The sequence below is a fragment of the Anomaloglossus baeobatrachus genome, chromosome 2, assembly GCF_048569485.1.
Source record: "Anomaloglossus baeobatrachus isolate aAnoBae1 chromosome 2, aAnoBae1.hap1, whole genome shotgun sequence".
Classification (NCBI taxonomy): domain Eukaryota; kingdom Metazoa; phylum Chordata; class Amphibia; order Anura; family Aromobatidae; genus Anomaloglossus; species Anomaloglossus baeobatrachus.
Window position 1 is genome coordinate 356,968,529 of NC_134354.1, and position 72,089 is coordinate 357,040,617.

General features: G+C 43.9%; 7 non-coding genes across 7 annotated transcripts; all 7 read left to right on the forward strand.

The window, feature by feature from the left end:
- The first annotated feature begins 23,341 nt into the window (after positions 1-23,341).
- TRNAV-CAC (transfer RNA valine (anticodon CAC)) lies at positions 23,342-23,414 on the forward strand. The gene has a single exon. It is a non-coding gene; the product is annotated as a tRNA-Val (tRNA).
- A 1,408-nt stretch (positions 23,415-24,822) lies between these two features.
- TRNAV-UAC (transfer RNA valine (anticodon UAC)) lies at positions 24,823-24,895 on the forward strand. Its single transcript has one exon. It is a non-coding gene; the product is annotated as a tRNA-Val (tRNA).
- Positions 24,896-47,573: 22,678 nt separating this feature from the next.
- Positions 47,574-47,646, forward strand: TRNAV-CAC (transfer RNA valine (anticodon CAC)). Its single transcript has one exon. It is a non-coding gene; the product is annotated as a tRNA-Val (tRNA).
- Positions 47,647-63,656: 16,010 nt separating this feature from the next.
- On the forward strand, positions 63,657-63,729 carry TRNAV-UAC (transfer RNA valine (anticodon UAC)). Its single transcript has one exon. It is a non-coding gene; the product is annotated as a tRNA-Val (tRNA).
- A 3,979-nt stretch (positions 63,730-67,708) lies between these two features.
- TRNAV-AAC (transfer RNA valine (anticodon AAC)) lies at positions 67,709-67,781 on the forward strand. Its single transcript has one exon. It is a non-coding gene; the product is annotated as a tRNA-Val (tRNA).
- A 915-nt stretch (positions 67,782-68,696) lies between these two features.
- TRNAV-CAC (transfer RNA valine (anticodon CAC)) lies at positions 68,697-68,769 on the forward strand. Its single transcript has one exon. It is a non-coding gene; the product is annotated as a tRNA-Val (tRNA).
- A 665-nt stretch (positions 68,770-69,434) lies between these two features.
- TRNAV-CAC (transfer RNA valine (anticodon CAC)) lies at positions 69,435-69,507 on the forward strand. The gene has a single exon. It is a non-coding gene; the product is annotated as a tRNA-Val (tRNA).
- Positions 69,508-72,089: the final 2,582 nt, after the last annotated feature.

A 72,089-nucleotide genomic window follows, 5' to 3' on the forward strand; every position in this document is an offset into this window, starting at 1 on the left:
TCAACCCACAGTCAGGCACTCGAGGAGGTCAACAGAGGTGGTGGAGGAGGATGCAACTGATGACGAAGTTACCTTGCGCCTTCCTGGACACAGTCGGAGTACTGGTAGCACGTCTACAACTGCATCCTCAGCCACCACTCTGCCTCTGAGCATTATTCGGGGTGGATCAACAGGTCGCATGGCCTCTAAGCCTTGCCTAGCCTGGTCCTTTTTTGACATAGAAAAAGATCGGCCAAATTATGTGATCTGTAAAATTTGTCAGGGTTCTCTTAGTAGAGGTCAAAACCTCAGCTGTTTGACAACTTCTTGCATGAATCGTCACATGAATAAATATCATTTGGCCCGGTGGGAAGCTCACCGTGCTGCAATGCGGCCTAGCGGAGCGAACCATCCACCGCCTGCCCCTTCCATGGCATCCGCGCGCTCGTCATCTTCTAGGACTGTGGGGACAGCTGTCACACCTGTTTTTCCACCCACAACTTCCACCACTGTAACCGCAACAGGCAGTTTGCTTGGTAGGTCATCAGTTGGTTTGGAAGGGGAAACAAGTGAGTGTGTACAGCTCTCTCAGACATCAATTGCACCAACGTTGGATGAAGGCAACATCATGTCTCCGCCTGCACTTTCCTCACAAACCTGCATTTTTCCAGGGACACCCTACTCAACACCGTCTACACACAGCAGCCAGATCTCTGTCCCTCAGATGTGGTCAAATAAAAGGCCACTTCCTGCGACCCATGACAAAGCTAAGAGGTTGACTCTATCCCTCTGTAAGCTGTTGGCTACCGAAATGCTGCCTTTCCGCCTAGTGGACACACAGGATTTTAGAGACCTTATGTCTGTCGCTGTGCCCCAGTACCAGATGCCTAGTCGCCACTACTTCTCTAAGAAAGGTGTGCCCGCGCTACACCAGCATGTCGCACACAACATCACCGCTTCCTTGAGAAACTCTGTGTGTCAACGGGTGCATTTCACCACCGATACTTGGACCAGTAAGCATGGATAGGGATGTTACATGTCGCTGACTGGGCACTGGGTAACTATGGTGATAGATGGTGAAGGGTCTGCTGCACAAGTCTTGCCGTCCCCACGACTTGTGTGTCAATCCTCTGTCTGTCCAAGTTCCGCCACTGCTTCTGCATCCTCCACCTCATCTGGGTCCTCCACCTCCGCCCCATGCCTGCCTGGTCAGGCCACCAGCGTTCTCACAGCGCAAAAGGAATCACGCACCCCTCATTACTATGCTGGCAGCAGAGCGCAACGGCATCAGGCGGTCTTTAGCTTGACATGTCTTGGTAATAAGAGTCACACAGCTGAGGAGTTGTGGTCAGCTCTGCGGTCCGAGTTTAATAAATGGTTGTCTCCACTCAACCTGCAGCCTCGTAAGGCCGTGTGCGACAATGCTGCAAACCTGGGTGCGGCCCTTCACCTGTTGAACCTTGTCGTCCAGCAATTTTTAATACAGTATCCCGGCCTAGATGGCCTTCTGAACAGGGCACGAAAACTGTCTGCTCACTTCCGCCGTTCAAGCGCCGCAGCTGAGCGACTTGCATCGCTCCAGAAGTCTTTCGGCCTGCCGGTTCATCGGCTGAAATGCGATGTGGCGACACGCTGGAATTCAACTCTCCACATGTTACAGCGACTGTGGCAGCACCGCCGTGCCCTGGTGCAATACGTCATGACGTATAGCCTGGGCCAACGAGATGCAGAGGTGGGTCAGATCACCCTGATGGAGTGGTCTCAGATCAAGGACCTATGCACCCTTCTGCACAGTTTCGACATGGCGATGAATATGTTTAGCGCTGACAATGCCATTATCAGCATGACGATTCCAGTCATTTACATGCTGGAGCAGACGCTAAACACTATTCGGAGTCAGGGGGTGGGACAACAGGAAGGGGAGGAACTACAGGAGGATTCACATGCGCAAGACACAACAACATCACCAAGGTCCAGACGTTCATCATCACCAAGGCGCCAGGCATGGGACCATGGGGGACAGGGATCAACAAGGGCGCATGGTAGCAGGCGAGAGGTTGAGGAAGGTGCAGGAGGACATGAAGAAATGGAGGACGAAGTGTCCATGGACATGGAAGACTCAGCGGATGAGGGAGACCTTGGTCAAATTTCAGTTGAAAGAGGTTGGAGGGAGATGTCAGAGGAAGAAAGAACGGTTAGCACCTCTATGCCACAAACACAGCGTGGACTTGGTCCGCATGGCTGCGCAAGACACATGAGTGCCTTCTTGTTGCACTACCTCCAACATGACCCTCGTATTGTCAAAATTAGAAGTGATGATGACTACTGGCTTGCCACACTATTAGATCCCCGGTACAAGTCCAAATTTTGTGACATAATTCCAGCCATAGAAAGGGACGCACGTATGCAGGAGTATCAGCAGAAGCTGTTACTCGATCTTAGATCGGCTTTTCCACCAAACAACCGTGCAGGTTCAGGGAGTGATTCTCCCAATTGTAACTTGACAAACATGGGACGGTCTCGTCATCTTCAACAGTCTACCCGTACCAGTAGGACCGTATCTGGTGCTGGTAACAGCAATTTTATGGAATCTTTTCATAATTTTTTTAGACCCTCCTTTGCAAGGCCACCAGAGACAACAAGTCTGACACATAGTCAACGGCTGGAGAGGATGATACAGGAGTATCTCCAAATGAACATCGATGCCATGACTTTGCAAATGGAGCCTTGCTCCTTTTGGGCTTCAAATCTAGAAAAATGGCCAGAGCTCTCCAGTTACGCCTTGGAGATTTTGTCGTGTCCAGCTGCCAGCGTTGTCTCTGAACGTGTCTTCAGTGCTGCTGGGTGTGTGCTGACAGATAAGCGCACGCGTCTGTCCAGTGACAATGTGGACAGACTGACGTTCATCAAAATGAACAAGTCATGGATCCAGAAGGAATTTACTACCCCTGTGTCATCCTGGGGAGAGTAAATGCTTGTGGATTTGGAATGTGCTTGATGCAAATCAAAACATCCTGTTTGCAACTAGGGCACAACTGCTGCCACTGAAAGGGTGGGTGTGTGTGGGGTCCAATTTTTGGAAAAAAGGGAGACTCCGCATGGAGTAACCCTTGCTTGATGTGTTTTTAAAAGAAGCCAAGATGAACAGAGCTGGGATCAGGAAAGACTTTGCTACCTATCCCGGTGTCATGCTGGGGACGGTTAAGAATAGCGTATTTTTGAATGTGCTTGATGCAAATCTAGCTGTGAAGTGTACAACTGGGGCACAACTGCTGCCACTGAAGGGGTGGGTGTGTGTGGGGCCCAATTTTTGGAAAAAAGGGAGACTCCGCTTGGAGTAACCCTTGCTTACATTGTTTTTAAAAGAAGCCAAGATGAACAAGTCATGGTTCAGCAAAGACTTTGCTACCTACCCTGGTGTCATCCTGGGGACGGTTAATTATGGCGTATTTTTGAATGTGCTTGATGCAAATCTAGCTGTGAAGTGTACAACTGGGGCACAACTGCTGCCACTGAAGGGGTGGGTGTGTGTGGGGCCCAATTTTTGGAAAAAAGGGAGACTCCGCTTGGAGTAACCCTTGCTTGATGTGTTTTTAAAAGAAGCCAAGATGAACAGAGCTGGGATCAGGAAAGACTTTGCTACCTACCCCGGTGTCATCCTGGGGATGGATAAGAATGGCGTATTTTTGAATGTGCTTGATGCAAATCTAGCTGTGAAGTGTACAACTAGGGCACAAGTGCTGCCACTGAATGGGTGGGTGTGTGTGGGGCACAATTTTTGGAAAAAAGGGAGACTCCGCTTGGAGTAACCCTTGCTTGATGTGTTTTTAAAAGAAGCCAAGATGAACAGAGCTGGGATCAGGAAAGACTTTGCTACCTATCCCGGTGTCATGCTGGGGACGGTTAAGAATAGCGTATTTTTGAATGTGCTTGATGCAAATCTAGCTGTGAAGTGTACAACTGGGGCACAACTGCTGCCACTGAAGGGGTGGGTGTGTGTGGGGCCCAATTTTTGGAAAAAAGGGAGACTCCGCTTGGAGTAACCCTTGCTTGATGTGTTTTTAAAAGAAGCCAAGATGAACAGAGCTGGGATCAGGAAAGACTTTGCTACCTATCCCGGTGTCATCCTGGGGACGGTTAAGAATAGCGTATTTTTGAATGTGCTTGATGCAAATCTAGCTGTGAAGTGTACAACTGGGGCACAACTGCTGCCACTGAAGGGGTGGGTGTGTGTGGGGCCCAATTTTTGGAAAAAAGGGAGACTCCGCTTGGAGTAACCCTTGCTTACATTGTTTTTAAAAGAAGCCAAGATGAACAAGTCATGGTTCAGCAAAGACTTTGCTACCTACCCTGGTGTCATCCTGAGGACGGTTAATTATGGCGTATTTTTGAATGTGCTTGATGCAAATCTAGCTGTGAAGTGTACAACTGGGGCACAACTGCTGCCACTGAAGGGGTGGGTGTGTGTGGGGCCCAATTTTTGGAAAAAAGGGAGACTCCGCTTGGAGTAACCCTTGCTTGATGTGTTTTTAAAAGAAGCCAAGATGAACAGAGCTGGGATCAGGAAAGACTTTGCTACCTATCCCGGTGTCATGCTGGGGACGGTTAAGAATAGCGTATTTTTGAATGTGCTTGATGCAAATCTAGCTGTGAAGTGTACAACTGGGGCACAACTGCTGCCACTGAAGGGGTGGGTGTGTGTGGGGCCCAATTTTTGGAAAAAAGGGAGACTCCGCTTTAAGTCACCTTGCGGTGTTTTACATGACTTTAGAAGGGCGTGCCATGCCTATATCTGTGTGTCCTCCTCTTTTTCCTTGTCCAGCTGTTTTGTTTTCGCATGAGTACATGTCCTTGTCACTTTCCCATGTGTTTGTGTTGTGTTGTGAGTTGTTTGTCAACTTTTGGACACCTTTGAGGGTGTTTTCTAGGTGTTTTTCTGTGTTTGTGATTGCCTGCCATTGTTTCCTATGCAGTTCGAGTACGGTTCGTCGAACGTTCGACGAACCGAACTCGAACGGGACCTCCGTTCGGCGAACCGAACTCGAGCCGAACCGGGACCGGTTCGCTCATCTCTAGTGGTGACCCGGCCGTACCGGACCGGTATACAAAGAGAAGACAGCACCATTGGCAGGGGCCTTTCGGATCCCGGCAAGGCTTGGTGTCGCCGTGAATTTGCCAAATCCGTTAGTGAAGGGGACCTCAGGGTTTCCAAACAGCCAAGTCATGATAGAAGGCAACCGTCCAACCGTGAAGGGGAGACACCGCCACTGCCAAGGGCAACCGTCTCCCAGGGCCAGCGCCTGTGGGCAAAAGGGACTCCTCCGGCCCATATCCAGGTCGGGGAACGGGTTACCGGTGGGAAACCATCACTACCAACACTGAACTTAGGGAGAGACAGTCATCACTAACCTGCAGGGAGGAACAACCGCAGCCGTCCGAGGGACCCGTCCATCCAGCCACTTGTTTTACCGTGAACTGTGTCATCATCATTGGGCTGAGTGAGTACCTCCGTGCCGTGCGGCACAGCGCTGCCCCTGCGACCCTGCACCTCATCAGGCCCCGCTACCCGCCTGTCATCCATCTCTACCCCATCACCGGGCCCCGGGACAACCAACCCCCCTACCCACGGAGGGGAGAAATAACAACAAAGCTGCTCCCTGTCACAGGCTCCCGGGATCCCCGTCCAGAGCAGCGGTGGTGTCCACACAATCACCACAACCGTGGGTGGCGTCACGGACAATATCCCCAAAACCCAAACCACCCCTTTTCACTCACGGGCGAGGAGCGCCGCTCGAGCCTCCAGGATCCGGCCATCGCTTGAGCCACCGAGCAGCAGCAGCCATAGAGCAGCGGCAGCCGGACCCGAGCAGTGGGAGAGCGCAGCGTCCCCTCCTCCGCCCGCGACAATTCCAGCTTGGGACTGGTGTGGAGGGTAAAGTGGATGAGGATGCGCAGGAGGAGGAGGAGGCTGAGGAGCATGACATTCCGGAGCTGTAGAGTGTGGGTGAAACCCTGACTGAGGTAGGGCCTGCAAAACTTGGTGTGTGAAGGACGTGTTCCGTCCCTCGCTCAGACTGGGTCCCAGCTTCCACAATATTAACCCAGTGTGACGTCAACGAGATGTAGCGGCCTTGCCCATATGCACTTGTCCACGTGCCTGTGGTTAGGTGGACTTTGGGTGAAACAGCGTTGTTCAGGGCACGTGTGATGTTTTGTGACACGTGGTTATTAGAGTTGAGCGCGGTTCGTGGTTCGTGGTTCTCCAGTTCGCGGCTCGAGTGATTTTGGGGCATGTTCTAGATCGAACTAGAACTCGAGCTTTTTGCAAAAGCTCGGTAGTTCTAGAAACGTTCGAGAACGGTTCTAGCAGCCAAAAAACAGCTAAATCATAGCTTGGTTTCTGCTGTAATAGTGTAAGTCACTCTGTGAATCAAACTATTATCACATTTCAGTGTATAGTGTGCGTGAACAGCGCCTTCAGATCACTGCTGTTTCTATAATGGCGATCGCCATTTTTTTTTTTTTTTTTTCTTGTCTTCCTTCCCTAAGTGCGCGCGTCTTGTGGGGCGGGCCAGCATGTCAGCCAATCCCAGACACACACACAGCTAAGTGGACTTTGAGCCAGAGAAGCAACGGCATGTGTGATAGGATCTGCATGTCACATGTCCCTGCATTATAAAACCGGACATTTTCTTCACGGACGCCATTATCTGCCTTCTGCGTCTTTGGTGTCAGACATCACTGTCGCAGCTCCGTCTTCCTGAGTCCTATAGCCGATACAGCTGTATGCGCTGCATACACAGCGTTAGACAGCTTAGGGAGAGCACTTTATAGCAGTCCTTTTAAGGGCTCCAACCGGCAGGGTCAGAGAGCCATAGGTGACAGGTCCTGCAAACAGCAACAGCGTCTGTGTAGCCCAGGTCAGGGATTTCCTACCTGCATTTCACCATTAGGAGGGAATAGAAAGGCAGTCTTCCATTCCTCTACCCAGAGCACCACAATCCTGCCACTGTACCCTCTTGTCCTCTGCACACTCCAACTGATAACTAAGCCATTATACTAGCAAACACTCAGTGTACCTAGTGGCATCCTATACGTGGCTATTGGACTTTGCTATAGTCCCACTAGTGCAAAGACATTTGCAGAGCGCGTCTGCCTGCGTTGCACACTACAACTCATTCTAACCAAGCCATTATACTAGCAAACACTCAGTGTACCTAGTGGCATCCTATACGTGGCTATTGGACTTTGCTATAGTCCCACTAGTGCAAAGACATTTGCAGAGCGCGTCTGCCTGCGTTGCACACTACAACTCATTCTAACCAAGCCATTATACTAGCAAACACTCAGTGTACCTAGTGGCATCCTATACGTGGCTATTGGACTTTGCTATAGTCCCACTAGTGCAAAGACATTTGCAGAGCGCGTCTGCCTGCGTTGCACACTACAACTCATTCTAACCAAGCCATTATACTAGCAAACACTCAGTGTACCTAGTGGCATCCTATACGTGGCTATTGGACTTTGCTATAGTCCCACTAGTGCAAAGACATTTGCAGAGCGCGTCTGCCTGCGTTGCACACTACAACTCATTCTAACCAAGCCATTATACTAGCAAACACTCAGTGTACCTAGTGGCATCCTATACGTGGCTATTGGACTTTGCTATAGTCCCACTAGTGCAAAGACATTTGCAGAGCGCGTCTGCCTGCGTTGCACACTACAACTCATTCTAACCAAGCCATTATACTAGCAAACACTCAGTGTACCTAGTGGCATCCTATACGTGGCTATTGGACTTTGCTATAGTCCCACTAGTGCAAAGACATTTGCAGAGCGCGTCTGCCTGCGTTGCACACTACAACTCATTCTAACCAAGCCATTATACTAGCAAACACTCAGTGTACCTAGTGGCATCCTATACGTGGCTATTGGACTTTGCTATAGTCCCACTAGTGCAAAGACATTTGCAGAGCGCGTCTGCCTGCGTTGCACACTACAACTCATTCTAACCAAGCCATTATACTAGCAAACACTCAGTGTACCTAGTGGCATCCTATACGTGGCTATTGGACTTTGCTATAGTCCCACTAGTGCAAAGACATTTGCAGAGCGCGTCTGCCTGCGTTGCACACTACAACTCATTCTAACCAAGCCATTATACTAGCAAACACTCAGTGTACCTAGTGGCATCCTATACGTGGCTATTGGACTTTGCTATAGTCCCACTAGTGCAAAGACATTTGCAGAGCGCGTCTGCCTGCGTTGCACACTACAACTCATTCTAACCAAGCCATTATACTAGCAAACACTCAGTGTACCTAGTGGCATCCTATACGTGGCTATTGGACTTTGCTATAGTCCCACTAGTGCAAAGACATTTGCAGAGCGCGTCTGCCTGCGTTGCACACTACAACTCATTCTAACCAAGCCATTATACTAGCAAACACTCAGTGTACCTAGTGGCATCCTATACGTGGCTATTGGACTTTGCTATAGTCCCACTAGTGCAAAGACATTTGCAGAGCGCGTCTGCCTGCGTTGCACACTACAACTCATTCTAACCAAGCCATTATACTAGCAAACACTCAGTGTACCTAGTGGCATCCTATACGTGGCTATTGGACTTTGCTATAGTCCCACTAGTGCAAAGACATTTGCAGAGCGCGTCTGCCTGCGTTGCACACTACAACTCATTCTAACCAAGCCATTATACTAGCAAACACTCAGTGTACCTAGTGGCATCCTATACGTGGCTATTGGACTTTGCTATAGTCCCACTAGTGCAAAGACATTTGCAGAGCGCGTCTGCCTGCGTTGCACACTACAACTCATTCTAACCAAGCCATTATACTAGCAAACACTCAGTGTACCTAGTGGCATCCTATACGTGGCTATTGGACTTTGCTATAGTCCCACTAGTGCAAAGACATTTGCAGAGCGCGTCTGCCTGCGTTGCACACTACAACTCATTCTAACCAAGCCATTATACTAGCAAACACTCAGTGTACCTAGTGGCATCCTATACGTGGCTATTGGACTTTGCTATAGTCCCACTAGTGCAAAGACATTTGCAGAGCGCGTCTGCCTGCGTTGCACACTACAACTCATTCTAACCAAGCCATTATACTAGCAAACACTCAGTGTACCTAGTGGCATCCTATACGTGGCTATTGGACTTTGCTATAGTCCCACTAGTGCAAAGACATTTGCAGAGCGCGTCTGCCTGCGTTGCACACTACAACTCATTCTAACCAAGCCATTATACTAGCAAACACTCAGTGTACCTAGTGGCATCCTATACGTGGCTATTGGACTTTGCTATAGTCCCACTAGTGCAAAGACATTTGCAGAGCGCGTCTGCCTGCGTTGCACACTACAACTCATTCTAACCAAGCCATTATACTAGCAAACACTCAGTGTACCTAGTGGCATCCTATACGTGGCTATTGGACTTTGCTATAGTCCCACTAGTGCAAAGACATTTGCAGAGCGCGTCTGCCTGCGTTGCACACTACAACTCATTCTAACCAAGCCATTATACTAGCAAACACTCAGTGTACCTAGTGGCATCCTATACGTGGCTATTGGACTTTGCTATAGTCCCACTAGTGCAAAGACATTTGCAGAGCGCGTCTGCCTGCGTTGCACACTACAACTCATTCTAACCAAGCCATTATACTAGCAAACACTCAGTGTACCTAGTGGCATCCTATACGTGGCTATTGGACTTTGCTATAGTCCCACTAGTGCAAAGACATTTGCAGAGCGCGTCTGCCTGCGTTGCACACTACAACTCATTCTAACCAAGCCATTATACTAGCAAACACTCAGTGTACCTAGTGGCATCCTATACATGGCTATTGGACTTTGCTATAGTCCCACTAGTGCAAAGACATTTGCAGAGCGCGTCTGCCTGCGTTGCACACTACAACTCATTCTAACCAAGCCATTATACTAGCAAACACTCAGTGTACCTAGTGGCATCCTATACGTGGCTATTGGACTTTGCTATAGTCCCACTAGTGCAAAGACATTTGCAGAGCGCGTCTGCCTGCGTTGCACACTACAACTCATTCTAACCAAGCCATTATACTAGCAAACACTCAGTGTACCTAGTGGCATCCTATACGTGGCTATTGGACTTTGCTATAGTCCCACTAGTGCAAAGACATTTGCAGAGCGCGTCTGCCTGCGTTGCACACTACAACTCATTCTAACCAAGCCATTATACTAGCAAACACTCAGTGTACCTAGTGGCATCCTATACGTGGCTATTGGACTTTGCTATAGTCCCACTAGTGCAAAGACATTTGCAGAGCGCGTCTGCCTGCGTTGCACACTACAACTCATTCTAACCAAGCCATTATACTAGCAAACACTCAGTGTACCTAGTGGCATCCTATACGTGGCTATTGGACTTTGCTATAGTCCCACTAGTGCAAAGACATTTGCAGCACGTCTGCCTGCGTTGCACACTCCAACTAATTATAACTAAGTTGCATTGTCAGGGATATTTATTCTTTATTATTCTGCTGTTAATAAAGCTAGACCACCACTGCAATCTTCACCACCTCTCAATTTTTACTACCACATTTTCAGTCCACAATCTTGTCGCAATCAACATGAGTGGCAAAATGACAGATGCTGGTGGAAAGGGGAAGAGGCGTGGTGTAAAAGGCAAAAAAGGTTTTGTCCGTGGGGAAGGTGGCAAAGCTCCATTATCATCTGCTGAAGATAGACCATCTACCAGCAAAAGTAAGATGTCTACTACTTACCGTGGACAATCCGATGTGCTCCCTTTGTTACGGACACGAACAACAGGAACAAAGGTAGATGATGGGCAAAAAAGGAAAATGCTTGAATGGATCTCAAGTGGTCCAACAAGTGCCCTCTCTGCCACTTCAAGTACCGCATCCAAAAAACACCAGTCCTCTGAGTTGTCATCCCAATCAAACTTGCTTTCTCCCAGCTCTGAAGTCTCCATCAGCCCTGCACAGTATGGTGGAACTTAGATGGCTGAGTCTGCAGAGCTGTTCAGTCACACTATAGCCTGGGAATCAGAGGTCTGCTCCCAAGCTACAGTGAGTACAGAACAGGAAATGGTCTGCAGTGATGCCCAGAACCTTTGTGACTCAGATTCAGGCCGTGAGGACCAAGTTTCTGAGCATAATGTTGACCCTTTGTCACAAACTGTAACACCTGTGGTTATAGACAATGAGGAACATACTGATGAAGATGAGACGCAGATACCCGATTGGGATGACAACTTAAATATTCGTTCAGGGCAAGAAGAGGCTCGGTCTGAGGGGGAGGGGAGTGCAAACACAACAATTGATGATGACGTTCTAGATCCCACCTACTGTCAACCCCCAGTCAGGCACTCGAGGAGGTCAACAGAGGCGGTGGAGGAGGATGCAACCGACGACGAAGTTACCTTGCGCCTTCCTGGACAGAGTCGGAGCACTGGTAGCACGTCTACAACTGCATCCTCAGCCACCACTCTGCCTATGAGCATTATTCGGGGTGGATCAACAGGTCGCATGGCCTCTAAGCCTTGCCTAGCCTGGTCCTTTTTTCACATCGAAAAAGATCGCCCAACTCATGTGATATGTAACATTTGTCATGATTCTGTTAGTAGAGGTCAAAACCTCAGCAGTTTGACAACTTCTTCCATGAATCGTCACATGACTAAATATCATAAGTCCCGGTGGGAAGCTCACCGTGCTGCAATGCGGCCTAGTGGAGCGAACCATCCACCGCCCGCCCCTTCCACTGCATCCGCGCGCTCTTCATCTTCTAGGACTGTGGGGACAGCTGCCACACCTGTTTTTCCACGCAAAACTTCCACCACTGTAACCGCAACAGGCAGTTTGCTTGTAAGGTCGTCAGTTGGTTTGGAAGGGGAAACAAGTGAGTGTGTACAGCTCTCTCAGACATCGATAGCACCAACGTTGGATGAAGGCAACATCATGTCTCCGCCTGCACTTTCCTCACAAACCTGCATTTTTCAAGGGACACCCTACTCAACACCGTCTACACACAGCAGCCAGATCTCTGTCCCTCAGATGTGGTCAAATAAAAGGCCACTTCCTCCGACCCATGACAAAGCTAAGAGGTTGACTCTATCCCTCTGTAAGCTGTTGGCTACCGAAATGCTGCCTTTCCGCCTAGTGGACACACAGGATTTTAGAGACCTTATGTCTGTCGCTGTGCCCCAGTACCAGATGCCTAGTCGCCACTACTTCTCTAAGAAAGGTGTGCCCGCGCTACACCAGCATGTCGCACACAACATCACCGCTTCCTTGAGAAACTCTGTGTGTGAACGGGTGCATTTCACCACCGATACTTGGACCAGTAAGCATGGACAGGGACGTTACATGTCGCTGACTGGGCACTGGGTAACTATGGTGATAGATGGTGAAGGGTCTGCTGCACAAGTCTTGCCGTCCCCACGACTTGTGTGTCAATCCTCTGTCTGTCCAAGTTCCGCCACTGCTTCTGCATCCTCCACCTCATCTGGGTCCTCCACCTCCGCCCCAAGCCTGCCTGGTCAGGCCACCAGCGTTCTCACTGCGCAGAAGGAATCACGCACCCCTCATTACTATGCTGGCAGCAGAGCGCAACGGCATCAGGCGGTCTTTAGCTTGACATGTCTTGGTAATAAGAGTCACACAGCTGAGGAGTTGTGGTCAGCTTTGCGGTCCGAGTTTAATAAATGGTTGTCTCCACTCAAACTGCAGCCTGGTAAGGCCGTGTGCGACAATGCTGCAAACCTGGGTGCGGCACTTCGCCTGGGCAAGGTGACACACGTACCTTGTATGGCTCACGTGTTGAACCTTGTCGTGCAGCAATTTTTAACACACTATCCCGGCCTAGATGGCCTTCTGAACAGGGCACGAAAACTGTCAGCTCACTTCCGCCGTTCAAGCGCCGCAGCAGAGCGACTTGCATCGCTCCAGAAGTCTTTCGGCCTGCCGGTTCATCGCCTGAAATGCGATGTGGCGACACGCTGGAATTCAACTCTCCACATGTTACAGCGACTGTGGCAGCACCGCAGAGCCCTGGTGCAATACGTCATGACGTATAGCCTGGGCCAACGAGATGCAGAGGTGGGGCAGATCACCCTGATGGAGTGGTCTCAGATCAAGGACCTATGCACCCTTCTGCACAGTTTCGACATGGCGACGAATATGTTTAGCTCTGACAATGCCATTATCAGCATGACGATTCCAGTCATTTACATGCTGGAGCACACGCCAAACACTATTCGGAGTCAGGGGGTGGGACAACATGAAGGGGAGGAACTACAGGAGGATTCATATGCGCAAGGGACAACAACATCACGAAGGTCCAGACGTTCATCATCACCAACGCAGCAGGCATGGGACCATGGGGGACAGGGATCGACAAGGGCGCATAGTAGCAGGCGAAATGTTGAGCAAGGTGCAGGAGAACATGAAGAAATGGAGGACGAACTGTCCATGGACATGGAAGACTCAGCGGATGAGGGAGACCTTGGTCAAATTTCAGTTGAAAGAGGTTGGGGTCAGATGTCAGAGGAAGAAAGAACGGGTAGCACCTCTATGCCACAAACACAGCATGGACTTGGTCCGCATGGCTGCGCAAGACACATGAGTGCCTTTTTGTTGCACTACCTCCAACATGACAGTCGTATTGTCAAAATTAGAAGTGATGATGACTACTGGATTGCCACACTATTAGATCCCCGGTACAAGTCCAAATTTTGTGACATAATTCCAGCCATAGAAAGGGACGCACGTATGCAGGAGTATCAGCAGAAGCTGTTACTAGATCTTAGCTCGGCTTTTCCACCAAACAACCGTGCAGGTGCAGGGAGTGAATCTCCCAGTTGTAACTTGACAAACATGGGACGGTCTCGTCATCTTCAACAGTCTACCCGTACCAGTAGGACCTTTTCTGGTGCCGGTAACAGCAATTTTATGGAATCTTTTCATAATTTTTTTAGACCCTCTTTTGCAAGGCCACCAGAGACAACAAGTCTGACACATACTCAACGGCTGGAGAGGATGATACAGGAGTATCTCCAAATGAACATCGATGCCATGACTGTGCAACTGGAGCCTTGCTCCTTTTGGGCTTCAAACATAGAAAAATGGCCAGAGCTCTCCAGTTACGCCTTGGAGATTTTGTCGTGTCCAGCTGCCAGCGTTGTCTCTGAACGTGTATTCAGTGCTGCTGGGTGTGTGCTGACAGATAAGCGCACGCGTCTGTCCAGTGACAATGTGGACAGACTGACGTTCATCAAAATGAACAAGTCATGGATCCAGAAGGAATTTACTACCCCTGTGTCATCCTGGGGAGAGTAAATGCTTGTGGATTTGGAATGTGCTTGATGCAAATCAAAACATCCTGTTTGCAACTAGGGCCCAAGTGCTGCCACTGATGTGGTGGGTGTCTGTGTGGCCCAATTTTTGGAAAAAAGGGAGACTCCGCTTGGAGTAACCCTTGCTTGCTGTGTTTTTAAAAGAAGCCAAGATGAACAGAGCTGGGATCAGGAAAGACTTTGCTACCTACCCCGGTGTCATCCTGGGGACGGCTAAGAATAGCGTATTTTTGAATGTGCTTGATGCAAATCAAAACATCCTGTTTGCAACTAGGGCCCAAGTGCTGCCACTGATGGGGTGGGTGTCTGTGTGGCCCAATTTTTGGAAAAAAGGGAGACTCCGCTTGGAGTAACCCTTGCTTGCTGTGTTTTTAAAAGAAGCCAAGATGAACAGAGCTGGGATCAGGAAAGACTTTGCTACCTACCCCGGTGTCATCCTGGGGACGGATAAGAATGGCGTATTTTTGAATGTGCTTGATGCAAATCTAGCTGTGAAGTGTACAACTGGGGCACAACTGCTGCCACTGAATGGGTGGGTGTGTGTGGGGCCCAATTTTTGGAAAAAAGGGGAGACTCCGCTTGGAGTAACCCTTGCTTACATTGTTTTTAAAAGAAGCCAAGATGAACAAGTCATGGGTCAGCAAAGACTTTGCTACCTACCCCAGTGTCATCCTGGGGACGGCTAAGAATAGCGTATTTTTGAATGTGCTTGATGCAAATCAAAACATCCTGTTTGCAACTAGGGCCCAAGTGCTGCCACTGATGGGGTGGGTGTCTGTGTGGCCCAATTTTTGGAAAAAAGGGAGACTCCGCTTGGAGTAACCCTTGCTTGCTGTGTTTTTAAAAGAAGCCAAGATGAACAGAGCTGGGATCAGGAAAGACTTTGCTACCTACCCCGGTGTCATCCTGGGGACGGATAAGAATAGCGTATTTTTGAATGTGCTTGATGCAAATCAAAACATCCTGTTTGCAACTAGGGCCCAAGTGCTGCCACTGATGGGGTGGGTGTCTGTGTGGCCCAATTTTTGGAAAAAAGGGAGACTCCGCTTGGAGTAACCCTTGCTTGCTGTGTTTTTAAAAGAAGCCAAGATGAACAGAGCTGGGATCAGGAAAGACTTTGCTACCTACCCCGGTGTCATCCTGGGGACGGCTAAGAATAGCGTATTTTTGAATGTGCTTGATGCAAATCAAAACATCCTGTTTGCAACTAGGGCCCAAGTGCTGCCACTGATGTGGTGGGTGTCTGTGTGGCCCAATTTTTGGAAAAAAGGGAGACTCCGCTTGGAGTAACCCTTGCTTGCTGTGTTTTTAAAAGAAGCCAAGATGAACAGAGCTGGGATCAGGAAAGACTTTGCTACCTACCCCGGTGTCATCCTGGGGACGGATAAGAATGGCGTATTTTTGAATGTGCTTGATGCAAATCTAGCTGTGAAGTGTACAACTGGGGCACAACTGCTGCCACTGAATGGGTGGGTGTGTGTGGGGCCCAATTTTTGGAAAAAAGGGGAGACTCCGCTTGGAGTAACCCTTGCTTACATTGTTTTTAAAAGAAGCCAAGATGAACAAGTCATGGGTCAGCAAAGACTTTGCTACCTACCCCAGTGTCATCCTGGGGACGGCTAAGAATAGCGTATTTTTGAATGTGCTTGATGCAAATCAAAACATCCTGTTTGCAACTAGGGCCCAAGTGCTGCCACTGATGGGGTGGGTGTCTGTGTGGCCCAATTTTTGGAAAAAAGGGAGACTCCGCTTGGAGTAACCCTTGCTTGCTGTGTTTTTAAAAGAAGCCAAGATGAACAGAGCTGGGATCAGGAAAGACTTTGCTACCTACCCCGGTGTCATCCTGGGGACGGATAAGAATGGCGTATTTTTGAATGTGCTTGATGCAAATCTAGCTGTGAAGTGTACAACTGGGGCACAACTGCTGCCACTGAATGGGTGGGTGTGTGTGGGGCCCAATTTTTGGAAAAAAGGGGAGACTCCGCTTGGAGTAACCCTTGCTTACATTGTTTTTAAAAGAAGCCAAGATGAACAAGTCATGGGTCAGCAAAGACTTTGCTACCTACCCCAGTGTCATCCTGGGGACGGCTAAGAATAGCGTATTTTTGAATGTGCTTGATGCAAATCAAAACATCCTGTTTGCAACTAGGGCCCAAGTGCTGCCACTGATGGGGTGGGTGTCTGTGTGGCCCAATTTTTGGAAAAAAGGGAGACTCCGCTTGGAGTAACCCTTGCTTGCTGTGTTTTTAAAAGAAGCCAAGATGAACAGAGCTGGGATCAGGAAAGACTTTGCTACCTACCCCGGTGTCATCCTGGGGACGGATAAGAATAGCGTATTTTTGAATGTGCTTGATGCAAATCAAAACATCCTGTTTGCAACTAGGGCCCAAGTGCTGCCACTGATGGGGTGGGTGTCTGTGTGGCCCAATTTTTGGAAAAAAGGGAGACTCCGCTTGGAGTAACCCTTGCTTGCTGTGTTTTTAAAAGAAGCCAAGATGAACAGAGCTGGGATCAGGAAAGACTTTGCTACCTACCCCGGTGTCATCCTGGGGACGGCTAAGAATAGCGTATTTTTGAATGTGCTTGATGCAAATCAAAACATCCTGTTTGCAACTAGGGCCCAAGTGCTGCCACTGATGGGGTGGGTGTCTGTGTGGCCCAATTTTTGGAAAAAAGGGAGACTCCGCTTGGAGTAACCCTTGCTTGCTGTGTTTTTAAAAGAAGCCAAGATGAACAGAGCTGGGATCAGGAAAGACTTTGCTACCTACCCCGGTGTCATCCTGGGGACGGATAAGAATGGCGTATTTTTGAATGTGCTTGATGCAAATCTAGCTGTGAAGTGTACAACTGGGGCACAACTGCTGCCACTGAATGGGTGGGTGTGTGTGGGGCCCAATTTTTGGAAAAAAGGGGAGACTCCGCTTGGAGTAACCCTTGCTTACATTGTTTTTAAAAGAAGCCAAGATGAACAAGTCATGGGTCAGCAAAGACTTTGCTACCTACCCCAGTGTCATCCTGGGGACGGCTAAGAATAGCGTATTTTTGAATGTGCTTGATGCAAATCAAAACATCCTGTTTGCAACTAGGGCCCAAGTGCTGCCACTGATGGGGTGGGTGTCTGTGTGGCCCAATTTTTGGAAAAAAGGGAGACTCCGCTTGGAGTAACCCTTGCTTGCTGTGTTTTTAAAAGAAGCCAAGATGAACAGAGCTGGGATCAGGAAAGACTTTGCTACCTACCCCGGTGTCATCCTGGGGACGGATAAGAATAGCGTATTTTTGAATGTGCTTGATGCAAATCAAAACATCCTGTTTGCAACTAGGGCCCAAGTGCTGCCACTGATGGGGTGGGTGTCTGTGTGGCCCAATTTTTGGAAAAAAGGGAGACTCCGCTTGGAGTAACCCTTGCTTGCTGTGTTTTTAAAAGAAGCCAAGATGAACAGAGCTGGGATCAGGAAAGACTTTGCTACCTACCCCGGTGTCATCCTGGGGACGGATAAGAATAGCGTATTTTTGAATGTGCTTGATGCAAATCAAAACATCCTGTTTGCAACTAGGGCCCAAGTGCTGCCACTGATGGGGTGGGTGTCTGTGTGGCCCAATTTTTGGAAAAAAGGGAGACTCCGCTTGGAGTAACCCTTGCTTGCTGTGTTTTTAAAAGAAGCCAAGATGAACAGAGCTGGGATCAGGAAAGACTTTGCTACCTACCCCGGTGTCATCCTGGGGACGGCTAAGAATAGCGTATTTTTGAATGTGCTTGATGCAAATCAAAACATCCTGTTTGCAACTAGGGCCCAAGTGCTGCCACTGATGTGGTGGGTGTCTGTGTGGCCCAATTTTTGGAAAAAAGGGAGACTCCGCTTGGAGTAACCCTTGCTTGCTGTGTTTTTAAAAGAAGCCAAGATGAACAGAGCTGGGATCAGGAAAGACTTTGCTACCTACCCCGGTGTCATCCTGGGGACGGATAAGAATGGCGTATTTTTGAATGTGCTTGATGCAAATCTAGCTGTGAAGTGTACAACTGGGGCACAACTGCTGCCACTGAATGGGTGGGTGTGTGTGGGGCCCAATTTTTGGAAAAAAGGGGAGACTCCGCTTGGAGTAACCCTTGCTTACATTGTTTTTAAAAGAAGCCAAGATGAACAAGTCATGGGTCAGCAAAGACTTTGCTACCTACCCCAGTGTCATCCTGGGGACGGCTAAGAATAGCGTATTTTTGAATGTGCTTGATGCAAATCAAAACATCCTGTTTGCAACTAGGGCCCAAGTGCTGCCACTGATGGGGTGGGTGTCTGTGTGGCCCAATTTTTGGAAAAAAGGGAGACTCCGCTTGGAGTAACCCTTGCTTGCTGTGTTTTTAAAAGAAGCCAAGATGAACAGAGCTGGGATCAGGAAAGACTTTGCTACCTACCCCGGTGTCATCCTGGGGACGGATAAGAATGGCGTATTTTTGAATGTGCTTGATGCAAATCTAGCTGTGAAGTGTACAACTGGGGCACAACTGCTGCCACTGAATGGGTGGGTGTGTGTGGGGCCCAATTTTTGGAAAAAAGGGGAGACTCCGCTTGGAGTAACCCTTGCTTACATTGTTTTTAAAAGAAGCCAAGATGAACAAGTCATGGGTCAGCAAAGACTTTGCTACCTACCCCAGTGTCATCCTGGGGACGGCTAAGAATAGCGTATTTTTGAATGTGCTTGATGCAAATCAAAACATCCTGTTTGCAACTAGGGCCCAAGTGCTGCCACTGATGGGGTGGGTGTCTGTGTGGCCCAATTTTTGGAAAAAAGGGAGACTCCGCTTGGAGTAACCCTTGCTTGCTGTGTTTTTAAAAGAAGCCAAGATGAACAGAGCTGGGATCAGGAAAGACTTTGCTACCTACCCCGGTGTCATCCTGGGGACGGATAAGAATGGCGTATTTTTGAATGTGCTTGATGCAAATCTAGCTGTGAAGTGTACAACTGGGGCACAACTGCTGCCACTGAAGGGGTGGGTGTGTGGGGCCCAATTTTTGGAAAAAAGGGAGACTCCGCTTGGAGTCACCTTGCGGTGTTTTACATGACTTTAGAAGGGCGTGCCATGCCTATATCTGTGTGTCCTCCTCTTTTTCCTTGTCCAGCTGTTTTGTTTTCGCATGAGTACATGTCCTTGTCACTTTCCCATGTGTTTGTGTTGTGTTGTGAGTTGTTTGTCACCTTTTGGACACCTTTGAGGGTGTTTTCTAGGTGTTTTACTGTGTTTGTGATTGCCTGCCATTGTTTCCTATGGGCTCGAGTTCGGGTCGTCGAACGTTCGACGAGCCGAACTCGAGCCAGACCCCCCGTTCGGCGAACCGCCTCGAGCCGAACCGGGACCGGTTCGCTCATCTCTAGTGGTTATGCAATGCGGGGACGGCACACCGGGAGAAATAGTGGCGGCTGGGGACCGAGTAACGTGGGACAGCTGCCACCATCAGGTCGCGGAATGCTTCTGTCTCAACCAGCCTAAAAGGCAACATTTCCAGCGCAAGCAGTCGCGAAATGTTAGCATTTAGAAGTGTGGCATGTGGGGCATTGGCAGTGTATTTGCGCCTGCGTTCAAAGGTTTGCTGAATGGATAACTGAACGCTGCGCTGGGACAAGGACGTGCTTGATGATGGTGTTATTTCTGCGTGGGCAACTGCAGGTGCAGGGCCGGAGGAGGCTTGTTCGCAGGCAGCATGGACAGGGGATTGGCTCGCATGCACAACAAGCGAAGATGTAGCAGTGACATCAGCAAGCACTGCTCCTCGACTCTGTTGTACATCCCACAAAGTCGGGTGCTTGGCTGACATGTGCCTGATCATTCTGGTGGTGGTCAGGCTGCTAGTTTTGGTACCCCTGCTGATGCTGGCACGGCAGGTGTTGCAAATGGCCTTTTTAGAATCATCTGGAGCCAACTTAAAAAACTGCCAGACTCGGGAAGACCTAACATTTGTACAGGCACCTTGTGTCGTGTTGTTCCGGGGAACAGTTGCCTGACGTCTGCCTGGGGCCACCACCCTGCTTCTTACTGCCTGTTGGGATGCTACGCCTCCCTCCCCCTGTGCACTGCTGTCCTCGCTCTGCATATCCTCCTGCCAGGTTGGGTCAGTTACTGGATCATCCACCACGTCGTCTTCCTCTTCCGCACCCTGCTCCTTTTGATTTCCTGACAATTGTGTCTCATCATCGTCCACCCCTCGTTGAGACACGTTGCCAACTTCGTGAGAACGTGGCTGCTCAAATATTTGGGCATCTGTACATACAATCTCGTCATGGCCCACTTCAACAGGAGCTGGCGAGAGGCCAGAATGTGTGAATGGAAACGTGAACGAACAGCTCTTCCGAGTGTCCAAGTGTGGGATCAGTAATGTCCGTGGACGTGTACTCGGCCTGGTGGTAGGAAGGAGGATCAGGTTCTAAAATGTGCGGTGCAGTATCACGGCTACTGACACTTGACCGTGTGGAAGACAGAGTGTTTGTGGTGGTGCCAATCTGACTGGAAGCATTATCCGCTATCAAACTAACAACCTGTTGACACTGGTCTTAGTTCAAGAGCGGTGTACTGCTGCGGTCCCCAAGAATTTGGGACAGGACGTGCGAGCGAGTAGATGTGGCCCTTTGTTGTGGCGAAATTAGAGCTTGCACACGACATCGGTCTCTGCCTGCACCACCATCACGTCCACTTCCTTGTTCGTTGCCAACGCCCTTGCGCATTTTGCAATGCTGTGCTGATGTGTATTCACTAGACTTGTGCGTTATATCCAAGTTTTTGCAAAACGCACACAAGTGCAGCGGAAAGCTGCCACCAACAGGCACACACGTGCGGTTTTTAAATGCAAGCACGGAGGCACTAAGAACCTAACAGGTCTCTATCCAGGGACAACGTGGAGCCTCCCAATTTTTGGCTGCCCTGCCAAAGGGCTATACTACAATAGACCCACTTCCTTACAATGGGCACTTCATGTTTACAGGCCCTCATGCACGTCTCTATCCAGGGACAACGTGGAGCCTCCCAATTTTTGGCTGCCCTGCCAAAGGGCTATACTACAATAGACCCACTTCCTTACAATGGGCACTTCAGGTTTACAGGCCCTCATGCACGTCTCTATGCAGGGGCATTGGTGAACCTCACAATTTTGGACTGCCCTGGCAAAGGAAAATACTACAAAGACTCACTTCCTCAAAATGGGCACATTAGACTCAAGAGGCCTTCATGTACGTCTCTTCTCAGCGACATCGGAGTGCCACACAATGTTTTACGTAAAATCTTTCATGTATTAATCTCAAAAAGTAACATACACCAGCTCTATCTCACTATTGGGTATGTGCCCCTAACATTTCTGCCATGAAAAATCATTTTGGGGTCATTTTGGAAGGTTTTCTGATGAGTCCGTAAAAATGGCGTAAAACGCGGACAAAATTGTTCATAGCTGTGACTTTTGAGTGATAAATGCTTCAAGGGGACTTCCCCATGCTGTTGCCATGTCATTTGAGCACTCTTCTGAGACTTTTGTGACATTTTTAGGGTTTCTCCATGCTGCCGGGGGTCATTTCACAAAAATACTCGGGTCTCCCATAGGATAACATTGGGCTCGGTGCTCGGGCCGAGTACAAGAGTATCTTGGGATGCTCGGCCCGAGCCTCGAGCACCCGAGCTTTTTAGTACTCGCTCATCACTAGTAAACTTCCATTTAAGCAAAATCCCTTAGTAGGAATAAAACTGGTAAAATATGTAATAACAATTGTAAATGTTTCATTAACCAAAAATACTTTCCTTCAGCAATAAAATGGCCCCGTCAGTCACAATTCTGCTCTGCTAGCCAATAGACAGTAACTTTCCATCAGGTTTCATAGAGTAGTGGTCATCACGTCTGCTTAACATGCAGAAGGTCCTGCATTCAATCCCCAGTAATTCCAATCTGTTCTTGGTGTTGAAATAATACCCAATTAAACTACAATATATGAAGCTCTTGGCTTTGTTGCCGAATGATGGGATGTTTTGGCTTCCATCACCAACAGAGCTACGAATTTCTTTTTTTTTTCCCTGGCGGTCAAAACTCGTCTCTAATTGCCATTACTTTGCATGCTTTCAAAGGTTTCATAGTGTAGTGGAAATCACGTCTGCTTTACGCGCAGAAGGCCTAGGTTCAATCCCCAGTGAAACCCATGTGTTCTTGGTGTTGAAATAATGTCCTATCAACCTGCAATCTATAAAGTTCTTGGCTTTGTTGCCGAATAACAGGATGTTTTAGCTTTAATCAACAACAGAGCTACAAATTTGTTTTGTTTCCCCTGGCGGTCAAAACTCGTCTCTAATTGCAATTACTTTGCAGGATTTCAAAGGTTTCATAGTGTAGTGGTCATCGCGTCTGCTTCACACGCAGAAAGTCCTGGGTTCAATCCCCAGTGAAACCAATCTGCTTTTGGTGTTGAAGTAATTTCCTATCGACTTGTAATATGTGAAATTCTTGGTTTCGCTGCCAAATGACAATACATTTTGGCTTCCATCACAAAGAGAACTACGATTTTGGGTTTCTTTTTTATTGACCATTTTAGCAGAAAACATAATCCCATATTATAAAAATCCTATTTGTTTTAAAATATATAGTTCCCATAAATACAAAAGCAAACGACTAAACTATGTAGAAAAAAGTAACACATTCAATGTAAACTTCAATTTAAGTAAAATCCCTTTGTAGGAATAAAACTGGTAAAATATATAATAAAAATTATAAATGTTTCATTAACCAAAAATACTTTCCTTCAGCAATAAAAAGGGCCCATCAGTCACGATTCTGCTCTGCTAGCCAATACACAGTAGCTTTTCATCAGGTTTCATAGTGTAGTGCTATCAACCTGCCATATATGAAGTTCTTGGCTTTGTTGCCGAATGACGGGATGTTTTGGCTTCCATCACCAACAGAGCTACGAATTTGTTTTTTTTCCCCTGGCGGTGAAAACTCGTCTCTAATTGCCATTACTTTGCAGGATCTCAAAGGTTTCATAGTGTAGTGGTCATCACGTCTGCTTCACACGCAGAAGGTCCTGGGTTCAATCCCCAGTGAAACCAATCTGTTTTTGGTGTTGAAGTAATTTCCTATCGACTTGTAATATGTGAAATTCTTGGTTTCGTTGCCAAATGACAATACATTTTGGCTTCCATCACAAAGAGAACTACGATTTTGGGTTTCTTTTTTATTGACCATTTTAGCAGAAAACATAATCCCATATTATAAAAATCCTATTTGTTTCAAAATATATAGTTTCCATAAATACAAAAGCAAAAGACCAAACTATGGAGAAAAAAGTAACACATTCAATATAAACTTCAATTTAAGCATAATCCCTTTCTAGGAATAAAACTGGTAAAATATGTAATGATAATTGTAAATGTTTCATTAACCAAAAATACTTTCCTTCAGCAATAAAAAGGCCCTGTCAGTCACAATTCTGCTCTGCTAGCCAATACACAGTAACTTTTCGTCAGGTTTCATAGTGTAGTGGTCATCACGTCTGCTTAACATGCAGAAGGTCCTGGGTTCAGTCCCCAGTGAAACCAATCTGTTCTTAGTGTTGAAATAATACGCTATCCAACTACAATATATGAAGTTCTCGGCATTGTTGCCGAATGACGGTATGTTTTTGCTTCCATCACAAACAGAACTACAAATTATTATTTTTTTTTTCCCCTGGCGGTCAAAACTCGTCTCTAATTGCCATTACTTGGCAGGATTTCACAGGTTTCATAGTGGAGTAGTCATCACGTCTACTTCACATGCAGAAGGTTCTGGGTTCAATCCCCAGTAAAAACAAGCCATTTTCGCTGTTGAAGTAATTTGCTATCAACCTGTAATATATGAAAATCTTGGTTTTGTTGCCAACTGATAATATATTTTGGCTTCCCTCACCAAGAGAACTACGATTTTGGGTTTCTTTTTTATTGACCATTTTAGCAGAAAACATAATCCCATATTATAAAAATCCTGTTTGTTTCAAAATATATAGTTCCTTTAAATACAAAAGCAAACAACTAAACTATGTGGAAAAAAGTAACACATTCAATGTAAACTTCCTTTTAAGCAAAATCCCTTTGTAGGAATAAAACTGGTAAAATATGTAATAAAAATTGTAAATGTTTCATTAACCAAAAATACTTTCCTTCAGCAATAAAAAGGCCCCGTCAGCCACAATTCTGCTCTGCTAGCCAATACACAGTAACTTTCCATCAGGTTTCATAGAGTAGTGGTCATCACGTCTGCTTAACACGCAGAAGGTCCTGCGTTCAATCCCCAGTAAAACCAATCTGTTCTTGGTGTTGAAATAACACTCAATTAAACTACTATATATGAAGTTCTTGGCTTTGTTGCCGAATGATGGGATGTTTTGGCTTCCATCCCCAACAGAGCTACGAATTTGTTTTTTTTTTCCCTGGCGGTCAAAACTCGTCTCTAATTGCCATTACTTTGCAGGCTTTCAAAGGTTTCATAGTGTAGTGGAAATTACGTCTGCTTTACACGCAGAAGGTCCTGGGTTCAATCCCCAGTGAAACCAATGTGTTCTTGGTGTTGAAATAATTCCTTATCAACCTGCAGTATATAACTTTCTTGGCTTTGTTGCCGAATAACGGGATGTTTTGGCTTCCATCCCCAACAGAGCTACGAATTTGTTTTTTTTTTCCCCTGGCGGTCAAAACTCGTCTCTAATTGCCATTACTTTGCAGGATTTCAAAGGTTTCATAGTGTAGTGGTCATCACGTCTGCTTCACACGCAGAAGTTCCTGGGTTCAATCCCCAGTGAAACCAATCTGTTTTTGGTGTTGAAGTAATTTCCTATCGACTTGTAATATGTGAAATTCTTGGTTTTGTTGCCAAATGACAATACATTTTGGCTTCCATCACAAAGAGAACTACGATTTTGGGTTTCTTTTTTTATTGACCATTTTAGCAGAAAACATAATCCCATATTATAAAAATACTATTTGTTTGAAAATATATAGTTCCCATAAATACAAAAGCAAAAGACCAAACTATGGAGAAAAAAGTAACACATTCAATATAAACTTCAATTTAAGCAAAATCCCTTTGTAGGAATAAAACTGGTAAAATATGTAATAAAAATTGTAAATGTTTCATTAACCAAAAATACTTTCCTTCAGCAATAAAAAGGCCCCGTCAGTCACAATTCTGCTCTGCTAGCCAATACACAGTAACTTTCCATCAGGTTTCATAGAGTAGTGGTCATCACGTCTGCTTAACACGCAGAAGGTCCTGCGTTCAATCCCCAGTAAAACTAATCTGTTCTTGGTGTTGAAATAATACTCAATTAAACTACAATATATGAAGTTCTTGGCTTTGTTGCCGAATAACGGGATGTTTTAGCTTCCATCACCAACAGAGCTACGAATTTGTTTTTTTTTTCCCTGGCGGTCAAAACTCGACTCTAATTGCCATTACTTTGCAGGATTTCAAAGGTTTCATAGTGTAGTGGTTATCACGTCTGCTTCACACGTAGAAGGTCCTGCGTTCAATCCCCAGTGAAACCAATCTGTTTTTGGTGTTGAAGTAATTTCCTATCGACTTGTAATATGTGAAATTCTTGGTTTCGTTGCCAAATGACAATACATTTTGGCTTCCATCACAAAAAGAACTACAATTTTGGGTTTCTTTTTTATTGACCGTTTTAGCAGAAAACATAATCCCATATTATAAAAATCCTATTTGTTTCAAAATATATAGTTCCCATAAATACAAAAGCAAAAGACCAAACTATGGAGAAAAAAGTAACACCTTCAATATAAACTTCAATTTAAGCAAAATCCCTTTGTAGCAATAAAACTGGTAAAATATGTAATAATAATTGTAAATGTTTCATTAACCAAAAATACTTTCCTTCAGCAATAAAAAGGCCCCGTCAGTCACAATTCTGCTCTGCTAGCCAATACACAGTAACGTTTTGTCAGGTTTCATAGTGTAGTGGTCATCATTTCTGCTTAACATGCAGGAGGTCCTGGGTAGAGTTGAGCGCGGTTTGAGGTTCGAGGTTCTCCAGTTATAGGCTCGAGTGATTTTGGGGGCTGTTCGAGATCGAACTAGAACTCGAGCTTTTTGCAAAAGCTCAATAGTTCTAGATACGTTCGAGAACGGTTCTAGCAGCAAAAAGCAGGGCTTTTTACAGCTATAGTGTGCAGGAGCCATTGCTGGCAGCCTGCCACAAGCTGGTAACCAAGATAAACATCGGGTATCCAACCAAAGCGCTTTGGTTAGTAACCCGATGTTTATCCTAGTTACGTGCAGGAAGCCCACACTTCCCCGCTTAGCTCGCTCCGCCCCCTCCTGCCCGCGGCATGTACACACGTACACACGTATACACACACACACACACACAGACACACACACACGGTCCCTCTCGGCTTACCTGCGGTCGGCCCGGGGGCAGCAGTCCTTGGCACTGGAAACTGTGGCTGCCGGCCCTTTAAGGCCCGCAGACCACAGCGTTCACTGTGTTCTCCTGCATTGAGCATCATCTGTGGGCGGAGCTACCGCCCGGCGTCCTGCTCGGTCGCACAGATGAAGGAGTCACAGTGCCAGTCAGCGACCCCCAGCACATCGCTTCCCTCCGGCGCTGTGTGGGCCCCATCTGCACCGTGACCTGATCAGTATGTGGGACATCACTCCCTCCCCGCCCCTCCCTGTCCCCCTGTGCGTGTGTGGGCCCCGCAGAGCCGTGTGTGTGGCCCCCGGAGCCGCGTGTGTGGGCCCCGCAGAGCAAGGTGTGTGTTTGTATGTTTGCATGCAGCAGAGCAGTATGCGTGTCTATATGTATGTATATATTAAACACTAGCAGGAGCCTACTATATAGAAACACGGAATACCACCTTTCCAAGCTATCAATTAAACGACACAGTGGCTTTTGTTCCAAAACATGAAAAAAAATTTTTATTTTTATTTTATTACCACAAACAACACACTTGTTAAAAATAAGCAAGGTCTGCACAACCAGAGGTGGATACTATAAGGACACAATGATGCAATCAATAATAATGATTATAGCTCAGCCATATTAACATAGTATGCTAGTTTAATTATTTATCATGCCCCTAGATTTAGGAAAGCACCCCTTAACAGTTGGTTATTAGCCTAAGCAACCCAGCGGCAATATCACTTCCAAGCCCTTCTTTGTGCAACTAGTGAAACACACGGCAATACACTTGCCGCAGCATTACTTATCCAGCAGTCAGGCTCTGCGTGCTCTGTGTGCTCTGCCACAAGCACCGTCTCTTGAGGGTTATCTGCTGCCATATATGCAGCTGGACATCAGAATGGCGATTGTGCCTTGAAACTCCTGATGAACCCCAATATATATTAGTGGGGGGAAACGCGTCGAGTTTTTTCCTTTGGACATATTGCGGACTGTATTCTTCTGTGGAAAAGCTGCCATGAGAACATAAGATGAGATAAGTGACCATCTTTAAGTATCCAAATATATACAAACTGCCTGTACCTGAATTGGTGAGGGAGTTTAGGGTCAGCTACCAAGGGCTAGCCGCCGTGGAATGGGGGCACCTATTTAACGTTAGGGTGCGTGTAACGAAAGTTATATCTCCATTGTCAGGTAGCGGACAGACTGAGGTAGGGTGCATTTAGACTCTGGTACCTTAATCTGAATAGACAATACTGGAAGTCCAAAAAGGTGGAGGGGTCTCCAACTGTGGCCTTATGAGCTTTTTCTCCTCTTTCTGGACTGTGTTTATGCAAAGAGCTGCCGTAAGAATACTAAGATAAGTGATCTCCTTATTTGAACGAAATTAATTAAATATCTAAACTGCCTGTACCTGTATCAGTGAGGGAGTTTAGGGGCAGCTATAAAGGGCTAGCCGTCGTGGAGTGGGGGCACCTCTTTAACTTTAGGGTGCGTGTAACATAAGTTATATCTCCATTGACAGGTAGCGGACAGATAGATTTAGGGCGTATCTAGATCTGTTTGCCCTAATCTAGATAAACAATACCGTAATCTCCACAACAAACTCCGCATATAAAAAGGGGTCCATAATTGTGGCCTTATTTGTGTCCGAATTTTTGTTTTGTTTTTGTTGGTTGTGTGTATCACTCACGGTGTGGGATTAATTTGTACTTTTAAATTTATCTAATAAAAATTGATGTTTTAAATATTTAATGAAGGTAGGACTGCTAGTAAAAATTTGATATACTGCCTCCAAAAATAATAATCTCCTCTAGTTTGACTTATCCAGCAGTCAGGTAGTAAATAGCCAATTCTAGCAGGGTCATTTAAACCACAAAGCAGTATTAGTGCCGCAATATTATTATCCGGTCCTCAGAGAGGCATTTAGTATATGATATAATTATAGTATGACATATAAGGCTGAACCGCCCCTTACCATATCTCTGAAAACCGGAAAGCAATGAATTGCCGGCCACCCAATTCAAGGTCTCCTAGTACCTGACCACAGTCAACATGTTTGCATTGGTCGACACTGCTATGCGGTTATATAGTCATATGGGCATATAGCATTACTAACCAGTATATAGTGTCCGTGGTAGCGCCACCCCTCCCGTTCCGACGCGCGTTTCACCTTCTTCCTCAGGGAACGTGTGATGCACAGGATCGATTACGGGGTTTAAATGCCGCGGGAGATGTGTGACGTAACCGGAAGTGGGGGCGGGATTTACACTAGATCCGGCATTGAATCGTGTGTCATTTCCGGTCTGTGGAACGCACTTGCGGGTCAACTTAACCCGAAAGGTCCGGGATACAAAGTAGGTCCGACATTTTAATATAGCATTTTCTGTCCATGAAAAACAAGGATGGATCAGCTCCAGCCCAGACAGAAAAATAGTTCACATTTTGATGTAGTACCCAGACCGGAAATTCGGACGGAATTTAAGTAGACTCACAACTCAGTTAGTACATAGTTTCCCATCTTTGGCACGCATATTGCGGCTCAAAACGGATCAGACGTTACTAATATCTGCTCCGATCAATATAGTCAATTTAAGACATCTTTTTACTCTTGGCAGGCATAATAAGGCATAATAATTTATAGATCACTACCAACTAGTGCCCAGCACTGACCGGGCAGTTTTAGCCAATTCTAAATTGTCCCCACAGTTATAACTAGGGAGTATAAAGCCACCTAAAATATTCTCAGTATTACTGGGATGTCACACTTGCTCCCATTTTCCCCTTAGTCACTGATCAAAAAACCCCTCACTATTACCCAGTTAAGGTTTTAAATACTCAATCACTGGGCCCACATTTCGCCGTCTTAAAATAGCAAGAACCTACAGTCAGTCTATACAAAAACCTCAATACATCCCCCTTAATGCCACTAATTGGCGCATGCTCAACCAAGCCCCCCGGTCAATTGTCATCTTCCGATCACGGTACACCCCTCTCCCCCGGCAGCCCACCCCCTCGGCACGGCCGTGCCGGTGGGACGGGGGGCCGGCGGCGAGACGCCAAGACCACGAACTGGAAGCAGACACCAAGAGCCACGGATGAGCATGCGCACCATGGCCTTCATTCCCACTATTACTACAACTTCAATCATGATAATAAAAAAAAAAAAAAAAGTATTAATAATCTTATTTCATCCATATCACATCTTCTTTCGATTTTTTGAGGCCGTTCAATGTTCCTTTATTCATTGCTTGTAGTATTCTGGATACATTTCCAACCAATAGACTTCAATGCATAGAGGATGCTACCATACGATGCCAACCGCCTTATTAATGTATTACACGTGCCATCTTATAATAAAAAACAGAAGAGTATTAATATTACATTTAAACATTCATAATATCATGCATTGCTGCAGGTGAAGAGCCAGAGTGAAGGGAAGGCCTAAGTAAATACATTTCAGAGGTCTACACTAGACTGCAAATGTATGGTTAAGCCCCATACGATCCGTGCAATTTGCTTATAAAGAGATTAAAACCTAAAACCAATGATAAAAATTAAAATGAAAATGGCCCGCCTAAACAACACCCTTAATCTCTATTTATAAGAAAGAACTGAACCCGAAATGTTCATTTAAACCCACTGGTGAGACAGTGTTAAGCATATAAATCCATTTACTTTCCAGTCTTCCTAGTAATGCCCCCACGTCTCCGCCCCTAGAGTCAATCTGAATTTGGTCGATTGCCTTAATTTGAAGTGATGTTGGATTAGAGTTATGAAACTGCTTGTAATGTCTTGGTAATGTTTTAAGATGTTCTCCTTCACGAGCCTCTTTAGATTTCTCAATATCTCGCACGTGCTCTCGTACCCTAATTTTTAGTTCCCTAGTGGTGAGTCCTATATACTATTTGTTACACCCACATTTGGCTTGATATATCACATTTTTGGACGTGCAAGATAGATGTTTTCGAATATCAAATTCCTTTGAATTCCGGTTGCCGCTAAAGGTCTTTGCTCGAATCATATTTAGGCAACCCTTGCACATCCCACAAGGAAAAAAGCCAGGAGTAAGCTTTGTCTTTGTTTCCTTGTTAGAGCCCGTGTAATGACTCCTCACTAGAAGATCTTTAAGATTTTTGGCACGTTTCGCTGTCACCAATGGTCGGTCTGGCAAACAGTTCCTTAATGATGGGTCAACCAATAATACGTTCCAATGCTTTTTCAGAATAGACACAAAGTCATTCCATTTGTTGTTATACGATGTTATTAACCTCACTGGTTGTTCTTTACTGACCCTATCATTGGTGGAATACAACAGTTGATTTCTGGAGGTGTTATTCGCCCTCCTAAAGCCCTTCCGTATACACCTCCGACTGTATCCTCTGGCTAGAAAACGATCGGAAAGCTCATTAGCCTGGGCCTTAAAGTTTTCTTGTGTTGAACAGATTCTTTTTGCTCGTAAAAATTGTGAAATCGGAATACTTTTAATAGTAGATGGAAGATGGCAAGAGGACGCGTGTAGTAGCGTATTAGTGGAAGTTTTCTTCCGAAACACGTTAGTACTTAAATCACCACTCAAAGATGCTTGTATGATGACATCTAGGAATTCAACTGTACGGCCAAACTTGTACGTCAAATAGATGTTTTTATTATTGTTATTAAGACGATCCATGAAGCTCTCCAAATCATTAGTATCCCCCTCCCAGACAAACCAGATGTCGTCTATGTACCTGATCCAATTCTGGACCAGGCACACCGACTCATCCGGCTCCGTCTGAAAGATGGATCGCTCCCATGCCCCCAAAAACAAATTTGCGTAAGAGGGGGCACAGGAAGCCCCCATAGCCGTACCCTGTACTTGCAAAAAGATTTCATTCTTAAACATAAAACAGTTATGGGAAAGAATATAATCCAACAGGGTTAGAATAAGCTGAATTAATTGGACATCAAGATTACTGGATTCCAAAAAGAACTTAGTTGCCTCAATACCGTCTTGGTGTCTAATTGAGGAGTAAAGTGCCTCGACATCCGTTGTTACCATTAAGGCACTATCACCAATATTCAAATTATCCATCCTCTGCAGAGCAGAGGTGGTGTCCTTAATGTGAGATGGAAGAGTTAGGACCAGAGGTTGTAAATAAAACTCTATGAGGTCACATACCCTTTCACAGAGTCCCCCATTGCCCGATACAATGGGGCGGCCTGGGGGATCAATGTTGTTTTTGTGCAATTTGGGTATGAGATAGAATGTAGGCATTCTAGGATTGGATATTAATAATGCCTCCATAACCTTTTTGGGAATAATCCCCTTATACACGGCTTGATCCAATATCTCAAATAGCTCCGCTTGATGTTTCTGAAGGGGATTATAGAACAATTTTGTATAATTTTTGGAATTTTTTAGCAGCTTATAAGCTTGGGTCTCGTATTGTTGATTAGGCCAAATGACCAAGTTCCCGCCTTTGTCGGCGGGCTTTATGGTCACATCAGATAAAGTTTGTAGTTCCTTCAAGGCCTTCCTTTCAGAGTAAGAGAGATTAGAAGGTGGATGTTTATTGTAATCAAGTTCCTCAATTTCCTTTGAAACCAATTTAACAAAAATGTCCACTGCAGGACAAGATGAAAACGGTGGAAATCTTTTAGATTTCGGACAAAGGTACGGTGGAAAGATTATCTGTCCACCCCCTGCTCCCAAATCACTATCGTCATTCATTTCCACACAATCCAGTTGGCTTACCGTATCGGATGTGCCACCCTCTATAGCCAGGGAATTCAAGGTTAGTAGTGCTTCTTGTTCCTCTTTTGATACACTGTATTCTCCTATTTTGGATTGATAAAAAAAATTTTTTAAAAGAATCTTACGCGCAAAGAGGTGCACATCCTTGACTAAGGTGAATTTGTCAATATTGGTAGATGGAGAAAAGGATAAACCTTTTTCCAACACCCTAATTTGGTAAGTAGTTAGAATATGAGAAGACAAATTAATCACCTTAAGTCGATCATCCCTGGTAAAGCCATCATGCTGGTATATCTTGGATTGGTTTTGATTTTTACCACTTTCTCCACCTCTACTTCTCAATATTCTCTTATCCCAAGCTTCAGCTTCGCTGGAAATAGATTCCCCTTCACTAGCCGAAGCTGCTGATGATATTGACATGTTTCTGGAGGAACTTTTGATATTGGGTTTTGGATTTTGCCATTTAAAGATCTTTCCACACTCAAAATCGGCCAAATCTCTGTGATATTTTTTACCTTTTAGTAAACTTATTTCCGTTTCCCATTTTTCTATGTCTTTATCCAATTCAGTGAGAAAATTCTTAAAACTTCCTTCACCAATCTCTTGTACCATAGTCTTTTGTATTTCCTCTAATTCCCCATCCAGGGATTGTAAAGTAGTTGTATTTTTTTCCACAATAATTTGCATAAAGCTGTTGGAGCAGGCAAGAGCCGCTTCTGACCACCTCTTAGTTAGCTCCTCATCCTCTAATGGGAACGTGGGATACGTCTGGATCCTCAAGCCTCTAGGTACAATCTTGGAGGTAATATAATGCTCTAAAGAAATTTTAGTCCACCAAATTTTCATTTTCTTGTGGGTCAGGTTCTTATATTTCAGACATTGTTCTTTACTAGTAGGGCGGGGGTTATTAAAATCTGTTGTGCATCCTTGCTTAAAAATGTTAGACGCTTTATCACGCCAGGATAACTCTCTGGCTTTAAAGTCCATAATGGCCCCCAAAGACCAACCTCTGTAATGAAACAGATATTTAAACATGAATATTAAACACTAGCAGGAGCCTACTATATAGAAACACGGAATACCACCTTTCCAAGCTATCAATTAAACGACACAGTGGCTTTTGTTCCAAAACATGAAAAAAAAAATTATTTTTATTTTATTACCACAAACAACACACTTGTTAAAAATAAGCAAGGTCTGCACAACCAGAGGTGGATACTATAAGGACACAATGATGCAATCAATAATAATGATTATAGCTCAGCCATATTAACATAGTATACTAGTTTAATTATTTATCATGCCCCTAGATTTAGGAAAGCACCCCTTAACAGTTGGTTATTAGCCTAAGCAACCCAGCGGCAATATCACTTCCAAGCCCTTCTTTGTGCAACTAGTGAAACACACGGCAATACACTTGCCGCAGCGTTACTTATCCAGCAGTCAGGTAGTAAATAGCCAATTCTAGCAGGGTCATTTAAACCACAAAGCAGTATTAGTGCCGCAATATTATTATCCGGTCCTCAGAGAGGCATTTAGTATATGATATAATTATAGTATGACATATAAGGCTGAACCGCCCCTTACCATATCTCTGAAAACCGGAAAGCAATGAATTGCCGGCCACCCAATTCAAGGTCTCCTAGTACCTGACCACAGTCAACATGTTTGCATTGGTCGACACTGCTATGCGGTTATATAGTCATATGGGCATATAGCATTACTAACCAGTATATAGTGTCCGTGGTAGCGCCACCCCTCCTGTTCCGACGCGCGTTTCACCTTCTTCCTCAGGGAACGTGTGATGCACAAGATCGATTACGGGGTTTAAATGCCGCGGGAGATGTGTGACGTAACCGGAAGTGGGGGCGGGATTTACACTAGATCCGGCATTGAATCGTGTGTCATTTCCGGTCTGTGGAACGCACTTGCGGGTCAACTTAACCCGGAAGGTCCAGGATACAAAGTAGGTCCGACATTTTAATATAGCATTTTCTGTCCATGAAAAACAAGGACGGATCAGCTCCAGCCCAGACAGAAAAATAGTTCACATTTTGATGTAGTACCCAGACCGGAAATTCGGACGGAATTTAAGTAGACTCACAACTCAGTTAGTACATAGTTTCCCATCTTTGGCACGCATATTGCGGCTCAAAACGGATCAGACGTTACTAATATCTGCTCCGATCAATATAGTCAATTTAAGACATCTTTTTACTCTTGGCAGGCATAATAAGGCATAATAATTTATAGATCACAACCAACTAGTGCCCAGCACTGACCGGGCAGTTTTAGCCAATTCTAAATTGTCCCCACAGTTATAACTAGGGAGTATAAAGCCACCTAAAATATTCTCAGTATTACTGGGATGTCACACTTGCTCCCATTTTCCCCTTAGTCACTGATCAAAAAACCCCTCACTATTACCCAGTTAAGGTTTTAAATACTCAATCACTGGGCCCACATTTCGCCGTCTTAAAATAGCAAGAACCTACAGTCAGTCTATACAAAAACCTGTATGTATATATGCAGCAGAGCAGTATGCGTGTCTGTATGTATGTATGTATATATGCAGCAAAGCAGTATGCGTGTCTGTATGTATGTATATATGCAGCAGAGCAATATGCGTGTCTGTATGTATGCATGTATATATGCAGCAGAGCAGTATACGTGTCTGTATGTATGTATATATATATGCAGCAGAGCAGTATACGTGTCTGTATGAATGTATATATGCAGCAGAGCAGTATGCGTGTCTGTATGTATGTATATATGCAGCAGAGCAGTATGCGTGTCTGTATGTATGTATGTATATATGTAGCAGAGTAGTATGCGTGTCTGTATGTATGTATATATATATATGCAGCAGAGCAATATGCGTGTCTGTCTGTATGTATGCATGTATGTATGTATGCAGCAGAGCAGTATACGTGTCTGTATGTATGTATATATGTAGCAGAGTAGTATGCGTGTCTGTATGTATATATATATGCAGCAGAGCAATATGCGTGTCTGTCTGTATGTATGCATGTATGTATGCAGCAGAGCAGTATGCGTGTCTGTATGTATGTATGTATATATGCAGCAGAGCAGTATGCGTGTCTGTATGTATGTATATATGCAGCAGAGCAGTATGCGTGTCTGTATGTATGTATGTATGTATATATGTAGCAGAGTAGTATGCGTGTCTGTATGTATGTATATATATATGCAGCAGAGCAATATGCGTGTCTGTCTGTATGTATGCATGTATGTATGCAGCAGAGCAGTATACGTGTCTGTATGTATGTATATATGTAGCAGAGTAGTATGCGTGTCTGTATGTATATATATATGCAGCAGAGCAATATGCGTGTCGGTATGTATGCATGTATGTATGCAGCAGAGCAGTATATGTGTCTGTATGTATGTATGTATGTATATATGCAGCAGAGCAGTATGCGTGTCTGTATGTATGTATGTATATATGCAGCAGAGCAGTATGCGTGTCTGTATGTATGTATGTATATATGCAGCAGAGCAGTATGCGTGTATGTATGTATATATGCAGCAGAGCAGTATGCGTGTCTGTATGTATGTATGTATGTATGCAGCAGAGCAGTATATGTGTCTGTATGTATGTATGTATGTATGCAGCAGAGCAGTATGCGTGTCTGTATGTATGTATATATTCAGCAGAGCAGTATGCGTGTATGTATGTATGTATGTATATATGCAGCAGAGCAGTATGCGTGTATGTATGTATATATGCAGCAGAGCAGTATGCGAGTCTGTATGTATGTATGTATATATGTAGCAGAGTAGTATGCGTGTCTGTCTGTATGTATGCATGTATGTATGCAGCAGAGCAGTATACGTGTCTGTATGTATGTATATATGTAGCAGAGCAGTATGCATTTCTGTATGTATGTATGTATGTATATATGCAGCAGAGCAGTATGCGTGTCTGTATGTATGTATATATGTAGCAGAGTAGTATGCGTGTCTGTATGTATATATATATGCAGCAGAGCAATATGCGTGTCTGTCTGTATGTATGCATGTATGTATGCAGCAGAGCAGTGTACGTGTCTGTATGTATGTATATATGTAGCAGAGCAGTATGCGTGTATGTATATATATATGCAGCAGAGCAGTATGCGTGTCTGTATGTATGTATGTATATATGTAGCAGAGTAGTATGCGTGTCTGTATGTATGTATATATATATGCAGCAGAGCAATATGCGTGTCTGTCTTAATGTATGCATGTATGTATGCAGCAGAGCAGTATTCGTGTCTGTATGTATGCATGTATGTATGCAGCAGAGCAGTATGCGTGTCTGTATGTATGCATGTATGTATGCAGCAGAGCAGTATACGTGTCTGTATGTATGTATGTATATATGCAGCAGAGCAGTATGCGTGTCTATATGTATGTATGTATATATGTAGCAGAGCAGTATGCGTGTCTATGTATGTATGTATATATGTAGCAGAGTAGTATGCATGTCTGTATGTATGTATGTATATATGCAGCAGAGCAGTATGCGTGTCTATGTATGTATATATGTAGCAGAGTAGTATGCGTGTCTGTATGTATGTATATATGCAGCAGAGCAGTATGCGTGTCTATGTATGTATGTATATATGTAGCAGAGTAGTATGCGTGTCTGTATGTATGTATATATGTATGCAGCAGGGCAATATGCGTGTCTGTCTGTATGTATGCATGTATGTATGCAGCAGAGCAGTATGCGTGTCTGTATGTATGCATGCAGAGCAGTATGCGTGTCTGTCTGTATGTATGTATGTATGTATGTATGCAGAAGAGCAGTATGCGTGTCTGTTTGTATGTATGTATGCATGTATGTATGCAGCAGAGCAGTATGCGTGTCTGTTTGTATGTATTTATGCAGCAGAGCAGTGTGTGTGTGTGTCTGTATGTATGTATGCAGCAGAGCAGTATGTGTGTGTCTGTCTATATGTATGTAAGTAGCAGAGCAGTGTGTGTGTGTCTGTCTATATGTATGTATGCATGCAGAGCAGTATGTGTGTGTCTGTATGTATGTATGTATGCAGCATAGCAGTGTGTGTCTCTGTATGTATGCATGTATGATGTGTATCTATGTATGTCAGTGTATATGACTGTATAGATTTGTCTGTTTATATGTATTTTTGTGAGCTTGCCTTTAAATATGTATATGTACGTGTATGTATGTGTGTGTGTCTGCGTGTTTATGGGGCCCACTGGGACTCTTCCGCCCGGGGCCCACAAAAACCTGGAGCCGGCCCTGCCTGCGGTGATGAAGTCCCGCCATCCCGACCTCAGCGCTGTCACTGTCCTTCATGGCCGCCGCTTGTCACATCACCTTCTCTCGCTTCCGACCCGAGACTGACTAGCGGTGACGTCACGGGCCTCTCGCGATTCTTGGCTGTGAAGGCGGCGGTCATTGAACTCAGTGACAGGGGCTGTCAGTGTGCTGGAGATCAGCGCAGGTAATGTACCTCGCTGACAGCAGCACTTGTCATCCCCTGCAGTGACCTGGGCTGACCCATTGATGTTAGCTCAGGTCACTGCACTGCTCTCCCAGCCAATGGGGAACATCCTGCTCTTCATTGACTGGGACAGTGTGGATCGTCATGGCAACCCCTTGGATTACACCAGACCTGGATTTGTTTTTCATTCTAATAAATTGGTTAAAGAGTTAATGTTTTGGGGAGTGTTTTTTCAAATAAAAATGTGTTTGTCGTCTATTTTTTTTTATTACTGACTGGGTTGGTGATGTCGGGTATCTGATAGACGCCTGACCTCACCAACCCCAGGGCTTAATGCCAGGTGACATTACACATCTGGTATTAACCCCATATATTACCCCGTTTGCCACCGCACCAGGGCGCGGGATGAGCTGGGGCGAAGCACCAGGATTGGCGCATCTAATGGATGCGCCACTTCTGGGGCGGCTGCGGCCTGCTATTTTTAGGCTGGGGAGAGTCCAATAACCATGGACCTCCCTAGTCTGAGAATATCAGGCCTCAGCTGTCTGCTTTACCTTGGCTGGTGATCCAATTTTGGGGACCCCTACGTGTTTTTTTTTTTAATTATTTATTTAATTTAAAATAACAGCGTGGGGTGCCCTCAGTTTTGGATTACCAGCCAAGGTGAGGTTGCCAGCTGTGGCCTGCAGGCTGCAGCCGTCTGCTTTACCCTAGCTGGCTACAAAACTAGGGGGAACCCTACGTCATTTTGTTTTCATTTTTTGGCTAAATACAAAGCTAAGCACCCCTTAGTGCCACATGAAAGGCAGCAAAGGGTGCTCCACTTTTTCTCCACTTTTTCTCCACTTCTTCTCCACTTCTCCACTTTTTCTCCACTTTTTCTCCACTTTTTATCCATTTTTTTCTCCACTTTTTATCCACTTTTTATCCATTTTTTTCTCCACTTTTTCTCCACTTTTTCTCCACTTTTTCTTCACTTTTTCTCCACTTTTTATTCATTCTTTCTCCACTTTTTCTCCACTTTTTCTCCGTTCTTTTTCTATGGTCGGTCTACCCATTAGCTCTGCCATGCATACTGTAGCTCTACACCTACTGCACATGTTACTTTATGATTGATATCTTTTTCATACCAGAGCTGTCTAAGCCTACTCTGACCCCATATTTGTCATTACTATATTGTCCTTGTACTGTATTATGACATTTGTATCATGTGTTTCATTTCTTGCTGTGTTGCAATTTTTTTGCTGCATCCCAATTGTACCTCTACATTGTTCAAGTTTATGTTATTGTTCTCTCACTCTTATGTGATACTGATTATTGTCATTTTTCATGATTACATGCAGATAAGTCCAATCTGACGAAGGCTCAGGCCGAAACGTCATTTGTAACTTGTTTTGGACAAAAACATATATGCTTATGAAAAATTTTTTTTTCTTAATACGGACCAATAAAGAGTGATTTTACATTACTATCCGTTGTGACTTACTGACTTAGTCTGGGAGATTTAGAGTGCCAAGGCTACTCACTAATTTTATCTATTATTACCTCTGAGCACCTATATACCAGTGAGCAGAGCTTCCTCTACAGTAGTTCTCCTGATTAGGCATGCCCTTACCTCATGAGCAGGGCATTGCAGCTTTGGTAGCAACCATTACGACATAGACTCTGCTGCTGTGGACCCGGGGAGAGTGAGTGCAGATTCATTGCACCCACACTCCTCACATGAAGGGTCCGCACTCCTAGAAAATGGGGGATACGTTCCCTGAGTGTCTCCCCCCCATATTCTAGACAGTCCAGAGTCGTCGTGGGACCCCTTTATTTTTTTCTTACAATAAATTGGTGAAAGAGGAAATGTTTTGGGGACTGTTTTTTCAAATAAATTTCTTTTGTCGATTTTTTTTTTTTTGTTAGTACTGACAGTTTATGATGTTGGGTATCTAATAGACGCCATAACATCACAAACTGCTGGGCTTGATCTCAGGTGACTTTACAGCTAGTATCAACCCGATTTATTACCCCGTTTGCCACTGCACCAGGGCACGGGATGAGCTGGGGTGAAGCGCCAGGATTGGCGCATCTAGTGGATGCGCCACGTCTGGGGTGCCTGCGGCCTGCTATTTTTAGGCTGTGAAGGCCCAATAACTATGTACCTTCCCACCCTGAGAATACCAGACCACAGCTGTCCGCTTTACCTTGGCTGGTGATCCAATTTGGGGGGGACCCTACTTTTATTGTGTAATTATTAATATTTATAAAATAATTATAAAAAAGAGCCTGAGGGGACCTCCACATTGGATCCCCAACCACGGTAAAGCTGCCAGCTGTGGTTTTCAGGCTACAACCGTCTGCTTTACCTTAGCTGGCTATCAAAAATGGGGGGACCCAACGTCATTTTTTTTTTTAACTATTTTTTAAATAGAAAAAATTAATGGGCTTCCCTGTATTTTGATTGCCAACCAATGTAACGGCAGGCAGACTGGGGTGGCAACCCATAGCTGTCTGCTTTATCTGCACTGAGAATCAAAAATACCACGGAGCGCTACGTCATTTTTTTAAAGATTTATTTTTACAGCACTGTGATGTCCAGCAATCAAAATACAGGGAAGCCCATTTTGTTTTTAGTTATTTAAATAAATAATTAAAAAAAAATATATATGGGCTCCCGCTGCATTTTTTGTATTGCTAGGTAAGGGTAATCCAAGCAGCTACTGGCTGCTAACCCCCACTGCTTGGTGTTACCTTCACTGGCAATGGAAAATCCAGGGAAGCATTTTTTATTTTTTTTGCCAAAAAACTACAAAAAAAGGACGTGAGCTTCGCCATATTTTTGTATGCTAGCCAGGTATAGCAGGCAGGTGCTGGAAGAGTTGGATACAGCGCCAGAAGATGGCGCTTCTTTGAAAATGCCATTTTCTGAGGCGGCTGCAGACTGCAATTCGCAGCAGTGGGGCCCAGAAAGCTCAGGCCAACCTGTGCTGCGGATTCCAATCCCCAGCTGCCTAGTTGTACCTGGCTGGACACAAAAATGGGGCGAAGCCTACGTCATTTGTTTTCTAATTATTTAATGAAATTCATGAAATAATAAAAAAAGGGCTTCCCTTTATTTTTGGTTCCCAGCCGGGTACAAATAGGCAACTGGGGGTTGGGGGCAGCCGTACCTGCCTGCTGTACCTGGCTAACATACAAAAATGTGGCGAAGCCCACATAATTTTTTCAGGTGGCAAAAAACTTCTGCATACAGTTCTGGATGGAGTATGCTGAGCCTTGTAGTTCTGCAGCTGCTGTGTGTCTGTATGGAGAAGAGCAGACAGCAGCTGCAGAACTACAAGGCTCAGCATACTCCATCCAGGACTGTATGCAGAATTTTTTTGCCCACCAAAAAAATGACGTGGGCTTTGCCATATTTTTGTATGCTAGCCAGGTACAGCAGGCAGCCACGGGCTGCCTCCAACCCCCAGTTGCCTATTTGTACCTGGCTGGGAACCAAAAATATAGGGAAGCCCGTTTTTTTTAATTATTTCACTTATTTCATGAAATAATTAAAAAACTAATGACGTGGGCTTCGTCCCATTTTTTGTGTCCAGCCGGGTACAACTAGGCAGCTGGGGATTGGAATCCGCAGCACAGGTTAGCCCGAGGTTTCTGGGCGCCTCTGCTGCGAATTTCAGTCCGCAGCCGTCCCAGAAAATGGCGCTCTCATAGAAGCGCCATCATCTGGCGCTGTATCCAACTCTTCCAACAGCCCTGAAGCCGGGTGGCTTGTTGGGTAATCATGAGTTAATACTGGCTTTGATTTACTAGCCAGTATTAAGCCAGAGATTCTTAATGTCAGGCACGTTTTACCCGGCCATTAAGAATCTCCAATAAAGGGTTAAAAAAAAACACCACACAGAGAAAAAAATACTTTAATAGAAATAAATACACAGACACATTAGAGACTCCATCTTTATTACCCCCTGTCAGCCCTCTACGATCCTGCTCTTCTGTCTTCTTTCTTTCTAGTGTAGTAGTAGTGACGATTGTAGTGAGGATGAGGTTCACCAGCTCATCACTTGGGGCTGAGGAACCTCATCCTCACTACAATCCTCACTAGTGTAGTAGTAGTGATGATTGTAGTGAGGATGAGTTTACCCAGCTCATCACTTGGGGCTGAGGAACCTCATCCTCACTACAATCCTCACTAGTGTAGTAGTAGTGACGATTGTAGTGAGGATAAGTTTACCCAGCTCATCACGTGGGGCTGAGGAACCTCATCCTCACTACAATCATCACTAGTGTAGTAGTAGTGACGATTGTAGTGAGGAAGAGTTTACCCAGCTCATCACTTGGGGCTGAGGAACCTCATCCTCACTACAATCCTCACTAGTGTAGTAGTAGTGACGATTGTAGTGAGGATGAGATTACCCAGCTCATCACTTGGGGCTGAGGAACCTCATCCTCACTACAATCCTCACTACAATCGGGAAGCAGCGTGCAGCCTTCACTCCGTGAGTGATCAGTGCTGGCTGTCAGCGGTAACAGCGGTAATGCTGACAGACGCGTTACCATAGCAACGGTGCTCTCGGAGCCGCGGTTAGCGGTGACGTCACCGCTAACTGCGTTGCTATGGCAACAGTGATCTCTATTAATGACCGGCTGTGTCAGCCGGTTCCTAACGGAACGGGGAGTCGACCGTGTGCTAGAGCATGTCGCCGGTACACGGCGATACACATATGTGCACCGTGTACCGGAGAGATGCACTCGCAGGTCCTACATGACGCGTCATAGTCATGTGACCAGTCTGTAGCCAATGAGATAATAGCCACGTGACTGGTCACATGGCTATTTTGACGTCATGATAGGTCCTGCATCTCAGCTGGCAGTGCTGGTCACGGGGAGGATTCAGCGATCATTGGATGGAATAGCGGCAGGACACAGAGTACAGGAGGGATCGCGGGGACCGGTAAGTGTTATGGCAATGTTTATTAACTGTTTGTGTACATTTATAATGCATTTTTATGTGTTTGTGATTGCCTCTTATTATAGCCTATTGGTTCGAGTTCGATTCGTCGAACGTTCGACGAACCGAACTCGAACGGGACCCCCGTTCGGCGAACCGACTCGAGCCGAACTGCGACCGGTTCGCTCATCTCTAGTCCTGGGTTCAATCCCCAGTGAAACCAATCTGTTCTTAGTGTTGAAATAATACGCTATCCAACTCCAATATATGAAGTTCTCGGCTTTGTTGCCGAATGACGGGATGTTTTGGCTTCCATCACAAACAGAACTACAAATTATTTTTTTTTTTTCCCCTGGCGGTCAAAACTCGTCTCTAAATGCCATTACTTTGCAGGATTTCACAGGTTTCATAGTGGAGTCGTCATCACGTCTACTTCACACGCAGAAGGTCCTGGGTTCACTCCCCAGTAAAAACAAGCCGTTTTCGCTGTTGAAGTAATTTGCTATCAACCTGTAACATATGAAATTCTTTGTTTTGTTGCCAACTGATAATATATTTTGGCTTCCATCACCAAGAGAACTACGATTTTGGGTTTCTTTTTTATTGACCATTTTAGCAGAAAACATAATCCCATATTATAAAAATCCTATTTGTTTCAAAATGTATAGTTCCCATAAATACAAAAGCAAAAGACCAAACTATGGAGAAAAAAGTAACACATTCAATATAAACTTCAATTTAAGCAAAATCCCTTTGTAGGAATAAAACTGGTAAAATATGTAATAATAATTGTAAATGTTTCATTAACCAACAATACTTTCCTTCAGCAATAAAAAGGCCACGTCAGTCACAATTCTGCTCTGCTAGCCAATACACAGTAACTTTTCATCAGGTTTCATAGTGTAGAGGTCATCACGTCTGCTTAACACGCAGAAGGTCCTGGGTTTAATCCCCAGTGAAACCAATCTGTTCTTAGTGTTGAAATAATACGCTATCCAACTACAATATATGAAGTTCTCGGCTTTGTTGCCGAATGACGGGATGTTTTGGCTTCCATCACAAACAGAACTACAAATTATTTTTTTTTTCCCCTGGCGGTCAAAACTCGTCTCTAAATGCCATTACTTTGCAGGATTTCACAGGTTTCATAGTGGAGTCGTCATCACGTCTACTTCACACGCAGAAGGACCTGGGTTCAATCCCCAGTAAAAACAAGCCGTTTTCGCTGTTGAAGTAATTTGCTATGAACCTGTAATATATGAAATTCTTGGTTTTGTTGCCAACTGATAATATATTTTGGCTTAACTCACAAAGAGAACTACGATTTTGGGTTTCTTTTTTATTGACCATTTTAGCAGAAAACATAATCCCATATTATAAAAATCCTGTTTGTTTCCAAATATATAGTTCTTTTAAATACAAAAGCAAACAACTAAACTATGTGGAAAAAAGTAACTCATTCAATGTAAACTTCCTTTTAAGCAAAATCCCTTTGTAGGAATAAAACTGGTAAAATATGTAATAAAAATTGTAAAAGTTTCATTAACCAAAAATACTTTCCTTCAGCAATAAAAAGGCCCCGTCAGTCACAATTCTGCTCTGCTAGCCAATACACAGTAACTTTCCATCAGGTTTCATAGAGTAGTGGTCATCACGTCTGCTTAACACGCAGAAGGTCCTGCGTTCAATCCCCAGTAAAACCTATCTGTTCTTGGTGTTGAAATAATACTCAATTAAACTACAATATTTGAAGTTCTTGGCTTTGTTTCCGAATGATGGGATGTTTTGGCTTCCATCCCCAACAGAGCTACGAATTTGGTTTTTTTTTCCCTGGCGGTCAAAACTCGTCTCTAATTGCCATTACTTTGCAGGATTTCAAAGGTTTCATAGTGTAGTGGTCATCACGTCTGCTTAACACGCAGTAAGTCCAGGGTTTAATCCCCAGTGAAACCAATCTGTTTTTGGTGTTGAAGTAATTTCCTATCGACTTGTAATATGTGAAATTCTTGGTTTCGTTGCCAAATGACAATACATTTTGGCTTCCATCACAAAGAGAACTACGATTTTGGGTTTCTTTTTATTGACCATTTTAGCAGAAAACATAATCCCATATTATAAAAATCCTATTTGTTTCAAAATATATAGTTCCCATAAATACAAAAGCAAAAGACCAAACTATGGAGAAAAAAGTAACACATTCAATATAAACTTCAATTTAAGCAAAATCCTTTTGTAGGAATAAAACTGGTAAAATATGTAATAATAATTGTACATGTTTCATTAACCAAAAATACTTTCCTTCAGCAATAAAAAGGCCCCGTCAGTCACGATTCTGCTCTGCTAGCGAATACACAGTAACTTTTCGTCAGGTTGTATAGTGTAGTGGTCATCACGTCTGCTTAACACGCAGAAGGTCCTGGGTTCAATCCCCAGTGAAACCAATCTGTTCTTAGTGTTGAAATAATACGCTATCTAACTACAATATATGAAGTTCTCGGCATTGTTGCCGAATGACGGTATGTTTTGGCTTCCATCACAAACAGAACTACAAATTATTTTTTTTTTTTTTCCTCTGGCGGTCAAAACTCGTCTCTAAATGCCATTACTCTGCAGGATTTCACAGGTTTCATAGTGGAGTGGTCATCACGTCTACTTCACAAGCAGGAGGACCTGGGTTCAATCCCCAGTAAAAACAAGCCGTTTTCGCTGTTGAAGTAATTTGCTATAAACCTGTAATATATGAAATTCTTGGTTTTGTTGCCAACTGATAATATATTTTGGCTTTTATCACCAAGAGAACTACGATTTTGGGTTTCTTTTTTATTGACCATTTTAGCAGAAAACATAATCCCATATTATAAAAATCCTGTTTGTTTCCAAATATATAGTTCCTTTAAATACAAAAGCAAACAACTAAACTATGTGGAAAAAAGTAACACATTCAATGTAAACTTCCTTTTAAGCAAAATCCCTTTGTAGGAATAAAACTGGTAAAATATGTAATAAAAATTGTAAATGTTTCATTAACCAAAAATACTTTCCTTCAGCAATAAAAAGGCCCCGTCAGTCACAATTCTACTCTGCTAGCCAATACACAGTAACTTTCCATCAGGTTACATAGAGTAGTGGTCATCACGTCTGCTTAACACGCAGAAGGTCCTGCATTTAATCCCCAGTAAAACCTATCTGTTCTTGGTGTTGAAATAATACTCAATTAAACTACAATATATGAAGTTCTTGGCTTTGTTTCCGAATGATGGGATGTTTTGGCTTCCATCCCCAACAGAGCTACGAATTTGTTTTTTTTTTCCCTGGCGGTCAAAACTCGTCTCTAATTGCCATTACTTTGCAGGCATTCAAAAGTTTCATAGTGTAGTGGAAATCACGTCTGCTTTACACGCAGAAGGTCCTGGGTTCAATCCCCAGTGAAACCCATGTGTTCTTGGTGTTGAAATAATCCCCTATCAACCTGCAGTATGTAAAGTTCTTGGCTTTGTTGCCGAATAACGGGATGTTTTAGCTTCCATCACCAACAGAGCTACGAATTTGTTTTTTTTCCCCTGGCGGTCAAAACTCGACTCTAATTGCCATTACTTTGCAGAATTTCAAAGGTTTCATAGAGTAGTGGTCATCACGTCTGCTTAACACGCAGAAGGTCCTGCGTTCAATCCCCAGTAAAACCAATCTGTTCTTGGTGTTGAAATAATACTCAATTAAACTACAATATATGAAGTTCTTGGCTTTGTTGCCGAATGATGGGAAATAATTTGCTATCAACCTGTAACATATGAAATTCTTGGTTTTGTTGCCAGCTGATAATATATTTTGGCTTCCCTCACCAAGAGAACTATGATTTTGGGTTTCTTTTTTATTGACCATTTTAGCAGAAAACATAATCCCATATTATAAAAATCCTGTTTGTTTCAAAATATATAGTTCCTTTAAATACAAAAGCAAACAACTAAACTATGTGGAAAAAAGTAACACATTCAATGTAAACTTACTTTTAAGCAAAATCCCTTTGTAGGAATAAAACTGTTAAAATATGTAATAAAATTTGTAAATGTTTCATTAACTAAAAATACTTTCCTTCAGCAATAAAAAGGCCCCGTCAGTCACAAGTCTGCTCTGCTAGCCAATACACAGTAACTTTCCATCAGGTTTCATAGAGTAGTGGTCATCACGTCTGCTTAACACGCAGAAGGTCCTGCGTTCAATCCCCAGTAAAACCAATCTGTTCTTGGTGTTGAAATAACACTCAATTAAACTACAATGTATGAAGTTCTTGGCTTTGTTGCCGAATGATGGGATGTTTTGGCTTCCATCCCCAACAGAGCTACGAATTTTTTTTTTTTTTCCCCTGGTGGTCAAAACTCGTCTCTAATTGCCATTACTTTGCAGGCTTTCAAAGATTTCATAGTGTAGTGGAAATGACGTCTGCTTTACACGCAGAAGGTCCTGGGTTCAATCCCCAGTGAAACCCATGTGTTCTTGGTGTTGAAATAATCCCCTATCAACCTGCAGTATATAAGGTTCTTGGCTTTGTTGCCGAATAACGGGATGTTTTAGCTTCCATCACCAACAGAGCTACGAATTTGTTTTTTTTCCCCTGGCGGTCAAAACTCGTCTCTAATTGCCATTACTTTGCAAAATTTCAAAGGTTTCATAGTGTAGTGGTCATCACGTCTGCTTCACACGCAGAAGGTCCTGGGTTCAATCCCCAGTGAAACCAATGTGTTTTTGGTGTTGAAGTAATTTCCTATCGACTTGTAATATGTGAAATTCTTGGTTTCGTTGCCAAATGACAATACATTTTGGCTTCCATCACAAAGAGAACTACGATTTTGGGTTTCTTTTTTATTGACCATTTTAGCAGAAAACATAATCCCATATTATAAAAATCCTATTTGTTTCAAAATATATAGTTCCCATAAATACAAAAGCAAAAGACCAAACTATGGAGAAAAAAGTAACACATTCAATATAAACTTCAATTTAAGCAAAATCCCTTTGTAGGAATAAAACTGGTAAAATATGTAATAATAATTGTAAATGTTTCATTAACCAAAAATACTTTCCTTCAGCAATAAAAAGGCCCCGTCAGTCACAATTCTGCTCTACTAGCCAATACACAGTAACTTATCGTCAGGTTTCATAGTGTAGTGGTCATCACGTCTGCTTAACACTAGAGTTGAGCGCGGTTCGTGGTTCGTGGTTCTCCAGTTCGCGGCTCGAGTGATTTTGGGGCATGTTCTAGATCGAACTAGAACTCGAGCTTTTTGCAAAAGCTCGGTAGTTCTAGAAACGTTCGAGAACGGTTCAAGCAGCCAAAAAACAGCTAAATCATAGCTTGGTTTCTGCTGTAATAGTGTAAGTCACTCTGTGAATCAAACTATTATCACATTTCAGTGTATAGTGTGCGTGAACAGCGCCTTCAGATCACTGCTGTTTCTATAATGGCGATCGCCATTTTTTTTTTTTTTTTTTCTTGTCTTCCTTCCCTAAGTGCGCGCGTCTTGTGGGGCGGGCCAGCATGTCAGCCAATCCCAGACACACACACAGCTAAGTGGACTTTGAGCCAGAGAAGCAACGGCATGTGTGATAGGATCTGCATGTCACATGTCCCTGCATTATAAAACCGGACATTTTCTTCACGGACGCCATTATCTGCCTTCTGCGTCTTTGGTGTCAGACATCACTGTCGCAGCTCCGTCTTCCTGAGTCCTATACCCGATACAGCTGTATGCGCTGCATACACAGCGTTAGACAGCTTAGGGAGAGCACTTTATAGCAGTCCTTTTAAGGGCTCCAACCGGCAGGGTCAGAGAGCCATAGGTGACAGGTCCTGCAAACAGCAACAGCGTCTGTGTAGCCCAGGTCAGGGATTTCCTACCTGCATTTCACCATTAGGAGGGAATAGAAAGGCAGGCTTCCATTCCTCTACCCAGAGCACCACAATCCTGCCACTGTACCCTCTTGTCCTCTGCACACTCCAACTGATAACTAAGCCATTATACTAGCAAACACTCAGTGTACCTAGTGGCATCCTATACGTGGCTATTGGACTTTGCTATAGTCCCACTAGTGCAAAGACATTTGCAGAGCGCGTCTGCCTGCATTGCACACTACAACTCATTCTAACCAAGCCATTATACTAGCAAACACTCAGTGTACCTAGTGGCATCCTATACGTGGCTATTGGACTTTGCTATAGTCCCACTAGTGCAAAGACATTTGCAGAGCGCGTCTGCCTGCATTGCACACTACAACTCATTCTAACCAAGCCATTATACTAGCAAACACTCAGTGTACCTAGTGGCATCCTATACGTGGCTATTGGACTTTGCTATAGTCCCACTAGTGCAAAGACATTTGCAGAGCGCGTCTGCCTGCATTGCACACTCCAACTCATTAAAACCAAGCCATTATACTAGCAAACACTCAGTGTACCTAGTGGCATCCTATACGTGGCTATTGGACTTTGCTATAGTCCCACTAGTGCAAAGACATTTGCATAGCGCGTCTGCCGGCATTGCACACTCAAACTCATTTTAACTAAGCCATTATACTAGCAAACACTCAGTGTACCTAGTGGCATCCTATACGTGGCTATTGGACTTTGCTATAGTCCCACTAGTGCAAAGACATTAGCAGAGCACATCTGCCTGCATTGCACACTACAACTCATTCTAACCAAGCCATTATACTAGCAAACACTCAGTGTACCTAGTGGCATCCTATACGTGGCTATTGGACTTTGCTATAGTCCCACTAGTGCAAAGACATTTGCATAGCGCGTCTGCCTGCATTGCACACTCAAACTCATTTTAACTAAGCCATTATACTAGCAAACACTCAGTGTACCTAGTGGCATCCTATACGTGGCTATTGGACTTTGCTATAGTCCCACTAGTGCAAAGACATTAGCAGAGCACATCTGCCTGCATTGCACACTACAACTCATTCTAACCAAGCCATTATACTAGCAAACACTCAGTGTACCTAGTGGCATCCTATACGTGGCTATTGGACTTTGCTATAGTCCCACTAGTGCAAAGACATTTGCAGAGCGCGTCTGCCTGCATTGCACACTCCAACTCATTAAAACCAAGCCATTATACTAGCAAACACTCAGTGTACCTAGTGGCATCCTATACGTGGCTATTGGACTTTGCTATAGTCCCACTAGTGCAAAGACATTTGCATAGCGCGTCTGCCTGCATTGCACACTCAAACTCATTTTAACTAAGCCATTATACTAGCAAACACTCAGTGTACCTAGTGGCATCCTATACGTGGCTATTGGACTTTGCTATAGTCCCACTAGTGCAAAGATATTAGCAGAGCACATCTGCCTGCATTGCACACTCCAACTTTTTTAAACTAAGCAATTTTACTAGCAAACACTCAGTGTACCTAGTGGCATCCTAAACGTGGCTATTGGACTTTGCTATAGTCCCACTAGTGCAAAGACATTTGCAGAGCACGTCTGCCTGCATTGCACACTACAACTCATTGTTACTAAGCCATTATACTAGCAAACACTCAGTGTACCTAGTTGTATCCTAAACGTGGCTATTGTACTTTTGTCTATTCACAGTATTGGAACGATATTTGCAGCACGTCTGCCTGCATTGCACACTCTAACTTTTTTAAACTCAGCCATTTATAGTAGCAAACACTCAGTGTACCTAGTTGTATCCTAAACGTGGCTATTGTACTTTTGTCAATTCACAGTATTGGAACGTTATTTGCAGCACGTCTGCCTGCATTGCACACTCAAACTTTTTTAAACTCAGCCATTTATAGTAGCAAACACTCAGTGTACCTAGTTGTATCCTAAACGTGGCTATTGTACTTTTGTCTATTCACAGTATTGGAACGATATTTGCAGCACGTCTGCCTGCATTGCACACTCTAACTTTTTTAAACTCAGCCATTATACTAGCAAACACTCAGTGTACCTAGTTGTATCCTAAACGTGGCTATTGTACTTTTGTCAATTCACAGTATTGGAACGTTATTTGCAGCACGTCTGCCTGCATTGCACACTCAAACTTTTTTAAACTCAGCCATTATACTAGCAAACACTCACTGTACCTAGTTGTATCCTAAACGTGGCTATTGTACTTTTGTCAATTCACAGTATTGGAACGTTATTTGCAGCACGTCTGCCTGCATTGCACACTCAAACTTTTTTAAACTCAGCCATTATACTAGCAAACACTCACTGTACCTAGTTGTATCCTAAACGTGGCTATTGTACTTTTGTCAATTCACAGTATTGGAACGTTATTTGCAGCACGTCTGCCTGCATTGCACACTCAAACTTTTTTAAACTCAGCCATTATACTAGCAAACACTCACTGTACCTAGTTGTATCCTAAACGTGGCTATTGTACTTTTGTCAATTCACAGTATTGGAACGTTATTTGCAGCACGTCTGCCTGCATTGCACACTCAAACTTTTTTAAACTCAGCCATTTATAGTAGCAAACACTCAGTGTACCTAGTTGTATCCTAAACGTGGCTATTGTACTTTTGTCTATTCACAGTATTGGAACGTTATTTGCAGCACGTCTGCCTGCATTGCACACTCTAACTTTTTTAAACTCAGCCATTATACTAGCAAACACTCAGTGTACCTAGTTGTATCCTAAACGTGGCTATTTTACTTTTGTCTATTCACAGTATTGGAACGATATTTGCAGCACGTCTGCCTGCATTGCACACTCTAACTTTTTTAAACTCAGCCATTATACTAGCAAACACTCACTGTACCTAGTTGTATCCTAAACGTGGCTATTGTACTTTTGTCAATTCACAGTATTGGAACGTTATTTGCAGCACGTCTGCCTGCATTGCACACTCAAACTTTTTTAAACTCAGCCATTTATAGTAGCAAACACTCAGTGTACCTAGTTGTATCCTAAACGTGGCTATTGTACTTTTGTCAATTCACAGTATTGGAACGTTATTTGCAGCACGTCTGCCTGCATTGCACACTCAAACTTTTTTAAACTCAGCCATTTATAGTAGCAAACACTCAGTGTACCTAGTTGTATCCTAAACGTGGCTATTGTACTTTTGTCTATTCACACTACTGCAAATCTATGTGCAGCACCTCTGCATGACAACCTCGTGCTCTGTTTTTAATAAGCTATAATGATAGCACAAAATACTGCCATTTTGTGGCATCATAGAACTGGCTGTTGTATTCCATTAGTGCCCCACTGGTGACAAGCTATTTCTAGCACCTCTACATCACACCCTCATGCACATTTAGCTACGCTAATGTTATAGCAAACTCATGGAATTCATTGCTGCATTTCATAATTCGGAGGGATAGAAAGTCAGGCTTCCTTTAGCTTTTCCTTCTGTTCATAGACAGCATCTCCAAGACAAATTTCCCCTCCACGTCTAAGTGTGGAGAGGCAGCTAGTGCGCATGCGTGTGCCGATGTACCCCAGCTGCAGCATAATTACAGTGTTTCGCCTAGTGAGTATGCTCAGCCTGACTGTGCCATTCCTGACGCTAAGTCTTCATTTCGGGATACAGCGCATGCTCCCACACTAAGTGTGAAAAGCCTCTTTGCACAGGTGCTTGCATTCTGTGCCGGGTCTAAGTCCTGTTTTGTGCCTAGACACCATGCTAAAGCTGATAGTCTTTTTTCAGAGACTGTATTTCATGCTACTGAGCATGCTCAGGCACTTCCTGCATCAGAGACTAGGTCCGGTAATGAACTCTTTGGCCCTGGCCCTGATGTGGGGGTCCCATATAGACCACAGGGCATCAGGTGTCCTCCCAAATGGCTTGCAGAGGCCCACACCTATGACTTGTCACCGCATTATTGATGGTCAGACGATGACTGGTGAGGTGTTTGGGTCATGGCAGCCATGAGGTCATCATTGAAGTTGCGTTTCCAAATAGGACGCTAGTTATGCCACTCATGACGTGTCACTCTGCTTTTGTCTCCAGGAGGTGCATTGTGGTTCACCCTGGTTTGGGGCGGACCCAGGTTATAAAAGGGGCTGGAGCCAACAAGGAGGTGCGCAGTCTTCTATTATGCTCCGAAAGAGCACACCTCCATGTGTTGAACCCATTGCGGCTTTAGGCCAGAGGTAGGCAGGGATAGGGTGGTGGATGCAGGCCACCACCACAGTTGGTAACGCAGAACGGTTAAGACCAGCTCCTGTCCTAACAGTCCTGCTTGTGCAGCCCAGTGGCATTAACAGGCCTGCTGCTGCTGATGCGCCTGCTGTCCACAGGTGTGGCCCCTACGCACACGGTCAGCGTACTCAATGGCCCCTGTGTTGTTAACAGGGAGTTCCTGGGCTGGGTGGGCATGTGGACCCTGTGACGCTAACAGGGCTCACAGTCTCCAGATCCGAATGGCGTCTAACTCGGTTCAGGCTACTATTAGTTTCATAGCCACACAGCTCTGTATCCTCCACCAAACCTTCAAGTTGCCAACCTCTCCTTTTCCAACTGGGAGCACGGTGGACACTGACTGCTGAAGGTGATATATACCTTTCTCTTTCTTTTCTTATTAATTTTTGTTATATAGCGGTCACAGATTATATACCACTTTATCCAAATCTGCCAGTCCCACTGTAACAGATGTTGTTTCTTCAGCAAATGTTACAGTTGTTTAACCACCAAATCCACGGACCAAAATTTTTTTCCCCTTTCCAACACACCTGTTCCCCTTTCCAACAGCATCTGTCCTTTTTCAACTCATTTTGGGATATGACCAAAAGTGCAACTGTGCAGGGACACCGTACTCAACGCCATCTCAGCACAGCAGCCATCCCTCGGTCCCTCCGATGTGGACAAGTAAAAGACCATTTCCTCCTATCCATGACAAAGTGTTGAGATTCACTCTGTGCAGCACTGGTGTTTAGTGGAAAAGTAGATCTAAGATTGCGTACCACATTCTGCAGATACTCCTGTATACGTGCGTCTATTTCTATGGCAGGAATTAGTTCGCCAAATTTTGTCTTGTACCGGGGATCTAACAGTGTGGCAACCCAGTATTCAGGATTACTTCAAATTCATACAATCCGAGGGTCATGTAGGTAGTGCAGCAAGAAGGCGCTCATGTGTCTTGTGCATCCAGGAGGACCAAGTCCTTGGTGTGTTGGTGGCAGAGAGGTGAGAATCGTGCATCCTTCCTCTGCCCTCTACCCACAACCTCGCACAACCGAAATGTGAGCAAGCTCTCACTCATCTGCTGAGTCTTCCATGCCCATCGCCAGTTCGTCCTCCATTTCTTCATGGGCTCCTGCACTTTCATCAACACTTTTTGCTGATACTATGCGCCCTTGTTAATCCCTCTCCCTCACCATGACTGCCGCATAGGTGCCGCTGACCATCTGGACCTCGTAGATCTTGTTATCCCTTCCGCATATGACTCCTCCTGTACTTCCTCCCCTTCCTCTTGTCCCAACACCTGACTCCGAATAATAATTACAGTGTGCTCCATCATGTAGATGACCAGAATTGTCACGCTGAGAATGACATTGCCAGTGCTAAACATCTTCGTCGACATTTCAAAACTGTGTAGCAGGGTGCATAGGTCCTTGATCTGACACCACTCCAGCAGCGTGATCTGCACCACCTCTGGATCAACTTATCCCAGGCTATATGTCTTACCGTATTTCAGCAGGGCTCTGCGGTGCTGCCACACACGCTGCAACATGTGCAGATTCCAATTCCTGCGTGTCGGAACATCGCATTTCCGGCGTTTAACTGCCAGACCCTAAGACTTCCGGAGTGATGAAAGTTGTTGAGCTGCTGTGTGCGCACGATGGAAGTGAGCACATAGCGAGCGTGCCCGCTGCACAAGGCCATGTAGGCCGTGATGGTGTTTTAAAAATTGCTGGAGAATTCGGATCAACACGTGAGCCATAAAAGGCACGTGTGTCACATTGCCCTGAGGATGGCCCGCAGCCAGGTTTGCATCATTGCCGCACACGGCTGTTAAGTCACCAACGGAGTCCGCTCCGTCAATTTGTACTCCGGTCGCCAGGTGACAACGTGTTCCTTTCATGAATAGTGCTGATGATGGGAGAGTAGTCGATGCCAGCGGCGCAGGTGGACGCAGGTTATGCTCACCCACTGGGCTGCATTACCTTGACAGATGCAGAATCTCTGGCTGAATGTAGCTGGTGGGTATCTCACAGATGAAATACCATCATTCAGCTACAACCAATGGGAAGACACCACACCCTTTTTTATGCCCATCCTGTCTGCAGACCACTGCCAGACATAGCTATGAACCTCTGGTTAATTTTACCCCCAGTTCAGTTTTATGATTTTGTGTGCTTGTTACCTGACTACTTTTCCTGCTTGCTGTTTATGTACCTTGTTGGCCGATACGCATTTCACCTCTGCTTGTTTTCTGATTAAGTCCTGGCCGTCCCATTCTGTTCCTGTTCCTCAATTAATGTTTTGACCCTGCCTGACTACTATTCTCTGTAATAGCGGTGTGACTCACATTTCCCATACATTTCAAAGTAAAACTTTGACCGCCTGATGGCATTGAGCTCTGCTGCCAGCATAGTAAGGAGGTGTGTGGTAGTCCTTGTGCGCAGTTGCAAGGAAGGGTGGCCTGACCACACAGGGTTTGCGCAAAGGTAGAGGACCCACACGAGGTTGAAGAGGCAGAAGCAGTGTATTAACTTCTACATACAGAACAAGGATTGAAACAACTCGTGGGGACGGCAAGACTTGTACAGCAGACCCTTCTCCATCTCTCACCATAGTTTGCCAGTGCCCAGTCAGTGACATGTAATGACCCTGTCTATGCTTACTGGTCCAAGTATCTGTGTTGAAATGCACCCTGTCGCACACAGATTTTCTCAAGGAAGTGGTGATGTTGTGTGCGACATGCCGGTGTAGCGCGGGCATGCTTTTCTTGGAGAAGCAGTGGTGATTGGGCATCTGGTACTGGGGCACAGCGACAGACATAAGGTCTGTAAAATCCTGTGTGTCCACTACGCGTAAAGGCAGCATTTCGGTAGCCAACAGCTTACAGAGGGATAGAGTCAACCACTTAGCTTTGTCATGGGTCGCAGTAAGTGGCCTTTTATTTGACCACATCTGAGGGACAGAGATCTGGCTGCTGTCTGTAGACGGTGTTGAGTAGGGTGTCCCTGGAAAAATGCAGGTTTGTGAGAAAAGTGCAGGCGGAGACATGATGTTGGCTTCATCTTGCCTTCAGATCTGTTCATCTTGTATCATTTTTAAAAAACACAGCAAGCAAGGGTTACTCCAAGCGGAGTCTCCCTTTTTTTCCAAAAATTGGGCCCCACACAGACACCTTATCAGTGGCAGCACTTGTGCCCTAGTTGCAAACAGGATGTTTTGATTTGCATCAAGCACATTCCAAATCCACAAGCATTTACTCTCCCCAGGATGACACAGGGGTAGTAAATTCCTTCTGGATCCATGACTTGTTCATTTTGATGAACGTCAGTCTGTCCACATTGTCACTGGACAGACGCGTGCGCTTATCTGTCAGCACACACCCAGCAGCACTGAAGACACGTTCAGAGACAACGCTGGCAGCTGGACACGACAAAATCTTCGAGGCGTAACTGGAGAGCTCTTGACATTTTTCTAGATTTGAAGCACAAAAGGAGCAAGGCTCCATTTGCAAAGTCATTGCATCGATGTTCATTTGGAGATACTCCTGTATCATCCTCTCCATCCGTTGACTATGTGTCAGACTTGTTGTCTCTGGTGGCCTTGCAAAGGAGGGTCTAAAAAAATTATGAAAAGATTCCATAAAATTGCTGTTACCAGCACCAGATACGGTCCTACTGGTACGGGTAGACTGTTGAAGATGACGAGGCCGTCCCATGTTTGTCAAGTTACAACTGGGAGAATCACTCCCTTCACCTGCACGGTTGTTTGGTGGAAAAGCCGAGCTAAGATCGAGTAACAGCTTCTGCTGATACTCCTGCATACGTGCGTCCCTTTCTATGGGTGGAATTATGTCACAAAATTTGGACTTGTCCCGGGGATCTAATAGTGTGGCAAGCCAGTAGTCATCATCACTTCTAATTTTGACAATACGAGGGTCATGTTGGAGGTAGTGCAACAAGAAGGCACTCATGTGTCTTGCGCAGCCATGCGCACCAAGTCCACGCTGTGTTTGTGGCATAGAGGTGCTAACCGTTCTTTCTTCCTCTGTCATCTCCCCCCAACCTCTTTCAACTGAAATTTGACCAAGGTCCCCCTCATCTGCTGAGTCTTCCATGTCCATGGACAGTTCGTCCTCCATATCTTCATGTCCTCCTGCACCTTCCTCAACATCTCACCTGCTACCATGCGCCCTTGTTGATCCCTGTCCCCCATGGTCCCATGCCTGCCGCGTTGGTGATGATGAACGTCTGGACCTTGGTGATGTTGTTGTGTCTTGCGCATATGAATCCTCCTGTAGTTCCTCCCCTTCCTGTTGTCCCACCCCCTGACTACGAATAGTGTTTAGCGTGTGCTCCAGCATGTAAATGACTGTAATCGTCATGCTGATAATGGCATTGTCAGCGCTAAACATATTCGTCGCCATTTCGAAACTGTGCAGAAGGGTGCATAGGTCCTTGATCTGAGATCACTCCATCAGGGTGATCTGCCCCACTTCTGCATCTCGTTGGCCCAGGCTATACATCATGACGTATTGCACCAGGGCTCGCCGGTGCTGCCACAGTCGCTGTAACATGTGGAGAGTTGAATTCCAGCGTGTCGCCACATCGCATTTCAGGCGATGAACCGGCAGGCCGAAAGACTTCTGGAGCGATGCAAGTCGCTCAGGTGCGGCGGTTGAACGGCGGAAGTGAGCACTGCAGACAGTTTCCGTGCCCTGGTCAGAAGGCCATCTAGGCCGGGATAGTGTGTTAAAAATTGCTGGACAACAAGGTTAAACACGTGAGCCATACAAGGCACGTGTGTCACCTTGCCCAGGCGAAGGGCCGCACCCAGGTTTGCAGCATTGTCGCACACGGCCTTACCAGGCTGCAGGTTGAGTGGAGACAACCATTTATCAAAATCAGTCTCCAGAGCTGCCCACAACTCAGTCGCTGTGTGACTCCTATTTCAAAGACATGTCAAGCTAAAGACCGCCTGATGCCGTTGCGCTCTGCTACCAGCATAGTAATGAGGGGTGCGTGATTCCTTCTGCGCAGTGAGAACGCTGGTGGCCTGACCAGGCAGGCTTGGGGCGGAGGTGGAGGACCCAGATGAGGTGGAGGATGCAGAAGCAGTGGCGGAACTTGGACAGACAGAGGATTGACACACAAGTCGTGGGGACGGCAAGACTTGTGCAGCAGACCCTTCACCATCTATCACCATAGTTACCCAGTGGCCAGTCAGCGACATGTAACGTCCCTGTCCATGCTTACTGGTCCAAGTATCGGTGGTGAAATGCACCCGTTCACACACAGAGTTTCTCAAGGAAGCGGTGATGTTGTGTGCGACATGCTGGTGTAGCGCGGGCACACCTTTCTTAGAGAAGTAGTGGCGACTAGGCATCTGGTACTGGGGCACAGCGACAGACATAAGGTCTCTAAAATCCTGTGTGTCCACTAGGCGGAAAGGCAGCATTTCTGTAGTCAACAGCTTACAGAGGGATAGAGTCAACCTCTTCGCTTTGTCATGGGTCGCAGGAAGTGGCCTTTTATTTGACCACATCTGAGGGACAGAGATCTGGCTGCTGTGTGTAGACGGTGTTGAGTCGGGTGTCCCTGGAAAAATGCAGCTTTGTGAGGAAAGTGCAGGCGGAGACATGATGTTGCCTTCATCCAAAGTTGGTGCTATCGATGTCTGAGAGAGCTGTACACACTCACTTGTTTCCCCTTCCAAACCAACTGACGACCTACCAAGCAAACTGCCTGTTGCGGTTACAGTGGTGGAAGTTGTGGGTGGAAAAACAGGTGTGACAGCTGTCCCCACAGTCCTAGAAGATGACGAGCGCGCGGATGCACTGGAAGGGGCAGGCGGTGGATGGTTCGCTCCGCTAGGCCGCATTGCAGCACGGTGAGCTTCCCATCGGGCCATATGATATTTATTCATGTGACGATTCATGGAAGAAGTTGTCAAACTGCTGAGGTTTTGACCTCTACTAAGAGAACCATGACAAATTTTACAGATCACATAATTTGGGCGATCTTTTTCTATGTCAAAAAAGGACCTGGCTAGGCAAGGCTTAGAGGCCATGCGACCTGTTGATCCACCCCGAATAATGCTCAGAGGCAGAGTGGTGGCTGAGGATGCAGTTGTAGACGTGCTACCAGTGCTCCGACTGTGTCCAGGAAGGCGCCAGGTTACTTCGACGTCGGTTGCATCCTCCTCCACCGCCTCTGTTGACCTCCTCGAGTGTCTGACTGTGGGTTGACAGTAGGTGTGATCTAGAACTTAATCATCAATTGTTGTGTTTGCACTCCCCTACCCCTCAGACCGAGTTTCTTCTTGCCCTGACCGAATATTTAAGTTGTCATCCCAATCGGGTATCTGCGTCTCATCTTCATCAGTATGTTCCTCATTGCCTATAACCACAGTTGTTGGAAAGGCAGCATTTTGGTAGCCAACAGTTTGCATATGATGAAAGTCAACCTCCAAGCCATTTCATGCCCTTCTAAAAGCATGTAAAACACAGCGAGGGGACTCCAACCACAGTCTCCCTCGTTGCCACTAACTGGGCCACACACACCCCACTTGACTGGCATCGGTTGAGCCCCCTTTTGAAAAAGAAAAAGATGCTTTGCATGAAGCACTCTCAAAAATACGCGTGCCTTTCCCGTCCCCTGGCTGACCCAGGGGAAGAAAAGTCCTCTGAGAGCCATGACTTGTTCATCTTGGTTCTTTTAGAGACACAGCGAGGGGACTCCAACCACAGTCTCCCTCGTTGCCACTAACTGGGCCACACACACCCCACTTGACTGGCATCGGTTGAGCCCCCTTTTGAAAAAGAAAAAGATGCTTTGCATGAAGCACTCTCAAAAATACGCGTGCCTTTCCCGTCCCCTGGCTGACCCAGGGGAAGAAAAGTCCTCTGAGAGCCATGACTTGTTCATCTTGGTTCTTTTAGAGACACAGCGAGGGGACTCCAACCACAGTCTCCCTCGTTGCCACTAACTGGGCCACACACACCCCACTTGACTGGCATCGGTTGACCCCCCCTTTTGACAAAGAAAAAGATGCTTTGCATGAAGCACTCTCAAAAATACGCGTGCCTTTCCCGTCCCCTGGCTGACCCAGGGGAAGAAAAGTCCTCTGAGAGCCATGACTTGTTCATCTTGGTTCTTTTAGAGACACAGCGAGGGGACTCCAACCACAGTCTCCCTCGTTGCCACTAACTGGGCCACACACACCCCACTTGACTGGCATCGGTTGAGCCCCCTTTTGAAAAAGAAAAAGATGCTTTGCATGAAGCACTCTCAAAAATACGCGTGCCTTTCCCGTCCCCTGGCTGACCCAGGGGAAGAAAAGTCCTCTGAGAGCCATGACTTGTTCATCTTGGTTCTTTTAGAGACACAGCGAGGGGACTCCAACCACAGTCTCCCTCGTTGCCACTAACTGGGCCACACACACCCCACTTGACTGGCATCGGTTGACCCCCCCTTTTGACAAAGAAAAAGATGCTTTGCATGAAGCACTCTCAAAAATACGCGTGCCTTTCCCGTCCCCTGGCTGACCCAGGGGAAGAAAAGTCCTCTGAGAGCCATGACTTGTTCATCTTGGTTCTTTTAGAGACACAGCGAGGGGACTCCAACCACAGTCTCCCTCGTTGCCACTAACTGGGCCACACACACCCCACTTGACTGGCATCGGTTGAGCCCCCTTTTGAAAAAGAAAAAGATGCTTTGCATGAAGCACTCTCAAAAATACGCGTGCCTTTCCCGTCCCCTGGCTGACCCAGGGGAAGAAAAGTCCTCTGAGAGCCATGACTTGTTCATCTTGGTTCTTTTAGAGACACAGCGAGGGGACTCCAACCACAGTCTCCCTCGTTGCCACTAACTGGGCCACACACACCCCACTTGACTGGCATCGGTTGAGCCCCCCTTTTGACAAAGAAAAAGATGCTTTGCATGAAGCACTCTCAAAAATACGCGTGCCTTTCCCGTCCCCTGGCTGACCCAGGGGAAGAAAAGTCCTCTGAGAGCCATGACTTGTTCATCTTGGTTCTTTTAGAGACACAGCGAGGGGACTCCAACCACAGTCTCCCTCGTTGCCACTAACTGGGCCACACACACCCCACTTGACTGGCATCGGTTGAGCCCCCCTTTTGACAAAGAAAAAGATGCTTTGCATGAAGCACTCTCAAAAATACGCGTGCCTTTCGCCTCCCCTGGCTGACCCAGGGGAAGAAAAGTCCTCTGAGAGCCAGGTCCACATTGTCAGTGGACAGACACGTGTGCTTATCTGCCAGCAGACCCCCAGCAGCACTGAAGACAGGTTCCGAGAGAACGCTGGCTGCAGGACACGACAAGATCCTCAAGGCGTACGTGGCGAGCTCAGGCAATTTATCCAGATTGGAAGCCTAAAATGAGCAGGGCTCAAGTTGCACAATAATGGATTCGATGTTTCTTTGCATATACTCATATATCTGTGTGTCTCCCTCTTTTTCCTTGTCCAGCTGTTTTGTTTTCACATGAGTATATGTCCTTGTCACTTTCCCATGTGTTTGTGTTATGTTGTGAGTTGTTTGTCACCTTTTGGACACCTTTCAGGGTGTTTTCTAGGTGTTTTACTGTGTTTGTGATTGCCTGCCATTGTTTCCTATGGGCTCGAGTTCGGTTCGTCGAACGTTCGACGAGCCGAACTCGAGCCAGACCCCCCGTTCGGCGAACCGCCTCGAGCCGAACCGGGACCGGTTCGCTCATCTCTACTTAACACTCAGAAGGTCCTGTGTTCAATCCCCAGTGAAACCAATCTGTTCTTAGTGTTGAAATAATACGCTATCCAACTACAATATATGAAGTTCTCGGCTTTGTTGCCGTATGACGGGATGTTTTGACTTCCATCACAAACAGAACTAAAAATTATTTTTTTTTTTCCCCTGGCGGTCAAAACTCGTCTCTAAATGCCATTACTTTGCAGGATTTCACAGGTTTCATAGTGTAGTCGTCATCACGTCTACTTCACACGCAGAAGGTCCTGGGTTCAATCTTCAGTAAAAACAAGCCGTTTTCGCTGTTGAAGTAATTTGCTATCAACCTGTAACATATGAAATTCTTTGTTTTGTTGCCAACTGATAATACATTTTGGCTTTTATCACCAAGAGAACTACGATTTTGGGTTTCTTTTTTATTGACCATTTTAGCAGAAAACATAATCCCATATTATAAAAATCCTGTTTGTTTCAAAATATATAGTTCCTTTAAATACAAAAGCAAACAACTAAACTATGTGGAAAAAAGTAACACATTCAATGTAAACTTCCTTTTAAGCAAAATCCCTTTGTAGGAATAAAACTGGTAAAATATGTAATAAAATTGTAAATGTTTCATTAACCAAAAATACTTTCCTTCAGCAATAAAAAGGCCCCGTCAGTCACAATTCTGCTCTGCTAGCCAATACACAGTAACTTATCGTCAGGTTTCATAGTGTAGTGGTCATCACGTCTGCTTAACACGCAGAAGGTCCTGTGTTCAATCCCCAGTGAAACCAATCTGTTCGTAGTGTTGAAATAATACGCAATTGAACTACAATATATGAAGTTCTCGGCTTTGTTGCCGAATGACGGGATGTTTTGGCTTCCATCACAAACAGAACTACAAATTATTTTTTTTTTCCCCTGGCGGTCAAAACTCGTCTCTAAATGCCATTACTTTGCAGGATTTCATAGGTTTCATAGTGGAGTCGTCATCACGTCTACTTCACACGCAGAAGGTCCTGGGTTCAATCCCCAGTAAAAACAAGCCGTTTTTGCTGTTGAAGTAATTTGCTATCAACCTGTAACATATGAAATTCTTTGTTTTGTTGCCAACTGATAATATATTTTGGCTTCCATCACCAAGAGAACTACGATTTTGGGTTTCTTTTTTATTGACCATTTTAGCAGAAAACATAATCCCATATTATAAAAATCCTGTTTGTTTCAAAACATATAGTTCCTTTAAATACAAAAGCAAACAACTAAACTATGTGGAAAAAAGTAACACATTCAATATAAACTTCAATTTAAGCAAAATCCCTTTGTAGGAATAAAACTGGTAAAATATGTAATAAAAATTGTAAATGTTTCATTAACCAAAAATACTTTCCTTCAGCAATAAAAAGGCCCCGTCAGTCACAATTCTGCTCTGCTAGCCAATACACAGTAACTTTCCATCAGGTTTCATAGAGTAGTGGTCATCACGTCTGCTTAACACGCAGAAGGTCCTGCGTTCAATCCCCAGTAAAACCAATCTGTTCTTGGTGTTGAAATAATACTTAATTAAACTACAATATATGAAGTTCTTGGCTTTGTTGCCGAATGATGGGATGTTTTGGCTTCCATCCCCAACAGAGCTACGAATTTGTTTTTTTTTTCCCTGGCGGTCAAAACTCGTCTCTAATTGTCATTACTTTGCAGGTTTTCAAAGGTTTCATAGTGTAGTGGAAATCACGTCTGCTTCACACGCAGAAGGTTCTGGGTTCAATCCCCAGTGAAACCCATGTGTTCTTGGTGTAGAAATAATCCCCTATCAACCTGCAGTATATAAAGTTATAATTGTCATTACTTTGCAGGTTTTCAAAGGTTTCATAGTGTAGTGGAAATCACGTCTGCTTTACACGCAGAAGGTTCTGGGTTCAATCCCCAGTGAAACCAATCTGTTCTTGGTGTTGAAATAATACTTAATTAAACTACAATATATGAAGTTCTTGGCTTTGTTGCCGAATAACGGGATGTTTTCGCTTCCATCACCAACAGAGCTATGAATTTGTTTTTTTTCCCCTGGCGGTCAAAACTCGTCTCTAATTGCCATTACTTTGAAGGATTTCAAAGGTTTCATAGTGTAGTGGTCATCACGTTTGCTTCACACGCAGAAGGTCCTGGCTTCAATCCCCAATGAAACCAATCTGTTCTTAGTGTTGAAATAATACGCTATCCAACTACAATATATGAAGTTCTCGGCTTTGTTGCCGAATGACGGGATGTTTTGGCTTCCATCACAAACAGAACTACAAATTATTTTTTTTTTTCCCCTGGCGGTCAAAACTCGTCTCTAAATGCCAATACTTTGCAGGATTTCACAGGTTTCATAGTGGAGTCGTCATCACGTCTACTTCACATGCAGAAGGTCCTGGGTTCAATCCCCAGTAAAAACAAGCCGTTTTCGCTGTTCTAGTAATTTGCTATCAACCTGTAACATATGAAATTCTTTGTTTTGTTGCCAACTGATAATATATTTTGGCGTCCATAACCAAGAGAACTACGATTTTGGGTTTCTTTTTTATTGACCATTTTAGCAGAAAACATAATCCCATATTATAAAAATCCTATTTGTTTCAAAATATATAGTTCCTTTAAATACAGAAGCAAACAACTAAACTATGTGAAAAAAAGTAACACATTCAATGTAAACTTCCTTTTAAGTAAAATCCCTTTGTAGGAATAAAACTGGTAAAATATGTAATAAAAATTGTAAATGTTTCATTAACCAAAAATACTTTCCTTCAGCAATACTTTCCTTCGAGTTGGTCACAACTCGTCTCTAATTGCCATTACTTTGAAGGCTTTTAGAGGTTTCATAGTGTAGTGGAAATCACATCTGCCTTTACACACAGAAGGTCCTGGGTTCAATCCCCAGTGAAACCCATGTGTTCTTGGTGTTGAATTAATCCCCTATCAACCTGCAGTATTTAAAGTTCTTGGCTTTGTTGCTGAATAACTGGATGTTTTAGCTTCCATCACCAACAGAGCTACGATTTTGTTTTTTTTCCCCTGGCGGTCAAAACTCGTCTCTAATTGCCATTACTTTGCTGGATTTCAAAGGTTTCATAGTGTAGTGGTCATCATGTCTGCTTCACTCGCAGAAGGTCCTGGGTTCAATCCCCAGTGAAACCAAACTGTTTGTGGTGTTGAAGTAATTTCCTATCGACTTGTAATATGTGAAATTCTTGGTTTCGTTGCCAAATGACAATACATTTTGGCTTCCATCACAAAGAGAACTACGATTTTGGGTTTCTTTTTTAATGACCATTTTAGCAGAAAACATAATCCCATATTATAAAAATCCTATTTGTTTCAAAATATATAGTTCCCATAAATACAAAAGCAAAAGACCAAACTATGGAGAAAAAAGTAACACATTCAATATAAACTTCAATTTAAGCAAAATCCCTTTGTAGGAATAAAACTGGTAAAATATGTAATAATAGTTGTAAATGTTTCATTAACCAAAAATACTTTCCTTCAGCAATAAAAAGGCCCCGTCAGTCACAATTCTGCTCTGCTAGCCAATACACAGTAACTTTTCGTCAGGTTTCATAGTGTAGTGGTTATCACGTCTGCTTAACACGCAGAAGGTCCTAAGTTCAATCCCCAGTAAAACCAATCTGTTCTTGGTGTTGAAATAATACTCAATTAAACTACAATATATGAAGTTCTAGGCTTCGTTGCCAAATGATGGGATGTTTTGGCTTCCATCCCCAACAGAGCTACAAATTTGTTTTTTTTTTCCCTGGCGGTCAAAACTCATCTCTAATTGCCATTACTTTGCAGGTTTTCAAAGGTTTCAAAGTGTAGTGGAAATCACATCTGCTTTACACACAGAAGGTGCTGGGTTCAATCCCCAGTGAAACCCATGTGTTCTTGGTGTTGAAATAATCCCCTATCAACCTGCAGTATAGAAAGTTCTTGGCTTTGTTGCCGAATAACGGGATGTTTTAGCTTCCATCACCAACAGAGCTACGAATTTGTTTTTTTTCCCCTGGCGGTCAAAACTCGTCTCTAATTGACATTACTTTGCAGGATTTTAAAGGTTTCATAGTGTAGAGGTCATCACGTCTGCTTCACACGCAGAAGGTCCTGGGTTCAATCCCCAGTGAAACCAATCTGTTCTTAGTGTTGAAATAATACGCTATCCAACTACAATATATGAAGTTTTCGGCATTGTTGCCGAATGACGGTATGTTTTGGCTTCCATCACAAACAGAACTACAAATTATTTTTTTTTTTTCCCCTGGCTGTCAAAACTCGTCTATAAATGCCATTACTTTGAAGGATTTCACAGGTTTCATAGTGGAGTGGTCGTCACGTCTACTTCACATGCAGAAGGTTCTGGGTTCAATCCCCAGTAAAAACAAGTCGTTTTCGCTGTTGAAGTAATTTGCTATCAACCTGTAATATATGAACTTCTTGGTTTTGTTGCCAACTGATAATATATTTTGGCTTCCCTCACCAAGAGAGCTACGATTTTGGGTTTCTTTTTTATTGACCATTTTAGCAGAAAATATAATCCCATATTATAAAAATCCTGTTTGTTTCAAAATATATAGTTCCTTTAAATACAAAAGCAAACAACTAAACTATGTGGAAAAAAGTAACACCTTCAATGTAAACTTCCTTTTAAGCAAAATCCCTTTGTAGGAATAAAACTGGTAAAATATGTAATAAAAATTGTAAATGTTTCATTAACCAAAAATACTTTCCTTCAGCAATAAAAAGGCCCCGTCAGTCACAATTCTGCTCTGCTAGCCAATACACAGTAACTTTCCATCAGGTTTCATAGAGTAGTGGTCATCACGTCTGCTTAACGCGCAGACGGTCCTGCGTTCAATCCCCAGTAAAACCAATCTGTTCTTGGTGTTGAAATAATACTCAATTAAACTACAATATATGAAGTTCTTGGCTTTGTTGCCGAATGATGGGAAGTAATTTGCGATCAACCTGTAACATATGAAATTCTTTCTTTTGTTGCCAACTGATAATAATATATTTTGGCTTCCATCACCAAGAGAACTACGATTTTGGGTTTCTTTTTTGTTGACCATTTTAGCAGAAAACATAATCCATATTATAAAAATTCTGTTTGTTTCAAAATATATAGTTCCTTTAAATACAAAAGCAAACAACTAAACTATGTGGAAAAAAGTAACCCATTCAATGTAAACTTCCTTTTAAGCAAAATCACTTTGTAGGAATAAAACTGGTAAAATATGTAATAAAAATTGTAAATGTTTCATTAACCAAAAATACTTTCCTTCAGCAATAAAAAGGCCCCGTCAGTCACAATTCTGCTCTGCTAGCCAATACACAGTAACTTTCCATCAGGTTTCATAGAGTAGGGGTCATCACGTCTGCTTAACACGCAGAAGGTCCTTCGTTCAATCCCCAGTAAAACCAATCTGTTCTTGGTGTAGAAATAATACTCAATTAAACTACAGTATATGAAGTTCTTGGCTTTGTTGCCGAAGGATGGAATGTTTTGGCTTCCATCCCCAACAGAGCAACGAATTAGTTTTTTTTTCCCTGGCGGTCATCACAAAGAGAACTACGATTTTGGGTTTCTTTTTTATTGACCATTTTAGCAGAAAACATAATCCCATATTATAAAAATCCTATTTGTTTCAAAATATGTAGTTCCCATAAATACAAAAGCAAAAGACCAAACTATGGAGAAAAAAGTAACACATTCAATATAAACTTCAATTTAAGCAAAATCCCTTTGTAGGAATAAAACTGGTAAAATATGTAATAATAATTGTAAATGTTTCATTAACCAAAAATACTTTCCTTCAGCAATAAAAAGGCCCCGTCAGTCACAATTCTGCTCTGCTAGCTAATACACAGTAACTTTTCGCCAGGTTTCATAGTGTAGTGGTCATCATTTCTGCTTAACACGCAGAAGGTCCTGGGTTCAATCCCCAGTGAAACCAATCTGTTCTTAGTGTTGAAATAATACGCTATCCAACTCCAATATATGAAGTTCTCGGCTTTGTTGCCGAATGACGGTATGTTTTGGCTTCCATCACAAACAGAACTACAAATTATTATTTTTTTTCCCCTGGCGGTCAAAACTCGTCTCTAAATTCCATTACTTTGCAGGCTTTCACAGGTTTCATAGTGTAGTCGTCATCACATCTACTTCACACGCAGAAGGTCCTGGGTTCAATCCCCAGTAAAAACAAGCCATTTTTTCTGTTGAAGTAATTTGCTATCAACCTGTAACATATGAAATTCTTTGTTTTGTTGCCAACTGATAATATATTTTGGCTTCCATCACCAAGAGAACTACGATTTTGGGTTTCTTTTTTATTGACCATTTTAGCATAAAACATAATCCCATATTATAAAAATCCTGTTTGTTTCAAAATATATAGTTCCTTTAAATACAAAAGCAAACAACTAAACTATGTGGAAAAAGTAACATATTCAATGTAAACTTCCTTTTAAGCAAAATCTCTTTGTAGGAATAAAACTGGTAAAATATGTAATAAAAATTGTAAATGTTTCATTAACAAAAAATACTTTCCTTCAGCAATAAAAAGGCCCCGTCAGTGACAATTCTGCTCTGCTAGCCAATACACAGTAACTTTCCATCAGGTTTCATAGAGTAGTGGTCATCACGTCTGCTTAACACGCCGAAGGTCCTGCGTTCAATCCCCAGTAAAACCAATCTGTTCTTGGTGTTGAAATAATACTCAATTAAACTACAATATATGAAGTTCTTGGCTTTGTTGCCGAATAACGGGATGTTTTAGCTTCCATCACCAACAGAGCTACGAATTTGTTTTTTTTCCCCTGGCGGTCAAAACTTGTCTCTAATTGCCATTACTTTGCAGGCTTTCAAAGGTTTCATAGTGTAGTGGTCATCACGTCTGCTTCACACGCAGAAGGTCCTGGGTTCAATCCCCAGTGAAACCAATCTGTTTTTGGTGTTAAAGTAATTTCCTATCGACTTGTAATATGTAAAATTCTTGGTTTCGTTGCCAAATGACAATACATTTTGGCTTCCATCACAAAGAGAACTAAGATTTTGGGTTTCTTTTTTATTGACCATTTTAGCAGAAAACATAATCCCATATTATAAAAATCCTATTTGTTTCAAAATATATAGTTCCCATAAATACAAAAGCAAAAGACCAAACTATGGAGAAAAAAGTAACACATTCAATATAAACTTCAATTTAAGCAAAATCCCTTTGTAGGAATAAAACTGGTAAAATATGTAATAAAAATTGTAAATGTTTCATTAACAAAAAATACTTTCCTTCAGCAATAAAAAGGCCCCGTCAGTGACAATTCTGCTCTGCTAGCCAATACACAGTAACTTTCCATCAGGTTTCATAGAGTAGTGGTCATCACGTCTGCTTAACACGCCGAAGGTCCTGCGTTCAATCCCCGGTGAAACCCATGTGTTCTTGGTGTTGAAATAATCCCCTATCAACCTGCAGTATATAAAGTTCTTGGCTTTGTTGCCGAATAACGGGATGTTTTAGCTTCCATCACCAACAGAGCTACGAATTTGTTTTTTTCCCCCTGGCAGTCAAAACTCGTCTCTAATTGCCATTACTTTGCAGAACTTCAAAGGTTTCATAGTGTAGTGGTCATCACGTCTGCTTCACACGCAGAAGGTCCTGGGTTCAATCCCCAGTGAAACCAATCCGTTTTTGGTGTTGAAGTAATTTCCTATCGACTTGTAATATGTGAAATTCTTGGTTTCGTTGCCAAATGACAATACATTTTGGCTTCCATCACAAAGAGAACTACGATTTTGGGTTTCTTTTTTATTGACCATTTTAGCAGAAAACATAATCCCATATTATAAAAATCCTATTTGTTTCAAAATATATAGTTCCCATAAATACAAAAGCAAAAGACCAAACTATGGAGAAAAAAGTAACACATTCAATATAAACTTCAATTTAAGCAAAATCCCTTTGTAGGAATAAAACTGGTAAAATATGTAATAATAATTGTAAATGTTTCATTAACCAAAAATACTTTCCTTCAGCAATAAAAAGGCCCCGTCAGTCACAATTCTGCTCTGCTAGCCAATACACATTAAGTTATCGTCAGGTTTCATAGTGTAGTGGTCATCACATCTGCTAAACACGCAGAAGGTCCTGGGTTCAATCCCCAGTGAAACCAATCTGTTCTTAGTGTTGAAATAATACGCTATCCAACTACAATATATGAAGTTCTCGGCTTTGTTGCCGTATGACGGGATGTCTTGGCTTCCATCACAAACAGAACTACAAATTATTATTTTTTTCCCCTGGCGGTCAAAACTCGTCTCTAAATGCCATTACTTTGCAGAATTTCACAAGTTTCGTAGTGGAGTCGTCATCACGTCTACTTCACACGCAGAAGGTCCTGGGTTCAATCCTCAGTAAAAACAAGCCGTTTTCGCTGTTGAAGTAATTTGCTATCAACCTGTAACATATGAAATTCTTTGTTTTGTTGCCAACTGATAATTTATTTTGGCTTTTATTACCAAGAGAACTACGATTTTGGGTGTCTTTTTTATTGACCATTTTAGCAGAAAACATAATCCTATATTATAAAAATCCTGTTTGTTTCAAAATATATAGTTCCTTTAAATACAAAAGCAAACAACTAAACTATGTGGAAAAAAGTAACACATTCAATGTAAACTTCCTTTTAAGCAAAATCCCTTTGTAGGAATAAAACTGGTAAAATATGTAATAAAAATTGTAAATGTTTCATTAACAAAAAATACTTTCTTTAGCAATAAAAAGGCCCCGTCAGTCACAATTCTGCTCTGCTAGCCAATACACAGTAACTTTCCATCAGGTTTCATAGAGTAGTGGTCATCACGTCTGCTTAACGCGCAGAAGGTCCTGCGTTCAATCCCCAGTAAAACCAATTTGTTCTTGGTGTTGAAATAATACTCAATTAAACTAGAATATTTGAAGTTCTTGGCTTTGTTGCCGAATGATGGGAAGTAATTTGATATCAACCTGTAACATATGAAATTCTTTCTTTTGTTGCCAACTGATAATATATTTTGGCTTCCATCACCAAGAGAACTACGATTTTGGGTTTCTTTTTTATTGACCATTTTAGGAGAAAACATAATCCCATATTATAAAAATCCTGTTTGCTTCAAAATATATAGTTCCTTTAAATACAAAATCAAACAACTAAACTATGTGGAAAAAAGTAACACAGTCAATGTAAACTTCCTTTTAAGCAAAATCCCTTTGTAGGAATAAAATTGGTAAAATATGTAATAAAAATTGTAAATGTTTCATTAACCAAAAATACTTTCCTTCAGCAATAAAAAGGCCCCGTCAGTCACAATCCTGCTCTGCTAGCCAATACACAGTAACTTTCCATCAGGTTTCATAGAGTAGTGGTCATCACGTCTGCTTAACACGCAGAAGGTCCTGCATTCAATCCCCAGTAAAACCAATCTGTTCTTGGTGTTGAAATAATACTTAATTAAACTACAATATATGAAGTTCTTGGCTTTGTTGCCGAATAACGGGATGTTTTAGCTTCCATCACCAACAGAGCTACGAATTTGTTTTTTTTCCCCTAGCGGTCAAAACTCGTCTCTAATTGCCATTATTTTGCAGGATTTCAAAGGTTTCATAGTGTAGTGGTCATCACGTCTGCTTCACACGCAGAAAGTCCTGGGTTCATTCCCCAGTGAAACCAATCTGTTTTTGGTGTTGAAGTAATTTCCTATCGACTTGTAATATGTGAAATTCTTGGTTTCGTTGCCAAATGACAATACATTTTGGCTTCCATCACAAAGAGAACTACGATTTTGGGTTTCTTTTTTATTGACCATTTTAGCAGAAAACATAATCCCATATTATAAAAATCCTATTTGTTTCAAAATATATAGTTCCCATAAATGCAAAAGCAAAAGACCAAACTATGGAGAAAAAAGTAACACATTCAATATAAACTTCAATTTAAGCAAAATCCCTTTGTAGGAATAAAACTGGTAAAATATGTAATAATAATTGTAAATGTTTCATTAACCAAAAATACTTTCCTTCAGCAATAAAAAGGCCCCGTCAGTCACAATTATGCTCTGCTAGCCAATACACAGTAACTTTTTGTCAGGTTTCATAATGTAGTGGTCATCACGTCTGCTTAACACGCAGAAGGTCTTGGGTTCAATCCCCAGTGAAACCAATCTGTTCTTAGTGTTGAAATCATAAGCTATCCAACTACAATATATGAAGTTCTCTGCATTGTTGCCG